Source organism: Ornithorhynchus anatinus, chromosome X1 (genome assembly GCF_004115215.2).
Source record: "Ornithorhynchus anatinus isolate Pmale09 chromosome X1, mOrnAna1.pri.v4, whole genome shotgun sequence".
NCBI lineage: Eukaryota > Metazoa > Chordata > Mammalia > Monotremata > Ornithorhynchidae > Ornithorhynchus > Ornithorhynchus anatinus.
The window spans coordinates 97,135,492-97,201,481 of NC_041749.1; the positions used below are offsets into that span (position 1 = coordinate 97,135,492).

General features: G+C 42.0%; 1 protein-coding gene across 1 annotated transcript; it reads right to left on the reverse strand.

Annotated features, from left to right (window-relative positions):
* Nucleotides 1-10,916: 10,916 nt before the first annotated feature.
* LRRN1 (leucine rich repeat neuronal 1) lies at nucleotides 10,917-53,580 on the reverse strand. Its single transcript, XM_029051300.2, has 2 exons — nucleotides 53,536-53,580; nucleotides 10,917-17,050 (listed from the first exon to the last, which is right to left on the reverse strand). The coding sequence occupies exon 2, from the start codon at nucleotides 16,790-16,792 to the stop codon at nucleotides 14,642-14,644; it is 2,151 nt and encodes a 716-aa protein (XP_028907133.1). The 5' UTR covers nucleotides 16,793-17,050; nucleotides 53,536-53,580; the 3' UTR covers nucleotides 10,917-14,641.
* Nucleotides 53,581-65,990: the final 12,410 nt, after the last annotated feature.

The window sequence follows — 65,990 nt, forward strand, 5'->3', positions numbered from 1 at the left end:
GGGAGTTTACAGACTACAGGGAGACACAGGCATTAAAATAAGTATACATGGATATAAGCATAAGTGCTGTGGAGCTGGGGAAGGGATGAATATCAAAGTGCTTAAGGAGAGCAGTCCCAAAGCATATGGGTCACCCAGAAGGCAGAAGGAGTAGGGGAAATGAGGACTTATTTGGGGGAGGCCTCTTGAAGGAGAGGAGATTGTAGGAGGGCTGAGAAGGTGGGGAGAGTAGTGGTCTGTCCGATATGAAAAGGGAGGGAGTTCCAGGCCAGGGGATGGAGGCTAGAGAGATGAGATCGAGACACAGGGAGCAGGTTGGAGTTGGGAAAATGAAGCGTGTGGATTGGGTTACAGTAGGAGATGAGCGAGGCAAGGTAGGAGGGGAGAGTGATAGAGGATAAAATTGCTTAAACTGGCCAAGGATGGCCTCTACACATTTAATCACTTTTAGCTATCTCTGTTCTCCCCTGGAAGAATAGGTTCATATTTAGTTAAAAGATGAAAAAAGCAGCAGGATTCTAGAGTCAACATGTGCGCTGATGAATAAAAGACAATTTCTGTGAAACACTGGGACAATGATCATTTTGATTTTAATTTCGTGGGTGAGTGACCACTTTCCTGTGTGTGAAATCAATCCGGGGTGACAGTTTACATTGCAGATAAGCTGATGAAAGGTCGTAGCGAGAAAGGGTCGGAGGATATTTGCTATTATTACGGTCTCTTTCGAGTGCTTCCTCTGTGCCAAGCACTGTCCTAAGCACTGCCATAGGTATCAAATGATCAGATTAGATAGAGTCCCTGCCCCACATGGATCTCACAAATTAAGAGGTAGGGAGAGCAGATATCTTTTGTCCATTTGACAAAAGAGGCAACTGAGGCAGGGAACAGCGAGGTGACTTTTCCAAGGCTCACAGCAGGGCTATTGCAGAACCACAAGCTCTTTCCCATAGGTCATGTTGCCATAACACGGGGGAAAGCAGGCCAGTGGATTCCAGTCATTGCTCCACTCGAGCCCCTTCTCTCAAGCACTCAGTTTGCATATTGCTTTGCTTAATAAATATTAATGGTGATGGTGATGATGAACTACACAGTGCTCCCTAAGCCCAGTCTCCTACTTCTTGAAGTGGATGGAAATTAGCCCGAGTACTTCATTTTCTCTGCAGGTATCCTTGCTAAACTTGATTTAATGATTAATGCAACCAAACATGTTAGAGTAGAAATTGCACCTGACATTATTTCCTGTTGAGACTTCTGAGAGCTTACCATGCCAAGAGAAAAACAGTAATTGAGAGAGACTAGGGGGAAGGCTTCATGATCATTTTCAGGCCTCCTAAAAGCAAAATACTGCTACGTTGTTTTCTGTTGCACCCGGCTTTTGTTTCCTTTCTGGCTACCTGATATTGGCAATCTATTTTTTTCCTCTTTCTGGGATGTGTAAAAAATAGAAATTTGTTTCAAAGATAAATGCAGTGCAGCCAGAAGAATCTATATATCCTATAAGTTCTAAGAGATGCTCCTTTTCTTCCCAAACCTTTGAAGAAAATAGTAATGACAGACAGTATGGCAGTTGGCAAAGTTACTTGTGCACAGCCAAACTTCTGAAGGAGCATTGTTCTCCTGGGGGTTTGGATCCTGGCTTTTTATCATCACAGGAATGCCTTAGTAGTTTGGTGGAGAGGAATTAGTGGGCAGAATTAATTACAAACATCCATAAGGAATGATCCAGTAGTGTAAGTTCCTTGAGGGCAGGGATCGAGTCTACCAAGTATTATTGTATTCTCCCAGGTGCTTAGTACAGTGCTCTGCACACAGCACTCAATAGTAATAATAACAGTAATAATAATGGCATTTGTTAAGCGCTTGCTATGTGCAAAGCAATGTTCTAAGTGCTGGGGTTGATACAAGGTAATCAGGTTGTCCCATATGGGGCTCACAGTCTTAATTTTTACAGATGAAGGAACTGAGACCCAAAGAAGTTAAGTAACTTGCCCAAAATCACACAGCTGACAAGTGGCAGAGCAGGATTAGGACCCATGACCTCTGACTCCTAAGCCCGTGCTGTTTCCAATTGACCAAGCTGCTTCTCTATAAATGATTGATTCACTCATAGTAAATACTGGGCACAATATGATTCATTCATTCATTCAATTGTATTTATGGAGTGCTTAGCGTGTGCCCAGACCATGGTACTAATCACTTGGGAGAGTACATTATAACAACAAACAGACACATTCCTGCCCATAATGAGCTCACAGTCTAGATATTATTCATTAATATGAATACATAAATAAATTACAGATATATACATATGTGTTGTGGGGATGGGAGGGAAGGTGAATGAAGGAGCAAATAAGAGTGGCGCAGAAGGGAGTGGGAGAAGAGGAGAGGAGGGCTTAGGGAAGGCTTGTTGGAGGAGATGTGTCTTCAATAAGGCTTTCAAGTGGGGGAGAGCAATTATCTGTCTGATATGAGGAGGGAAGGCATTCCAGGCCAGATGTGGGCGAGAGGCTGGTGGCAAGATAAACGAGATTGAGGTAAAGTGAGAAGGTTAGCATTGAAGGAATGAAATCTGCAGGCTGGGTTGTAGTAGGAGAGTAGAAAGGTGGAGTAGGAGGGGGCAAAGTGATTAAGTGCTTTAAAGCCAAATGATGATAAGGTGAGTTATTTCGGAATGCCTTGACAATCCGTGGCATGTGGAAATCTTAATAGGGAAGAGTAAACAGTTTGATCTAATTCAAGATACCCAGGAAGTGATACTGGAACTGTACATTTTCTAGAAAGGTACCCAACCACACCAGCACCTCAAATGATGCCACTATGATGACATTTGGGTGAGAAATCAAAATGAACATATGTTGCAGTATATGGAAAGCTTACATTTAAGCTGAAGAGACTAGGTGACCTTTCATCAAGTAATTGATTGAATGATTGACTCTAACAGCTCTCCCTATCATCAAAGCCCTTCAGAAGTCCCACATTTGCCCAGAGGCTTTCCCAGTTAATTCTTATTCTTCCCAGTCACATCTAATCAACTATTATCTCAGCACCATGGCACTTTTGCACAGATGTACATTGATATGAGCAAAAATGTTATTATTTGCTCCCCTTTTCCTCCTATTTGTAAATTTTAAGACTGCAAGCTCATTTGGGGCAGGGTACCTGTCTACCAACTCTGTTATATTGTACTCTCTTGAGGGCTCGGTACAATGTTCTGCACATAGTAAGTGACTAAAAAATACAAATGATTAATTGATTGATCTATCTCTCCCATTTGAGTGTAAGCCCTTTCTATGCAGAGACCTTGCCTTTCACTTTTGTACTCTCCTAAGTGCCAAATATAGTGCTCTGCAGGTGTGTGATAAAGGCTCTTAGCTGAACGAGTGGATAATGAGCAATATTTTAGAAGTAGAACTACCAAATATTGTCACCAACCAGAGAATACTTATGCTCTCGCGCTCACCAGTTAAATGAGAAGTTTTTTCTTTATTTTGTTTTACAAAGGTCAGCCGATATAAACAGTTCATTAAGACAAAATTACATTAAAATATCTTAATACAAAGTTGTCTCGTAGCTGATGTAGTTTCTGCATTCCCCAATTGCCTTTTTCATAACCCAATTGCCATCTTCCAATTCTGTGTTCTTACTTTCCCAAAATACATTACTGCCTAGAGCATGTTCCAACTGTAGCTCAAAGTTCTTGGATTGAAAAGCAACATAGCCTCTTTAATGTACTAAAAGCTCCATCTTTTGGGTCACCCAACTCCTTGGGCCATAAGTCCCTAGTCTTTGGTTACCTGGCAGGCTGGAACCAGCTGTTTCTATGTTTTTATAACCCAGTATTTTTTTCTTGGAAATATTCCCCAACCTTCACATTTACTTTTATTCTTAGTTTTTCATACATTGCCAACTGCACCACAACCTTCTGTTCCCTACCCAAGCTTAACTTGATCTTTTTTTTCAAAAATGGTTTAATTGAATTCTTCTACAGAACATTCTGCTCCCCAAACATAAGATTGTTAATTTGTGTAAAATCCTATATCTGAAAAGATCCTTTCTTTTAGCTCCATAGCTCAGTACTTTCCCATTTTACCCACTTTTTGCCAATATGAAAATGGCCTCCATGTTAGCCTTTGGGATAACATTTTCAGTAAATCATCACTATCACCATCAGCCTCATCCTCATCACACTGTATTATTATTTAGTTATTTGTTTACATTTCAGCTACAATAACCCTCCCCAGCCCTTCCACATGGTCTTCAAGGTGATGGAGTCTGCCATTGTAAATGATGGAGGAGCCTCAGTCCAGTCATGAAGACGTTGGGACCGAGAACTTGCACAGAGGAATCGATCATAGTACCAGGAGTGTGCCCATTGCCACGCACGCCCTCTTGCATCTGGAAAATTGTATTCCTGCTGGGGCAGTGGGCACAACAAGTGATTAGGCAAGCAGGGGTACAGCATGTTGTGAAGCACACCGAAGTATTTTCCATATGACTAAAGTGACAGCAGCATAATGCTTATGCTGTGCCGTAATGCTGTTGACCATCAGACGGTTAACAGGGTAGTCACCGATAACCACTGTGGTCTTCACCGCCCACGTTAGCCAGCTATTTTCAGGATTCCTGCTGAGCCTGTCCACCATTAGAGATTCCAAGTGGTTTTTTGGTCTGAAACCTTTACCACTGATGGCCTTACCCCAGCAGTCATGCCCCTACTTCTGGCTGTTTCACCCCCCCACCGCGGTGAGGTGTGGGTCGGACTTTGGGGGGGGTCTTCCAGGGACCATTTACTAAGGAGAAGTCTGTTAATTAAAAAAAAATCAACAGCAGCAATAACAAAAAAAGAGAAATAGACAAGTGTGGACATTCTTAAACCACAAAGATGTATCGAGATGTTAAGGAGGGGGGCATTCACACGGTTCCCGCAGCCATCCTCTTGCCAGAATACTGAGCCAAAAGGGCCATTGTTCTGACCCAGTAATGGCCTTTTGCATGGGCTTATGGCAACTAGATGGGAACCAAAATATGAATTTCATACAGGCAAACTATTAATGGGCAAATCTTCTAAAGTGTTACTATGCTTGTTATTCTATCATCTGGGGTCTTGTAAGTTACTCTGACTTTCCAACAAGGCCATGTAGCACCCAGTGCAGTGTAACTTACCCCAGGAACAATAAATCAGTTATTCTCCTTGCCAGTATCATTTGTGGGGTCTTCATTCTCTTTCCCATCTCCATTATCTGATTCAGTTTCTTTCTTGATTTTTGATTCCTTTGGAAAAGAGATGGAGCGAGAACCCTGGAATCTGCCATTCATCTGGGGAATTTGGTGACATGTAGAGCATCTTTTCTAGCCCGCCAATTGAGGATGGTTTTTAGGTGATCTCTATGAGAAACGAATCTTTAAGGACTTATTTGGCCTTCTCTTTCTCTGACAGCTATCACTTCCACTTGTGGTGGAGGATAAAAATGATGGCCATAGGAGGCACAGAAATACTGTCTTTGGAAAGGATTTTGATGAATTATTTCTTTCAAGCTATTTTCCTCCTCACCAACCGAGGGAAAAGAAGATGAAGAAGTCCTGAGCTTGTGAGAAAATGAGACCTGGAGGCCTTGCTTGTGTCCTTTTCAAGGAGAATGAAAATGATTTCCTGAGGAACTGGGGCTGGAATGGTGATGTGCTCTGAGCAGAATGAATGATGAGGCTTCAGGGCTCCCTAAAACAAGTATGAAATGTGCACACGTATGCACGCATACATACACACACGCGTGCACATTCACACCTTCGGGAGCCACAGATAAGCTTTCTAAATAGAAAATAAAGATTTATATGGCTTGCTTCTAAAAAGGATAATGTTCTGCAAGACGAGGATATTGGGAGGACTCTAATCCGGATTTTAGCAGGCAAAAAAGAAGGATTGAATCAAGGATCATCCCATATAATTCGGGAAAACTCTGCTTTGCGGCAAGCCAAACCCTCTTTCCAGTATTTTTACAGAGTCAATAATGCGTGGTACCTATCTACCACTTAGTAGTGCAGGAAACATTTATGAATTCCACCTAGTTCTCGGGAATGGTGATTTTAACCTGAAATAATCTGGATAATTACCTTTGCTTGATTATACTGTCAACTCCTTCGAGGGCAGAGACCACATCTTTCCCATTGATTAAAAAAGGCATTAAATACAATTTAGCTCCAGTTCATGAACTGACTGAAAGGTTTTTTTTAAAAATCTCTTTTTGATGTTATGCTTTCATGCCAATTAAGAAAGAAAACACTTCCTCACCTCAGCAATAGAACTTGAATTCAGAAAGATAAGCCTTTGATCTACATAGCATGTTTTTTGAGAGATATGTCATGTTAGAGATTGGGGGCTCTACAGACTTATTTTCTTGATTATATGTCTTAGACTCTGGTCACTGTGGATGTGATAATGATATTTCACGCTATGGGAGAATATCTAAATAGAGCAAAGGATGCCACATAGGAAAAAAAAACATGTTTTTCTAGTATTTATCAAATGAAAGGCAGCTTGAACATCAGAATGGTTTGTGCTTTTAGGGCACAGCAAAATGTTTTCAATTTTCTGGAAAAAATGCATTTCCTATTTCCTTGTACCCTGCTCCTATAGGACCAGGTGATGGCTAGCTGTAGGCTGCAGAATGGAGCAAGCTTAAATCACTAGTAGCTTTCCATCTGTTTTTCTGTTTATGCCTTGTAGTATACAAGACCTGAGATTCAAATTTGAGGCAGCCTCTGAGATAAAGAAGGTAAGGTGCCAGGCCTTCTTTATCTCAGCAGGAACTCACTCTTCAGAGTGATTACATATTGTAATAAAGAAATGGAAACTGCTAGAGTGAAGCCAAATTGCTGTACGTTGTGTGTTAATAGCCACCCCCCCTCACCCACACACATTCCCCCCCTGCATATGACCTAGGTCAGATTGAAGATCTGAAAAGCTTGGGGTGGGTCCTCCAAGTTAAAATCTGCCCCCTTTGGTACATTCTGTATACATAGACATTTTCCCATCTCTACAGGCACATTTCTTTCATTGACCCTGCCAGGGTTATGTTTAATTCAGCTGCAGGTTTTGGTAAAATGAAATGTGGGTTTGGAAGAGGGGGCATTCTGAGAGGATGGTTTTGGGGGGTTCCTCAGCATGGTGGGCCTACGACAGCTGCCCTGTTATGTCTGCTGGTTAAAATGATCTGTCTCCATATATGTATGTGAAGGTTTATTTTTGTATTAAGCCACTCTAGCCTGTAACAACAGTCAAGATGGAAAGGGTTTTTTTCCCATATTTAGGTTAGCACAAGTTCACTTAGTTTATGCATTGACCTCACCAATGTGGCAGCCCTATTTTCTGGTTAGAGTGTGGAAGTCATTTTCAGTGGACTATAGAGAAGACCCACTGTGGTGTTAATTATCCCAGCACTAGGCAGATGAGGTGTGTTCACAGGAGTAGCCCTTGATAAGGTGCGGTGGTAAAAAAAAAAAAAGTTCAATATATATTAATGGTGTAGTTTCTGAGGTTCTATTTAACCCAAATCTGGAAATTACATCTGCATCACTGTGGCTATAGATCAATTGTTAGTCTGACTTATCACACTTATTAGCTATAGCTCAGGGCATAGCACAATAATATGCCCCCTATGGGTGATCAATAAATACTTGACTGAAGTGATTTTAGGGAATTGATTTTCAATATCTATGAGCAGTGTAATAGACCAGGTGGCTTAGTGATGGAAAATGGGCTTATTTTGAAAAATAATTTGAATGCTTACTTTTAATTGAACTAGGTGCCGGACATACAGATTTTTCTAGGTCTCGTCTTTCCAGCTGATGGAGACTTAAGGATGTTTGGTCAGTTCATTTCCCTTGCTGGGTTATTTCTGGAGAAGCAGTCCGGCTTATGATGTCTGTGGGAATGTATGTGAAACTGATAATATGAATATGTGTGAAATTGATGGTTTAGTGTATATATTTAGTTATAGTGACTTTAGAAAGCACAGTCTAGGCACTTAGGTTCTTACAGCCTGATAGTTTCTCCCTCTTTTTAAAATGGAAACACGTTTAGTTTTAGGTCTTCTATTGAGACCTAAATAATAATAATTATTATTATTATTCCCCTAAATATACTTATGAAAACTTACAGGGACTGATAATAGGGATAAATCATTCATAACACTCTGCTGATGCTTGTGGATTCTCTGTGCTTTCAGAATACAGGGGGAGGTAGCAGGAAACAGGGTCCTTAAGGAAATTCAAGGGCCTATTTACCCCACCCCCCAGGTATTGCTTAGGTTGAGACAGGACTATGTTATGGAATGCTTATGGCAACTCAGAGATGAAGTTTAACATTTTAATTCCCTACAGTGCATCTGGGAGTATTTTTTCCCACCTCATTCCCTTTTCTTGGGGAAGAGAATCATCTGGAAGTTTTTCCTGGTGTGTTGGCAGGAGCTTTGAGTAGTTGGGTAGAAGTTCCTTCCAACCTCCTGCTCATTACTCAACACATTGAAGTAAAAATTCTCATTGTCCAAGGACTTTAGGGAATAATCTTTACTGTTAGTGACTACTTTCCTTATGTAAAATGCCTACCTTCCTGATAAGCATAAGCCATTTTTTTTGTCTCTGGCATTAGGAACCTAGTGTCTGGAGCAAACCCTCCTTTAGTAATCCTGAAGTAGAAAGCTGAGGGACTAGCACATTTGTACCATACCAGGTGTATGCAAATCTCTGTGGGTCGAGGCTACAAAGGTCAGGAGCATTCCTTTGAAAGCATTTTCCAAGTAAACTGCACATGATTGCTAACAGGGGCATGGAACATGACCTGATATCTACCCTGGTAATCCTGCTGAGCCACCACCTGTCTCTAATGAAGGATGGGCAACTGACACTAGGACAGCTGGCATGGGTTCAAAATTGCCCTCAAGGATTCACTTCTATTCTAATACCCGAGGCCCCTTAAAGTTTGAAGATTCTTTGTTTAGGCATACCCTTGCTGCAAGGTTTTCCCCAACTGTTCATCTTTGCTGTTCCTTCTTTTCTTTAAACTATGATTCTTCAGGCACTGATCTTCAGAAATGTGAGTCAGCCAGTGCCTGCTTTGGGAGAGCAGCATATTTCTTGCTTTACTAAGCAGCAGGGGTGAGGACCACTGAACTGGAATAAGCTGCAAGAGAAAGGAGTTTTCAAGTAAGTTCCTTTAAATAATGCAGGGTGTACTGATGGCAGGAGTTCACTTCAGAACCTTGCTTTTAGCCAAAGAATAAAAACTGGCTAAGAGGTAGGAAATGAAAGGCAGGGAATAAATGCCATAACAATCTAAGTATAAATGGCAGGCGCTCAGGTATTGATGTTAGGATCCATTTTATATAACAACTTCATAAAGGAGCATGAACAGGGCGTGTTCAATGCATTCTTTGTATTTTCAGATGACACTGTTCTTCTCAGGTTGGGGGGTAGGGGTCTGTTACGTAGATGAGAGTAAACTGGAGAAAGAACTCAAACAACTGAGTGAACTGAAAAATGGTATATAAGTATCAGTGTGAGTTAGTGCAGTGTGTGATACATCCGGGAGAAAATAACCCAAATTATATGTTGTTGATAGGCTCAGAGCTCTCAGTCACAAGTCAGATCTCAAAGTCAGGGTTGATTGTGTTTTTGGTCCAGTGCGTGCCAGCAGCCACAAAGGTCACCTGAATTCTGGGCATCACAGCATTATTTGACAGAGGCATAGATTTGCCACTCTATAAAACCACAGTACAGCCATACTGGGAGTATTGTGTGCAGGTTTAGTTGACACGTCTTAGGGAAGCCATTGTAGAAGTATGGAAAGGATAAAGAAGGGTAATCCAAGATGAATATGGAAGTGGAGACCAAAACGGTTCACATTGTTCAGCCCGGAAAGATGCAGCCTTGAGAGAGGACATGATTGAAGTTGAAAAACTTTGTGAAGGGTGTGGACAGGGAAAATATGGGATTGCTGTTCACCAAATCCCACAACACCAGAACCAAGGGGACACTCATCTACTCTTAAAAGCAGTAGATACAAGAGGAAACACTTCTTCACCCACTGGGTGGTAAACCTATGCATTTATTACTGTAGGAAGTTGTGTAGGCAGAAAAGGTTAGTAGGTGTAAGAAATCATTAGATAAATTCATTATCCATAGTGGATTACTTGAGGGGAAAGTTAGGAATGCAAGATGGTACATTCCAAACAGTGAGGGCCCTTGTCAAGGAGGATAACCAATCACGGTTCCTCCAAGTATCCCATTGCTACTGTTGGAGGTAGGATATATTGGGCTGGATGGACCATTGTTCTAACCCAGGAATTTCATTTCATCCACTCTTAACTCAGTTTCACAGAATTAGCAACAGAAATGCTTTTTGGCAGATGCCAAAAGTCTCATTTTTTATTTGCGGAGTAAAAGATTCCTTTCTGGTCATAAAATGCTGAAACCAACAAAAAATAATTTATTTAACATGTGCCTAAGAGGAAAAAAACATTGTGGTTGAAGTTGTTGTATGCATAGTCTTTGATATTTCTTTCCCCAGGCCATGGTCCCATAACATTTCATGGTATATATGATGACAACCCCAAAAATGGGTTACTAGAGGGAAAGCGATGTTAGGTGTACCAATTTTTAGCCATTAGGATGACTGCCAAACAGGGCAACCATCACACTGTTTCTTTAAGCCTCCCGGTGCCACTCTCAGAGACGAAATGATGGGTTGGATGGGCCATTGTTTATGTTCTTAAGACCATTTATTCATCTGAGGGCAGAGTCTGTGTTTTTCAGGCCTAGTAGTTGAAATGTGAGGTCAGAGAGTGTTTGGGCAGACAATGTTCAGCAAAGCTTTTTACTTTTCCAAGGAGTGCTTAAAATGGTAATTATATTAAGATCCTGAAAAAGAGAGCAGGTGTATTGTTTATTATACTTCCACAATAAGGCATCCAAAACCAGATAGAAGTATTTGAAATGAAGAGAACCATTATGTCCACAAATTATGGAATCAGTTTCCGGTGACCAAACGGAATATAGAAATAATCTCAAAGCTTCAGGACCTCCGCAGCTGGTTGAGAAGAATCATCAATTTGCTCTTGGATGCTGGAGATATTTCCTGAAAATTCCTCAAGTCACTACTGCAGCTATGTGACATGAGTGTCACCTGGCCTTGTTCAGTGGTTTTCTATAAGAAAAAATGTTACCTCTGGCTCAGGTTCACTTTTCGTGATTGTCAGTGGTTTGGGATTTTTTGTTTTTGTTTTTTCTAATAAGAATGGTTATTAGAAGTACTGCTATTAGAAGTTATTACTCCCTCAAGTAATTTGGGGGAGTTCAAAATTAATTTTTGGGTCAACACCAAACACGCTCTGGGTCCCACTGAATCAGTTATTGGCACCCATATTAGCTTGAGGGAGAGAGCTGGTACAGAAGGATTGGATGAAGGGGACAGACTCCCAAGAACAAAGCAATAATCTGGTAAATTCACTTAAGTGACTGAACTGTCTGACTTTGCGTAGGTGCAGGAGGAATAGCAAGGGATGGAGCAGAAATAACTTTAAAGGAGGAATCAAAATGAGGAGCCCCACAGAATCACGGTGATTGCTCAAATGAATGCAAAGTAATTGAAAAGCCAAAAATGGTGTTTGTGAGGGAAACAGGGCAAAGACAGGAGTTTGCCAATCTCAACACAAACACACATCAATTATTTGTTCTAAGAAACTTTTGGTCGATCTGCTCTCAGAAGGATGGAAGAGAGTAAAAAAGTGAAGTGAAGGATACAAATACAGTGCATCAGGAATTCTCAATCCCTTCTTAAGAACTTTGAAAAACAGATGCTGTTAGGGATCACAATATTGATAAAGTTTGTAACCACGTGAATATTTTTTCAGGTGAAACTTTTGGCCCCAGCTGCAGACATGGCAGCAAAAGAATGAAATGATGTCAAAAGGCGTTTGCAATTGCATGTCATGTAGCAGACTTGTGGTTTTGACCCTAGAAAAGAACGGATGTTTAAGTCTGTTTTCCCCGCTTCCCCAAAGTGAACTCTGGTAAGGCTTTGATTGGCAAAGAATGGTGATATCTGTTCCTTTTCACCAAGCGCTCAGAACAGTTGTTCGTCTAGCCACACTGGTGGAATGGTTTTTGGGATCAAATGCATTACTGTATGGTGGAAAAATGGTGGGGGAGTTGGATGCACTCCCAGAATATCCTTGCCAAAGCAGGTGGATATTCAGCATGAGGAGGGGGAGAAAGAGAGAATACAAAATCTGAAGTAGACAGGTAATAATCACCACTGTCTAGGGTGCCATTACCTCAATTATCCATTCATACCTCGCCTGATTATGTAATCCTTACAGGTCTAATTTATCAGTTTGTATTATATTGCAGAGAAGAAATATTAGGCTAAAAGCTTCACTTTTACATTTCTGTACCAACTGATGGCACTTGTCAGCACAGATGGCAAAAGACTTGAAGACACATTTGCTTGTAGCAGAAAAAGGTTTGAGGGCATTTCTTCATCAGCATATGTGAGTACATCTGCAAACACACACCAGTTAGCAGTCGTTTCCTCTCAAAGAAACATCAGATTTCAAGTAATCCTTTATCCTTTGGAGAAATAGGATTGATTCTCCAGTCCATTTGCAGATACGCTTTTCTGAGGCTATGCAGGAGTGCCTGAATCTTTAGTTCTCGTCTCACACCTAAGCTTTGAATAGTTCTTGTCATCATTTTGGATTCTGTGCTGACATCATGAAGACCTTGATTTTACCTTAATCACTTTAAATCATGGGATCTCCAGAGCTCGGGCCTTCTCATACTTCCACTTGGTTCCAAATCTTTCTATCTAAAAAATTGCCTTTCATGTTAAGCATGTTTGGGGGAATTTCTCCAGCTAACCTCCTGGACACTGTCTTTCTTTTTCCCCTTTCCTTCTCCCTGCTTATCTGGCTCATTTTGTCTTTCTGCCCCTTTCCACGACCTCATCATTCTCAGTCGAGGAGATAGTCCTCTGTAGCTGCTGCCTTTTGGAACAGACTTCCTTTATTTCCCTGTCCCATCACTTGACATTTTAAAATGCATTTCTTCCCCTTTACCTATGCCTCTTAATTCCTTTCTACCTTTGCTGTTGGCCTTAAAGCTGAGAGCTCTCCTAATTTATTCACATTGGAATTCCTTTCTTTAACTTGAACCACATAATGCCTATAAAATTGCATCATTTAATTTGGCTAGGTGTTTGAGAGACAATTTTGGGGAAAAGATTTCAGCTATACAAAATATTATTTATCTGTAGGATACTCACTTGTTTGATAAATGTCGATCGGAATCACCGGCCTGAAAATGAATGTTTGTGTTCAAAAGGAAGAACATAACAAAATATTTTTGTACATTGTCTCTCTGTTTTATACTTTCAAAGGAAATACTAAGTGGCCTTTCATTAGGTAATTTCCAGGATGATTGATTAAAAAAAGATATGTTAAAAAGTAGCTTGCAAGGAAAATGTATACAGAAAGAGAATGTGACATTCAATATATTTATGTACTAGGTACTATTTTGAAAACATGTCCGAATGTGCATGTGACGGTGACAAAGCTTTTTCTCTCATAACATCTTTCTGATTCCTTTCTTTTTGGTATTTTTAAATATAGAAACAAACTCTGTCATTTCAACCACGTCATTAAAATAGATAACTCTTTTTAGAAAAATGCTCAAATCATTTTAGAGCTACCTTTAGAAAGTAATCTTCGAGAACATCTTGGGGTTTTTTTGCTGTTGAGAAAAACATTTAACAATGTACCTACTAAGGGCTATAAATAATACGTTATTGCCACTGTTCTAAAAAAAAAATCAGAACAAAACTATTTTATTATAGTTCTGTCTTCATTTTACACCACACATTGGTGGATTAAGCACAACAAAATTCTTGTCTTGTTTTAAAAGTTTCTACTAAATATAATAAAAAGGATAAGATAACAATTAACATGTAGTTTGTTACATTAAAAAATTGATATACATATTTCTATTACCTGTTAGCCTGGCCTAAGCTAATACAAAAAGAAAAGGAAAAGGTCATTGTTCAAAGTCAAAACATTCAATTCAGTTGATACAACATTACAGTACAGTCAACTAACCATTCAACAAACGTAACAAGTCTCGTCTTTGCTTCTCAGTTTAAAACTCTAGACCAGATTGTTACAAAAGGTTCAATGCAGTTTCAAAACTGAATGTTAGCTTTGGAAGGGCACTGTACTCTCTACTGATGGCTTCAGAAGAAAGGGGTCATGCTATTGGTGAAGTCACAGGGTAACCCCAACCTGTTATTAATAGTTTTATTGAGCACTGTAGTTAGAATGGCATTATTAAGTTTAGCACAACAACTAAAATCAAATCATAGTAATTAAAAACAAACAAACAACCAAACACAAAGTGGAAGCTGAGAGAGGCTACCATTTGTGTCAAACCATTGCGATTCGCTATACTAAAAAAATTTGAAATATCCACCCATCCTCACCACTCTGCCACAGACTAGCAAAGTCAAAAATACAAAAGTCTTCAACCTGTTACTTTTGCAGAATAAAGCAAAAAAGTCTTTGTGCTCCTTACTACCAGAAGCAAAATATCCACTGAGTTACCACATGTAATAGCTTCTGGATGTGTCGACTTGGGTGGGCTTGCTCTCTGCCGAACCATCTTTATCTTTTTCACTGTCAGCTTCCCAAAGGTTGATCAGTGGGGGATACAGTTCATTCAGTGGAATTGAAGAGGTTTTTTGCATATACTTCTTTAATGAGTGGTGGTAGTTTTTTCTCTTAAATCTTTTTGCGATGTATACGGCAATGGAAGCCAGACTAATAACTGCAAACATGGATCCCATGACTGCTGCCAGGGCAGTACTGGTTTCTTGATCGGAAATGTCGAGTGCAAAAGCTGCACTTTTTGTCGTCACGTTAACACACGACTTTTGGGTTTGCTGGTGGATGTTGGATACGGTAAGACACACTTCGTAGTCGGTGGAAGGCTGCAAGTGAGTTAAATTGTATTCATGAACATCCACGGGAACCCTGGCTGTATAGGTGATGTGAGGATTATCGATTTTCATGGTGGCAGATGACCATTTTAAATTGGAAGTCATGACATTGGAATTAACCTTCCAGGACACTAAAATGGAATGAGACTCGGTCTGTTTCACATAGATTTTCAGCACCTGGGTACCATCCAAAAGAGTTCCATTCACCTTAATTGTAGCAACACGGGTGTCTGCCCCTTCTATGTTTTGAGCTACACAGGTGTACCTTCCCGAATCTTCCACCTGAATATTTGCTATTTCCAGAGTCCCTTCATTGCTTAGCTTGTATTTCTCTGAAAAGGTTTCGACGGTGATCTTGTTTCCAAGTGGGGTTACCCAATAAATCTCTGGTTCGGGCTCTGCCATGGCCCGACAATCTAAGAAAACGGCCATCCCGATGTCCAGGTTCAAGTGATTTGGAAAGGTGTCATGGGAGATCATAGGGAGGCACTGTTCACTGGAATCTTGAATTAAAACTTCTTTCACCTGCTGTCCTCTGTATTCTGGTGGCATAGCACAAAACATTGATAGGGGCTCCATAAATCGGATATTTGTTTTGTTGGAATTTATCCAGTGAATGACACAATCACATCTAAGTGGATTGCTGTGAATACTGATTTCCCGCAGATTTGGAAGAGATTCTACTGTCTTTTGGTAAATGGCATTCAAGGCATTGTTGTTTAGCATGAGACTTTCCAGAGCTGGGACATCGCGAAATGCTAAACGATGGATGTATGATAACTTTGGATTATTGGTGGCTTCTAGTTTCGTAAGTTCGGGTAAGTTGTCTAGGGCATAACGATCCACGGACACCAGCTCCCCCATGTTATTGATCCCCAGTTCTTTCAATCTCAGCATGTTTTTGAAGTCACCTTCTTGGATTTTGTGGATTGGGTTTTTGTTGAGATCTAGAAATTTTAAATTCGGAACTCTACGGAGTGCAAGCTGTGGAACTTTGAGCAATTTGTTGTCATAAAATGAAAGGCTTTCCAGACTGTCCAAGCCCACTAGGGCATTTCCAGGAATATCAGTAAGGTACATTCCTGCCAAAACCAAACTTCTTAAATTTGAAAGAGATCTAAAGTTCATATCTAAAATTCCAATGACTGGATTTTCCCCAATCATAAGGATTTCAAGGTTGGGTGTAGCATCGAACCAGCGACTATCAATAACCTTTAATTTGTTGGAGTTTAGATGGAGCCTTAATAGGTTTTTCAAGCCGGAAAATGCATTGGCAGAAATGCTGCTGATCTGGTTGTGGTTGATGTATAATTCTTGAAGGTTGCTGAGGTCCTGTAAGCAGTAGTCAGTCATCTCCGTTATCTGATTTTCTTCCAAATGTAAAGTAGTGAGCTGAGTTAGATTTGCAAGCCCCACATCTCGGATGCTAGTGAAATTATTCTGTGAAAAATCTAACTCGGTTAAGTTGAAAAGCTGCTGAAGTTCATCCAGAGTTTTGGCAATGTTGTTGCTCTGTAAGAGAAGTACCTGGGTGTCGCTTGAAAGGTTGCTGGGAATCTTAGTTAAGCGGAGGTCATTGCAGTCAACGGTTGTCGCTTCTCTGTAGGTTGATTGTGGTGTAAACCAGGGCCTGATTTCACAGACACAGAGCTGTGGGCATTCGTGACTCTGTATGGAAGATTCGGTTAGTGAACTCATCAGCAACCCTAGCACCAGCCGGCCAGCTATTAAGCCAAAGCTAATCTTGGCCATGCTGGTGTACCCCAAGCTCTCTTCCAGTGAAAATGTGCTATATAGTATAGATGTGAAAGCAAGCTGAAATTGGGAACCTTCAAGCCAAGTTTAGGTTGAGACTAATGGACATCCAGAGATGGAAGGACGGCTTCTGGGGTTTTTTTCAGAGGACAGCGAGTGCTTGGGAGTTGCTTAACTCTGCCTCTCAATTCCAGGCGCTCACCCAAAGCTCTACTGCATAAGTTGGTGCAGCCAAATCAGTGTCTGGAGATGTGCCTAAAAAAACAGATCGGGACAGATGTTATATCCACTCCACACCCTTTGTACGATGTGACCTTCTTTTTCGTGTTTTCCAAGGATTTATAATCAGTCAAATCGAATGATGTTCTTTTTGAAAATCAATGTTTACAAAATAAATGAGTTTTAAAGGGCAAGACACTACATTAATGCCTACCCCAAATTACTGAGCCAAATTGATTTTGAAGAATTCTTTACTTCATCATGCAAATTAGAATTACTTCGACTATTCCCCCATGAATTCATACTTGAAAAAAAAAACCCACAGCCAACAGGGATATTTGGAAAAGCCCAAAGCTGTCATTTCTTTAAAAGCTGCAAAAATCTCAGCACCTACTTAAATCCAGTAGTCATTAATCTCAATAGCTAAAAGGTAGCTTGAACTAATAGGAGTGATAACATGAAAGTTTGGCATCTTCCCCCTAGGAGTACATTTCAAAGGAAGGCATTTCAAGACATAACTTATTAGGTATCTTATCTGACATTTTTATTGTGATTCATCACTGTTGAAAGAGCAACGATATCTCTTCAGCTGAAGTAACTGAATGAATGCAAGAGACATCTCTGCTACTTGAATGTGGCACCTCCCACACATACTATAATAAAGTCATTGGGTTTCACCTTTGACTGGATCCTATTACTATGCCTTTCATTTTATTAATTTCAGAAGCTGGTATGCCTAATTAAGTCATTCATTTTGATCTTTATCAAATGTTGGCTGTGAAGAAGTGCAGCCAAATAGTCAAAGTAGTCTTCCTCTGCCACTTGCCTGCTAAGTGACCTTGGGTAAGTCACTTAATTTTCCTGGGCATCAGTTTTCTCATCTGTAAAATGGGGATTCAATCCCTGTTTTCCCTCCTACTTAGACTGTGAGTCCCATGTGGTGCAGGGACTGTGTCTGACCTGATGAACTTGTATCTACCCCAGTGCTTAGAACAGTGTTTGACACATAGTAAGCACTTAACAAATGCCATCATCACAAATACAACCTCCAACTTTCTCCTGGACCCCCTCCAATCTGGCTTCCGCCCCCTTCACTCCACTGAAACCGCCCTCTCAAAGGTCACCAATGACCTCCTTCTTGCCAAATCCAATGGCTCCTACTCCATCCTAATCCTCCTTGACCTCTCAGCTGCCTTTGACACTGTGGACCATCCCCTTCTCAACACATTATCCAACCTTGGCTTCACTGACTCCATGCTCTCCTGGTTCTCCTTTTATCTCTCTGGCCATTCATTCTCAGTCTCTTTTGCAGACTCCTCCCCCTCCTATCCCCTAACTGTAGGGGTCCCTCGAGGTTCAGTTCTTGGTCCCCTTCTATTCTCCATCTACACTCACACCCTTGGAAAACTCATTCACTCCCATGGCTTCAACTATCATCTCTTTGCATATGACACCCAAATCTGTATCTCCCCCCATTTTCTCTCCCTCTTCCAAGCTCGCATCTCCTCTTACCTTCAAGACATCTCTACTTGGATGTCCTCCCACCACCTCAAACTCAACATGTCCAAGACAGAGCTCCTTATTTTCCCTCCCAAACCCTGGCCTCTCCCGAACGTTCCCGTCACTGTGGACAACACAACCATCCTTCCCTTCTTACAAGCCTGCAACCTTGGTGTCATCCTTGACTCCACTCTCTCATTCACCCCTCATAGCCAGTCCGTCACCAAATCCTGCCGGTCTCACCTTCACAACATCCCCAAGATCCACCCTTTCCTCTCCATCTAAACAGCTACCATGTTAGTACAATTGCTTGTCCTGTCCCGACTGAATTACTGCATGTCTCCTTTTTGATCTCCCAACCTCCTGCCTCTTACCACTTCAGTCCATTCTTCACTCTGCTGCCCAGATTGTCTTTCTAATTGAATGAATGAATGAATCTTTCTACAGAAATGCTCAGAACTTGTCACACCCCATTCCACAGAAATCTCCAGTGGTTGCCTATCAACCTCCCTAATAAACAAAAACTCCTCACTAATTGGCTTTAAAGCTCTCCATCACCTTGCCCCTTCTTACCTCATCTCCCTTCTCTCCTCCTAGATCCCAGTCCTCACACTCTGCTCCTCTGCCGCTAACCTTCTCACTGTGCCTCGATCTTGCCTGTACCGCTGTCGATCCCAGACCACGTTCTGCCTCTGGCCTGGAATGCCCTCCCTCCTCAAATCTGCCAATCAGTCTTCTCCCCGTTAAAGCCCTACTGAAGGCTCACCTCCTCCAGGAGGCCTTCCCAGACTAAGCCCCCATTTTCCTCAGCTCCCCCTCCATTCCGCATCACCTCTATTCCCTTTTGCTCTTCCCTCCCACCCCATAGCAGTTATGTATATATGTATATATCTATAATTCTATGTATTTATATTGATTCCTGTTTTACTTGTTTTGTTGTCTGTCTTCCTCCTTCTATACTGTAAGCCCATTGTGGGCAGGGATTGTCTCTCTTTATTGCTGAATTGTACTTTCCAAGTGCTTAGTCCAGTGCTCTGCACATAATAAGCACTCAGTAAATATGACTGAATGAAGGAATGAATGAAATATCATAATAGGCAGTCTACAGCCAATCTATATTGATTCAAATACACCCCTTTGAGGTGAGAATTGCCTTGCCTTACCTACATTGGTAGTGTGAAATATTATTTTTGTTGCTTTCTAGATCTTATGTTTTAATTGTGTGTAAAATGCATCAGGGAGTGGCAGTGCTTCTTCAGTTTTAGATGGGGCTCTGCCGAGTCCTAAAGTAAAGGATTTCAAATAGAATAAAATGTTTTCTGGGAAATGTCATATTTATTATATTATTATGCCCTTTGTAGCCTTTACATTTATTCTCAGTAGAAGTGCCAGAGTCTTGATGGACATCTTAGTGACTTTTGGTCTGCAGTTTACAATATTAAAATACTCCCCAGTTGTACATGAGCAAACTGTGGCTAGAACCCAAACTGCAAAATGAAAAGAATCCTGGACAAAACTACATCCCAACCACCTACTTCTGGTTTTATTAGATGACCACTTAAATTGTATACTATGTCAAAAGGCAATAACACATTGTTTGGTAGGGTTTGGTTGCCTTCTCCAGGTGAAAGATTTAATTTCCTTTTTAACCAGAAATCTTCCATAGAAATGACTTACACATTATAACTTCCAATCTTCCTTAACCTAAGGGCAGCTCAGATGGAGCAATACAGGAAAATCCAATGTAGTCCAGAAGCAACTTCTGATAGGTTCCACTTGCCCAAGCAATTTGAATGTTACTGTTTATGACAGTAACCCCATCAGAGTAGAAAACAGTGAGGTATAAAGGTCTCTGGCAAAGTAATTCTTTGATCAGGAAGAAAGTGTCGTTCCAGTATGTATCTAACACAGTAAGAGAAAAATCTTGTAGCTCAGGCTCTTTTTAGATTGGAGAACAGGGAATTAGTCTGGCTGGGAAAAAAGGCTCCAATCTGGCCTCCAGGAGACCAGCTTGAGCAACACACAGTGCCCAATCAAGGCTCTGATATGGAAGAAATATATTCTGCAGGTGATTATCACATAACATTAGGGCACTTTACTACCTTTGTTGCTTAACTGTTTATTACCAAAGCTGTTTAATCTTATCCCCCAACCTCATTACTACTACATACAATCACAGAGTTTTATCTGCTCTATCAGTGAATGCCTCACATTAGCCATGTTTACACAGGGCAGAACCTCCCAGGTTGAAACAACTAACAGAATAAACATTTGTCTTACGGGCCCTAATGATATCGGACTCAGTCATCAGACAGTAAACTTAGTTTTGCCTTCTTTTGCTGCAATTCAACTGGCTAGGACCAAAAGCCCCTCTCAGAATCACACCTGGAGAGTTGCCAGGACTCTAGCAGGCTCGGCTATTGGAGGGAGAGTCAAGCAGAAGCATACCCATTCTATTCCTGGCTTGGGCAATGGCTAGCGAGTGGAGGGCAATCTGCTGCAAGTCAAAACTCCCCTGTGCTGGGCAGCAGCGGCATGGGAGAGAGTCGAGGGTGGAGACTCAAGACTGCGCAGAAGGCAATGGTAAACTCCTTCCATATTTTTACCAAGAACACTCTATGGATACACTACCAGAATGATTGCAGATGGAGTTGGGGCGTTCTGGGAGAGATGTGACCATGGAATCGCTATGGATCGGAGACGACTCGACAGCATAAAACAAGACAAGGACCCAAGCACTTTGGGTCATGTCATGCAGATGAGGTTTTTTTTTTCCCTTGTAAACTTGCATTCTTGGATTCCCACTTCTTTGACAGCTGCTGCCCAAGCATGTTGGTCGCTCTGTGCACCCTTGTCTCACCCCACCTGCATTCTACCTGAACTTTGGGGAACACCTTGGGTGGCTTTGAGGGGTAGGGAGAATTTTTATGGTATTTTTTAAGCACTTACTATGTGCCAGGCACTGTACTAAGTGGTGGGGTAGAGACAAGCTAATCATGTTGGACCCAGTCCATGTCCCACACGAGGCTCCCAGTTTATATCCCCTTCTAACAGATGAGGTAATCAAGGCACAGGGAAGTTATGTGATTTGCCCAGGGTCGCCCAGCAGACAAGTGGCAGATAATTAGAATCTAAATCCTTCTGAATTCCAGAAGGAATTCACTCTCCCCACGACAGCTTCGCTATGCAGGGAGGGGTTGAAAATCCTGAAATGCAGCATGTCAGTCATTTGGAGATGGGAAAGTTAGGTTTTGCTGGGTGGACTTGGAGGTGGGCTAGGGGTCTTGGGGCTCCAAAACATTAACCTTGTCTGCACTAGGAAATTCCTACTAATTTTATTTGGACAAAAAAATCAGTATTCCCACTAAGGTTTTATTATACAATAACCCTCTGCATTTCAGAAATATTAAGCTCTTTATCATACCATCATCAATGGAATTTGTGATCAGAGTGCTGTACTGTTTTGGAGAGTATAGGTGGAACTACTTTATGTCATTACTAAATTGTTCCATATTTAAAACTTGCCCAAGACCCTGTGAAGTTTGTTCAACTAAATAACATACACTTTTCTTTGGGATTTTTGGCAAACATGACAGTCTCACCTGTTTGTTGATGTATTGTACTCTCCCAAGCTCTTAGTACAGTGCTCCACATACAGTAAGTGCTCAAAAAATATGATTGAATAAATTAACTTGATTCTTGATTCCCTGGAAATTAATCAATCGATCCATGGTGCTTATTGTGTGACTTACTGTGTGCGGAGCACTGTACTAAGATTACTTTAACATATAATCTTTATCTAATCTGATCTTTAAGAATTGATGTTTAATGATATAGGAGAGTTACTGGCATTTGGTAACATGTCTTGCAGAATTATTTGAGAAAGGTTTAATGGTACCAGCTGAATACTAATTTAGGCTCTCAATTCATCTAGTTTTCTGATAAACTTTCAAGAGACTCTTTTGTATGTTTTAAGCAAGACATTTACTCCAATGTTTGAATCTAATTCTGTGGGATGACATTTTCCAGTAATCTCCAATAGCAGCGCCTAAAACTCAAAATTCTAATTTTGCTGTTTAACTGGTAAGTGCCTTGTAGGCAAGGACTGTGTGACTTGCTGCTTTTGCATATTCTCAATGGCTTAGTACAGTGCATTTCACCCAGTGGGTGTTCAGTAAGTACTATTGATTGATAGTCTTTTTCTCATCCTCTGACCATAGAGCAGCAATAGCAAGAGCAATCATAGTGAAAACAGCCACTTAACGAATCTTTCCTCTTAGATGATCTAGAAAGTTATAACAGGATATGACTAGATTATCCATAATTTATCTGTATCCTTTTCATATCTCATGACAGTTTTGCCAGAATTGATATTTCAATTTCTTCTTAAAATAGCTTAAGAAGATAAAGAATCCTGCAGCTAAATGAAAGAATTCCTCAATAGGGAATACCTAAAACTGCAATGGCCAAAAGAGTAAGATTGCATAATCTTTCCTGAGGTAACTAGAAGAACACTGAAACCTGATTTTTCGGCCAAAGAAGGAAATTTAAGCAAGTGTTTTTTCTGAAGGACTGTTCCCACTCTCTGGGAGGTAAAAAAAAAAAAAAATGAACTTAATTGTAACAGACCTGCTTCAGTTCATATTTTCCTTTTGCAAGTCAGTGATTCTAAGGAAGAACAGGTTGTTTTATTAAAAAAATAGTAAAACTGAAAAGTGTGCTGGAATTTAATTCTTCCCCTGAGTCTCTCTTAAACTTCCCATTTCCTCCTTTAATAATTAAAAATGGTCTATCCACCCACTAGTTTGAATATTACGCATAGCTAAATGGGCCATTTTCTTGAGGACAGGTGTTAGTGATTGCTGTAGGATACATTTGGGAGCTACAGCCTGATAGTCTCTAGAATGCCCTTAGAATAAAATCATTCTTGTGCATTAATAAAGCCATAATGGAATGACATTTCTGTCTGGAACTCCTTTGCAGAACGCTATGTTCCCCAGAGCCCACATGATTGATCGATAAGCAACGGAGCAAGTCTCGGAGAGTTAATGAATTGAATAAAAGTTACAGGTTTATGATATCTAATTGTGGCTCTGCCACAAACTCTGGGCAAAATTGAGCCAATCACTTAGCTCTGTTTCTCCATTTCCTCTGCTAAAGGTGGAGTCAACGGAGGGAATTACAGGACCAGAAGGGATTTTAACTCAGTCTGAAATCAGCTGCTCCATCCCCCGGCTTTGGGATAGTTTGCAATCAAGCCATCGCTGGAAAAATAGTTGCTTGTGGGAGTAATGGAGTTAGAAGGCCTTATGGTGCTTAATTCGAACAAGGGAAAGACCCTCCCCCTTTTGCTGTCTCTGCTACCTAATCTATTGTCTCTCTGTCGGAAAGCAACTCAAGTAGGGGGATGTGGGAGTGGCTGAGGAGGGGCCATTCCTCTATCACTGGTCCCAAATGACAGCATGAGTATTTAGAACCTGGAAAAATGCTCCTCCCAAACTGCTTAGAGTGCTCTTGCTTGCTCTTCCATCACTTTAGTCATCTTGGCAAGGCCCGGCACAAATCGAGCTCTAAAACCTCCTCCTATGAATATTAATACTAATGATAATGATAATAACATACACCAGCCACCTATTTTAGACCTACCATGCAAGAAGCTTACATATTCATTTTTTAAGGTATCAATCATGCAAATTCCATGTGTATATTTCAAACATTTACAGAGAGCAGTGGCCCACAAAATAGTTGCTTTCCTGCATTGGTTTGGATACAATTCTGGCTGACTTTTCCTACAAAACCACTTCCCCATAGGGAGAGTTTCCCTAAGGAAAACCTGGTCTGTGAAGAAAAATCCTTAGCAACCAACTTTGAACATAAAAATAAATCATGGCTACCCACACCCTTCTACACCACTCCCTAGTGCACTGGCATCCAAGAACAATTAGAGTGCAGTCCTTGCTCTGAAGTTACCGTTTCTCACTATCCTTTGAGAGTGGTTGGAGATAGGAATGGGCAACTGAGAGTCATTTCAATCGATCAATCAATCACTGGTATTTATTGAGCACTTATACCTATAATTTATATTAATGTCTGTCTTCCCTTCTAGACTCTAAGCTCGTTGTGGGCAGGGGATGTGTCTGTTTATTGCTGTATTGTACTTTCCCAAGCACTTAGTACAGTGCTGTGCACACAGTAAGCACTCAATAAATAGGATAGACTGACTGCAGAGCACTGTATATTAAGTGCTTGGGAGAGTACCGTGCAATAGAGCTGTTAAATATGATCTCTGCCCACAAGGAACTTACAGGCTACTGGGGAAAGACATTAAGATAAATTACAGATAGGAGAAATGGCAGAGTATAAGAATATATATTAGAGTGCCGTGGGGGTGGGGTGAGGTGAGTATCAAAGTGCTTAAGGGGTAAAGACCTAAGTGCATAGGTGATATGGAGGAACAGCTACCGTGACAGTACAATCACTCATCCTATCCCGCCTACGATACTGCATCAGCCTCCTTTCTGACCTCCCAACCTCCTGCCTCTCCCCACTCCAGTCCATACTTTACTCTGATGCTTGGATCATCTTTCTACGGAAACGTTCTGGATATGTCACCCCCCTCCTCAAAAATCTCCAGTGGTTGCCTATCCAGCTCTGTATCAAATGAAAACTCCTCACTGTTGGATTTAAAGCACTCCATCACCTTGCCCCCTCCTACCTCCTCGCTTCTCTCCTTCTAAAACCCAGCCCTCACACTTCGCTCCTCTGGTGCTAACCTTCTCACTCTGCCTCGATCTCTCCTGTCTCACTGCTGACCTTGGGCCCACATCCTACCTCTGGCCTGGAATGCCCTCCCTCCTCAAGCCCGCCAGACAGTTATTCTCCCCCAACCCTTCAATGCCTTACTGAAGGCACATCTCCTCCAAGAGGCCTTCCCAGACTAAGCCCCACTTTTCCTTATCTCCCACTCCCTTCTGCGTTACCCTGACGTGCTCCCTTTTCTCTTCCCCCCTCTTCCTGCCACACAGCGTTTGTGTATATATCTGTAATTTTATTGTTTATATTGATGTCTGTTTACCTGTGCTGATATCTGTCTCCCTTTAGACTGTGAGCTTGTTGTGGGCAGGGATTGTCTCTCTTCATTGCTATATTGTACTTTCCCAAGCGCTTAGAACAGTGCTCTGCACACAATAAGTGCTCAATAAATACGATTGAATGAATGAATGAATCAGAGTGAATAAGATGGGGAAATGAGGGGTTAGTCGGGGAAGGCCTCTTGGAGAAGATACACTTTTAGTGGGGCTTTGAAGGTGGAAAGAGTGGTGGTCTGTCAGATATGAAGGGGAAGAGAGTTCCAGGCAGGAAGAAGGATATGAAAGACAAAATCGAGGTACAGTGAGTGGGTTGGTGTTGGAAGAGGAAAGTGCCCAGTCTGGGTCATAGAGGCAGATGAGTGAGGATAGATGGGGGGGTCGAACTAAATGAGTGCCTTCAAGTTGATGGTAACTTCTGTTTGATGTGGAGATTTTTGGAGGGTTTTGATGAGTGGGGGGACATGTGCAGAACAGTTTTTTCCTCAAAGTTTGAGTAACCACACTACACTCACATAAAATATAAAAGCCCGCTGTTTTTGATCCCCTGGAAGATTACCTGGAAATGAAGTAGACAATTTTAGGGGGACCTTTGTAACTTTGTAACCTTTGTAATGGGTTGCCTGTATTGGTCCTTGGTACCTAAGATGGCCACGAGTGATGAAGTTCACCCAGGGGTTTCTCTAAATTGCACAGCTCAGATATCCAGGACTCCTACATCTTTACCAAAATAACAGAATTTATTGAGCACCTACTGTGTGTAGCATGTTTAGTTAGATGCTTGGGAACCATACAGATGTGTAGGACACAATCCCTGTTCTCAAAAAGGTCTCATTATAATTGGAAAGATAGCCAGTCATAAATTGATGTAAATGCAATAATTAAAAGAATGTGAGACTTGATAACGAACACAAATGATACACAAATCAACCACAACACGTGTTGAACATAAGAGTGCTGAGGTGACTAAGAGAGTGGTGCAAGTGATACAGTGGTTGGATTAGAGCCTGCCTCTTGGAAAAGGTTGCTCTTTAGAGGAGATTGAAAAATGAAGAAGCCATGATTTGGCAAAATTTAGGATAGAGAACATTCCAGGTGGGAAGAAAGTTGTGAGCAATGCGAAGCATCAGGAAGCAGTGTGGCCTATTAGAAAGATCAGGGGCCTGTGAGTCAGTGGATCTGGATTCTAAACCTGCTCTGCCATTTGTCTGCTGTGTGACCTTGGGCAAGTCACTTAACTTCTCCATGCCTCAATTCCCTCATTTGTAAAAATGGGGATTAAATCCTACTTCTCCCCTTCCCAATTTAGACTATGTGGGACAGGGACTGTGTTCCACCTGATTATTTTGAGTCTGCATCAGGGTTTAGAAGAGTGCTTGACCCACAGTAAGAGCTTTATGAATACCATTAAAACTAAAAAAGCAGTGGGCACGTTAAAAATGAGAAATGCTTAGCAAATTAGGAAGGAACATGAGCTGGTGTGTCGGTAGTGGGAAAAGAAAGCAGATTGGTAAAATAATGGTCAGGAGTTTTGTTTTATGAGAAAATCCTTTGAGGTGGACAGTGGTATGCCCCCAATTGGCATTCTAGAAAGAAAGGAAAGAAAGAAAGAAAGAAAGAAAGAAAGAAAGAAAGAAAGAAAGAAAGAAAGAAAGAAAGAAAGAAAGAAAGAAAGAAAACTTGTAGCTGTATTAAAGAAAGGGGGAAGTATGTGGTAGACAAGTAATAAGACTGTTATAATAGGTCTTATTAGTGAAGAAGAAGGGATAGAAGTGTGAAATAATCTAGAAGGATAACAGGCAGAATAGGGAGATGGAATGTGGGAGGTTTCTGATTACTAGGTCATGTCCTCATTTGTTTTTCTAGCATCAGTGATTCAATCATATTTATTGAGCGCTCACTGTGTGCAGAGGCCACTGTACTAAGCACTTGAGAGACTACAACAGAGTAGGTAGATGTGAGCAGCAAGGACTAGTGGCAAGATCATGGACTTGGGAGTCAGAGGAGGTGGGTTCTAATGCTGGCTCCGCCACTTGTCTGCTTTGTGACCTTGGACAAGTCACTTAGCTTCTCTATGCCTCAGTTACCTCATCTGTAAAATGGGGATTAACACTGTGAGCCCCATGAGGAACATGGACTGTGTCCAACCTGATTATCTTGTATCTACCCCAGCGCTTAGACTAGAGCTTGACACACAGTAAGCATTTACCAAATACTATTATTTTTATTATTATCAGACACGTTCCCTGCCCACATCATGCTCACAGTCTAGGGAACCATCAATTAATTATATATCTTGAGTGTTTACTGTGGGCAGAACACTGCACTAAGTGCTTGGGAGAGTACAGTAGAACCAAATTGGTAGACACATTCCCTGCTGATGAGGAGCTCATCGTCTAGGCAGGGAGACAGACATTAATATCAATTACAGATATTGCATAAGTGCAGAAGGGCTGAGAGTGGGGTGAATAAAGGGTACAAACCCAACTTCAAGGGCAACACAGAAGGATGAAGGAATAGGTGACTTTCTTCAAGCCAAACATACTCCCTAGCCTAGTCCCATGTCTAGCCAACAGCAAATGTGTAAAAGAGCTGTCTGAGATACAGTCTGAAGTCATAGGAAAGAATATTCTATGCACCTTCAGACAGTGCTGGGATCTTCTCTGCTATATAGGCTACTACTGAGGGTTGCCCTTCATGTATGGGGGTCTTAGATACTTTCTAAATTCAGGTGGACATATATCTTAGAAATTAATCAATCAGGAGTATTAATTGAGTACTACTCTGTTGGAGAGGACAAGAGAAGCAGCATGGCCTAGTGGATAGAGCACAAGCCTGGGAGTCATAAGGACCTGGGTTCTAATCTCAGCTCCACTGCTTGCCTGCTGGTGTCCTTGGGCAAGTATTTTAACTTCTCTGTGTCTCAGTTACCTCATCTGTAAAGTGGGGATTAATACCATGAGCTCCATGTGGGACATGCACTGAATCCAACCTGATTAACTTGAACACTGGCACATGGTAAGTGCTTAACAAATACCATAAAAAAAAAGAGAATTAGCAGGCATGATCCCTGCCCTCTGCGGCTTGATCTCAATTAAGCTATTTGACCTATTTGGGACTCCATTTCTTCATTCTCTAAAATGGGGACAAGATTACCTATCCCCCTAATTCTTCCCAAGCAAGCATTCCCACAGTCTTCTCCCAAAGTTGTTAATGTGTTGTGAGCTTAAAAAGAGGTGTGATATATTGTTATTATGTATTTATTCAAGATATTATTTGAGGGCCTTTTTAGTATTCCCTTCTCTAAAAATTGATCCCCTTTATTATATCAACTACATAAATTAAAACTGCCTTGGGATAAATTTAACTTGGGTGGTCATTCCTTCAGAACGTTGCCTCAACATTAAGTTTAATTCACTGCAACAACTCCTTTATCTATTACCTTTTAAGTTTTTTTAATTTAATATCCTGACTACATAACTTGTCAGGGCTTCAATTGAAAGTTGACAAACATATTAATTACTTATACATTTCAAGTAAAAGTAAAAATAAAGGAATACTAGCTTTCTGAAGGTTTAAATTAGAAGAGCCATATATTATCAGGCGTTTCAGGAGCTAATTGGCAAAGATGCTACAAAATGAGAACTGCATCATGGAATGACAAGGGCAGATCAATATCCATTCCTTCAGGCTCTCTCCAGGATCTGCTGCTGAGGAGGGAACATAAAGCTATTCTCTTCCACAGCCTGCACCTTGATCCCAATCAACCATCTTGCAATACATCCTCTTCGCTAAAGGTCAACTGGGCAAGAAAGTGTGGATAACTCAGTGTAACCTATCGTAAGTTCCGATATACAAACTCAAATGCATGACATACAGCGGAACACCCCATACCAGATATAGTCAGACTCTCTGCAGAGAAGGAGTATGGCCTAGTGGAAAGACCTCAGGCTTGGGAGTCAGAGGACCTGGGTTCTAATCCCGGTTCCATCACTTGCCTGCTGCGGGACCTCAGGCAAGTCATTAAACTTTTCTGGGCCTCAGTTACCTCATCTGTTAAACAGGGATTAAGACAATGAGCCCTGAGGGACAGGGACTTTGTGTCCAACCTGATTACCTTGTATCTACCTCAGAGCTTTAGTACAGTGCCTGTCACATAGTAAGTGCTTAACCAATACCATTTAAAAAAAATAGTATCTTTGGGTATGAGGAGCAACTATATATACACTACTTGTTTGGCAAGGACATAATGCAATCCTGGCAATTAGGGATGAAAGATATGGTCAAATGCAAACAGTCATTGTTGAATCTCAAAGGAATGAAAACAGGTTCTAATTAAATTTAACTGATGGAATCATAGATGAGATCTACCGTAGAGAGACAGTAGGGTGGGGGGTGGCCCTGGGAGGAGGGGCCAGCGGGATGAGAGGGGAGTGAAAATGCTTTAAGAGCATGGGAATGCATAAAAACTCATTCTGTTTCCTGGGTTCTGGCAAAATGAAACTATATTTAAAAGGCCAAATAGATTTAATAGCAGAGGGATTAAGAGATTGGTGCCATAGCATATGTTTAATTTTTATTACACCTTGTGGTTTGCAAGAATTCATAGGAAGTTTAAAAATGGTGGTGCATCAAAACATGACTAGGTGTCCAAAAAAAAAAAAAGGTAAGCACCACTGAATATGGAGGGTGCTGTTGCTAGCTCCCCAGTGATCACACAATTACAGGTGGTGTTGTCTTAGAAGCACATTGTCACATGGTGTTTAAAGAGAAGATGCGATTTTTAAAGAAAATAATGCCATGCAATCTTTTTGAATGATAGAGTGATAACTAAGTGTTTGCATGCTGGTTATTCAGTATTCTACTCCTACAGTTTAAGCAACAATCCTATTAATTTATGGGTCATTATTTCAAGCACCACATTAAAACTAGGAGACTCCTCTGAACCTAAACTGAAGTACATAGGGTTAATAACCTCACCAGGTAACAAAAAAGCAGAGTGTGAATTCCGTGTGAGCAGAGGACATATGTCTTCTCTGGTCTGTACTTCCCAAGCATTTAATACAGTGTATTGCACCCATTGGGAGCTCAAAACTAGAAGCAGCATGGCTCAGTGGAAAGAGCATGGGCTGGGGAGTCAGAGGTCATGGGTTCAAATTCTGGTTCCACCCCTTGTCAGCTGTGTGACCTTGGGTAAGTCATTTAACTTCTCTGTGCCTCAGTTGCCTCATCTGTAAAATGGGCATTAAGACTGTGAGCCCTATATGGGACAACCTGATCACCTTGTATCCTCCCAAGTGCTTAGAACAGTGCTTTGCACATAGTAAGTCCTTAACAAATGCCATCATTATTATTATTATTATTACCAGTACTACCTCCACCATGGGACTGATATTTTCAAGAGCCAATTCACTTCAAAACTAAAACTGATATAAAAGGACTCATTCAAATCTTTATGAAGGTACTGAGTTTCAAAAACCTGCAATAAACATTGTTAATGGAAGAAAAACGTAAAGGAGATTATCCAGTGGGGAAATTAATTATGCATATAAGTATGTTATATGTTATGTGCACACATATATGCACATATATGGTATGTGACATGTGCACATATATCTCAGCACGTAGTCTTCTTTCTTGAAATTGCTGATTATTTCTGCCTCCCCCTTCTCCCATGGGAATCAATTCCAGTTTGTCATTAACCACTGCAAGAGTAGCTCGAATTTAGGCATGAGCATTAACGGTAGTCCTGCCCTTCTAGCATCTCTCCAGAGTACCATCTCCAGATCTGCACATCCAATCTGAAAAAGATGGAAATACCTGGGAGTGAGGCACCTGGCTGGATCTGTCCTTTATTCTTGGCTCTGCCCTTCTGTTTCCTCCACTGCCTGTTGGCTTGATCCTACCCCTTTCCTGAGACCTGTAGCCCAGAAGCTTCTAGGAGTGAATGTCCCACACTGGGTCTCTAGTTGCTTCCCCCATGGTCCACTATAGCCAGCTGCCTGGGCCAGAAAACTGGCTAGATCAAGTCATGCTACGTATGCCTGGAGATCATGGAAGAGATTCCAAGTGCAGGGCCAGATTCATTCATTCATTCAATAGTATTTATTGAGCGCTTACTATGTGCAGAGCACTGTACTAAGCGCTTGGGATGAACAAGTCGGCAACAGATAGAGACAGTCCCTGCCGTTTGACGGGCTTACAGTCTAATCGGGGGAGATGGACAGACAAGAACAATGGCAATAATCAAGCCCTGGTCCTATTCCCAAGCTTTACTGGGCTCTCTAGAGCTTGATCAAATTGGACTTGAAAATAGATGGATGTAGGTGCATGGAGATCACCAAGAAAGAGTTCAGGAATCCTTGGCCCTTTTCACACCCTTCCAAATTTCCACGAACTATTTGCGGTCTGAGAGGTTTCTGCAGAGAGACCAGGTATGTCTCAGAAATGAGGCTGTCTCCTAAACCAATACAAATTCTGTTGTATTATACTCTTCCAAGTGCTTATTATAGTATTCTGCACGTAGTAAGTGCTCAATAAATACCATTGGTTGATTGATTAAACCCCACCAAGCCTGAACCATTCCAGAAAGAGGAGCTACGGCTGTATCCAAGAAGTCCTAAGCCAGGGAATTCTCTTACGATTACAACCCCAAACCATAAAATCCTAAAAATTATATAACCAAATTTCAGTGTGGAAGAGTCCATCCCTTCCCTAGCTAAAGAATCGTGCATTTGTTAATAAAGGTTAAGGACCATTAGAAAAATCTGTCTTTTTAACAATCAGTCAATCACTCGTATTTATTGAGTGCTTACTAGGTGCAGAGCTCTTAATAGGTGTGGCATGAAAAGAGGTTAGTATAGCCTGGAGTAATTTTGAAATGTATAGTTTCCAGAAGTGTGTTTTAGCCTCCAAACTAGATATTGCACTTTTAAAAATTCAGAAGGTAGATTGGAAACTCCATTGTCTCATTTACAAGGTCAGTGGGAGTAAAATGGGGCTACTCTGCAGAACATAGCTCCTGACTACCAAGTCAAGCATTGAATTGCAACCTCTTTCTCTCTGTAGTCATCTGCTTTGAAATGAGTAGTCTATTAGCATAAACATTTCATAGAGGAATATCATAAACCCTTAGAAACTGTGTTGTCCCAATTACATGCATTAGTAGCATGCTTAAGTGAAATTCCCCAAAGCCAAAAATCCTGCGTGAAAAAGTATCCTTTCCATACATTTGTTCTTAAATTAGAATAATAATAATAATAATGTTGGTATTTGTTAAGTGCTTACTATGTGCAGAGCACTGTTCTAAGCGCTGGGGTAGACACAGGGGAATCGGGTTGTCCCACGTGGGGCTCACAGTCTTAATCCCCATTTTACAGATGAGGTAACTGAGGCCCAGAGAAGTGAAGTGACTTGCCCACAGTCACACAGCCGACAAGTGGCAGAGCTGGGATTCGAACTCATGACCTCTGACTCCAAAGCCCGTGCTTTTTCCACTGAGCCACGCTGCTTCTCATAGAAACATGACTATGATCTTATCAAGTTGTTTTGAGTTATAAAATGGTAAAGAAAATGCAGTGGTAGCCTAGATAGTTCCTCCAAACACATGTTCTCCTTATGTGTGATAGGAGTACCAGAAAAATGCAAGAGATTTGGGATGTAGATGCCTGTACGTATCAAACAATAGACAACAAACTATTGCAGCACCATTAAACCCTTATTCCTGATAACTCTGGGAATTTTAGCTTTATTTGAATTCTTGGGCTACTCAAACAAATAGATCAAATTATGATGAGAAGATATAAGTAGTTCATAAGGCAAATATTATGCCACTGAATGCAATATAGTCCATGTTTATATCTAAGGGTCCTTTATCGTCAAAGCTGATGCTACTCAGGGAATGATCCTCTCCATGTGTACGTGTATGGTTATGTACTGTGTGTATACACTGTTCCCTAGACTACAGCTTGTATGTCTAGGTTTCCATAGCCCTCCCTTTGATGCACCAGAGTATTTACTGCAGGGGCCATGCCTACAGGCCTCAAGGGAAGCCCTACTCTAGACTTCACCATTTCACCATTTCAGTTTGCATTAAGTATAGCAGCAATGAGAGGAAGCAATGATTGAGTAGTCCCTGAGGTCTGTCATCCTTCTCTACCAATCTCTCCTCACCATTCTCTTTCCATGAGACGGCGAAAGAAGCTGATTTCACACACACTTCCCTTTTTTTCACCTTCCTTGTCTCCCACTAGGGCAGAGGCAAAGCTTTTCATTATTGTCACAAATCCACATTTGACCCCAAAAAGGCTTTTTGATTCCCTCTCCCAGTCTGCCTCTGCAACAAACTAGAAAAACACCTTTTACTGTTAGGCATGCAGGATTTAACCATAATTTGATCCGGTGCCTCTGATTTGCGGCAAAGAAAACCCCCCAGAGCTTTGTTGGAATTTGAAATTTTCTCTGGCCTTCACCGTTTAACCTTGCATGCCCTTTGGAACCATTATCCGTAGTAATACCATCACTACTTTAATCTACAGTGCCTTTTTTACACCTTTATCATAGTACTAGTGCTAGTAGTAGAGAGAGTATTCCCTCCTCCAGAGAAGCAGCATGGCTCAGTGGAAAGAGCCCGGGCTTGGGAGCCAGAGGTCATGTGTTTGAAACCCACTTCTACCACCTGTCAGCTGTGTGACCATGGGCAAGTCACTTAACTTCTCTGTGCCTCAGTTACCTCATCTGTACAATGGGCATTAACTGTGAGCCTCACGTGGGACAATCTGATGACCCTGTATCTACCCCAGTGCTTAGAACAGTGCTCGGCACATAGTAAGCACTTAACAAATACCATCATTATTATTATTATTATCCAAACTGCTACTATGATAATCCAAGCAGTTATCCTATCCTGCCTTGGTTACTACATCAGCCTCCTTGCTGACCTCCCTGCCTCTTGGCTCTCCCTATTCCAGTCCATACTTCACTCTGCTGCCCAGTTATTTTTCTACAAAAATGATCAGTCCATGTTTCTCCAGTCCTCAAGAACCTCCAGTGGTTGCCCATCCACCTCTGCAACAAACAGAAACTCCTTACCATTGGCTTTAAAGCCCTCAATCACTTTGCCCCTTCCTACCATGCTGCTTTCCTACTACAACCCAGCCCTCACACTTCACTGTACCTTGATCTCGTCTGTCTTGCTGCCGACCTCTCGCCCATGTTCTGCCTCTGGCCTGGAACACTCTACCTCTTCGTATCCTACAGATGATCACCTTCCCCACCTTCAAAACCTTATTAAAAGCACTCTCCTCCAAGATCCTCCTTGACTAACTCCTCATGTCCTCTTCCTCCATTCCCTTCTGTGTCACCCTTGGACCAAAACTATAGAATCTAATAGGAGCAGTGACAAATGATGATTCTTTGACCTGGGGGAAAAAAGGGAAAACTGTGGAGGAAATTTTAGCTATCTTCTAATACCTCATGCTTTAAGTTGCTAAGTGCTCTTCCCTCTAGGGTAGAACAGGAGGAATTAGCTTTAAATTGTAACAGAATAATATTTGGTTAATTTCAGGGATCACAAAACACTGGAGCAGTCTATTACCTTCCGTGGTAATCTTAAAAATAGGATACTTTAAAATGGTCAAAGAGTTATCCCAGTTGGAGGGAGGGAATCAGAACAAGCTGAGCTCCATGATTCAAGGTTTGGGCCAGGGTAGCAATGAAAAAATATTTTAACTTTTTGACAGAAAATCTGAGGATCACATCCTGCTGCATTGCAAAAAAAAACCCCCACATATATATAACCACTGAAGAGCACTTAATGATGAATGCTACAACTTGCCGTTTGTATAGCCAGATGAGAGGCCATCCCAGCCCCCATCTCATTCCCCCCTCACCCCTCTTTGCCCCCCCCCAACTCCCACCCTAGGTATTGTATTTTTTAGCAGATAAGGGTACAACATGAAAATATTCTCTCCCTCAGAAACAGACTGACCCCTTAACCTCGATTGGCCATCTCGCAGGAGAACCGATGAGGCAGGTTGGATGTTCTGCCCAGATCATCACCACAAGAAGAAAGTGGGTGTCCTTTTCCTCTATCTCTAAACAGAAGCCTTGCGTAAGTAAGCAGCTCGGGATATTGTCCATTTGGTCACTGTTGAGGCAGCAGAGGTGCTGAGTAGCCCTATTTAGGAACACACTGCTCCCCAAGAATGAGGAGGGACTATGTGGGGTGTGTCAGTCACTCATTGTTCTCAGAAGCACCCGCCCACGTGGATAAAATCATACCATCAGTAGTGACATCTTTGAAAACGAAGGCCAGATATATATTCATGCATATAGGCACACTGGTCCAAGCACTTGCCATAGTCCGCCTCGAATAGTGCATCAGCCTCCTCTCTGACCTCTCTTCCCCCAGCCTCTCTCCTCTCCAGTTCATACTTCACTTTGCTATTTAGAAAAGAATTGTTTGGTACACATCTCCTCACTCCTCAAAATCCTCAAAGGTTGCCCATACATCTCCACAATGGGCAACTCCTCACCACCTGCATTAAGGCACTCAGTCAGCTCTCTCCCTCCAACCTAACCTTGCTCATTCCACTACCACTATCCACTACAACCCAGGCAACCTATTCCGCTCCTTCAATACCAGCCTACGTATTGTGCCTCAGTCTCGTCTTCTCTCTAGACATCCACCCCTTACTCTGCCCTCCCTCCTATCTAGAACTCCCAACCCTTTATATCTGACAGACCAGCACTCTCCCCACCTTCAAAACCCTATGGAAATCACATCTCATCCAGGAAGCCTTCTCTGGCTAACCTCTCATCTCTCCACCTTGTTCTCCCCCCTTCCTACAACACCTATGCACTTCCGTATTCCTCAAGCACTTTGACAGTTCTCCTGCCCTGACCTCACCCAACTTGTGTTCACAGTCTTCTCTTCTGTTGCTCCACTATCTGTAATTTATTTTCAGGTCTTTCTCACGTGTTAAACTGTAAACTCCTTGAGAGTAGGTATTGTGTCTTTCTACTGCACTATATTCTCATGAGCCCTTAATATAGTGTTCTGCCCACAGTAAGTGCTCAATAAATCAATCAATCAGTGGTGTTTATTGAGCACTTACTATGTGTGGAACATGTACTAAGCACTTGGGAGAGTACACATTGATTGACTGATTTGGTTCATAGACTGACTCTAAGCTTATGATTTTGCGACTCAGATCTTTTTTGTCTGTCAGGAGGCCTTACAATGTGAAGAAGAGTCTGAGAGAGAAATGAAAGTATTCTGTGTATGGTCTAATATTTAACTAAGAACAAAAGCCATTTTCCAAAATACATATATGAAATCAAAATATTTACATTGTTTCTCAGATGAAGATATCAACCATTTCTAGGAAGAACAAAATGTCCCTTAATATTGTCCTTCCTATGATCACTTAATTTTTATATCAGCAGAGTAGGTAGTGTAAAAGATATTTTAGTGAAACCAATTCATTTTAATTATGATCGCAATTTGAATTTTCTTCCCTTCATATATCTATATGAAGTAATTACTTTGTAATCACCAGCACGATTAAACATTAAATAAAAGCTAAATCTCTATTCTGACAGCCTAAATCTGCCTGAGAGTCCTTGGGTTATTACTTCATTTTAAGCTACACAATATATTGCTTAGCATTTCCACTTTAGATGTAGATGTTCCAAACTAGGTTAATAAAATTCCATTGGCTGTGAAAGCTGTTGATTGTTCATTCAAGCTATATAAATACTCCAATAAGAAAATGAAACAGATTCATTTCGGTAGAAGCCACAATATTTAATACATAATAATAATAATTGTGGTAGTCAGAAGGTCATGGGTTCTAATCACAACTCCACCACGTGTCTGCTGTGTGACCTTGGGCAAGTCACTTGACTTTTCCGTGCCTCAGTTACCTCAGCTGTAAAATGGGGATTGAGACTGTGAATCCCACGTGGAACAGGGACGGTGTCCAACTTGATTTGCTCATATCCACCCCAGTGCTTAGTACTGTGCCTGACACATAGTAAGCTCTTAACAGATACCATCATCATTATTATTTAAGTGTTTATTTTGTGCCAAGCACAGTTCTAAGCACTGGGATAGATATAAGGTAATCTGGGCTTTTTTTATGGCGCTTAAGTGCTTATTATGTGGCAGGCACTGTACTACATGCGGGGGTAGATAAAAGACGATCAGGTTGGTCAGAGTTCCTGTTCCAAATGGGGCTCACAGTTTTAATCCTCATTTTACAGATGAGGGAACTGAGGCACAGAGAAGTGACTTACCCAAGGTCAAACAGAAGACAAGTGGCAGGGCTGGGATTAGAAATCAGGTCCTTCTGACTCCTAGGCCCTTCCTCTTTCCACTAGGCCATGCTGCTTCCCATATCAAATCACAGATTTGGCACCTGATCATGTCAGGTAATGCCATGAAGAGGTATCAGATTTGTTTTTGCTTCCAAACTGAATTAAAGTTTAGTTTATATTGGTAACAAGAACTCTGCTCATCAAGATAATGGCAGCCATATTTTCCAATTCCCATCCAGTCACATCTTATTGCACTCTTCTTTCCTTTGCATGGATTGCTGCACAAACTAATTCTTTTTCTATTCCACTGACAACTGCCTGACACTTTGAGAAAGCAGTTGTTTGAAACAAATAAGACTCCCCATTTCATTCCCCTGGTTTAGGGAACCTTTCTTTGCAGCTTTGCTTTAGCAGATACATCTGGAGAAAATCAGACTACTTTGAATATGCAAAATGCCAGACTTCAAATTATAGACTGCAAGAGCAAATGCACAGTCCCATTAAAATATTCTCTCAAAATGTGGAAACACGTACAAATTTTTTGTTTAAGGTCAAAGTTTTGGCTAATCAAGCATAAAGCTATAAATAATTGTCAGGAAATTATGACTATCTGTCATTGTGATTTAACTCTGAAATATATATCATAATTCTGCATAATATAGTTTGATTAAATAGAAGAATGAAGATATTTTGGCCTTAAAATAATATGAAATTTTTACTAAACTTGTTTCAGAGGCATTCTTCATGTAGCTCTTGATTGGAATTAATATTTTCATAAAGATTTGAAATTGATATCAGTAAGTGAAATCTGGCAACTTTCCCCACCTCCTGTCATAAAACCTCCTATAATCCATCTATTGTGGAATAGTTTGGGTCATCAGTGACCTGAGTGTTATGTCAGCTACCACACAGTACACAGGGCAGCTTTGGTTACACAGGGCAGCTTTGGTCTTATGCAGTCAAAATGGTGCAAAGAAAGAGCAGAAAATACTCAAAGGACAACAGGAATGTAAAATTATGGCACAATTTTCTTTCGTTGAGTTAAAACTGAAGACAGTAATTCTGGTCATAACCAGAACTATTTGGCAGTCAAATATAAAATAAAGATCTCACCCCCAATACTTTAAAACTAGATTGAAGCATGAATAATGATTTTTGAAATGAGACAAGAAAATTAAAGTCATTGTACCAGAGATACCTTATGGAGCATTTAGACTCATAAATATGGGGGAGTGACAATGTGAATAGGTATTGTGTTTTCCAATAATAAAGGCTGTAAATTTCAAAATGTTCTCTGCCAGCCAGACTAGCACTCAACACAAGAATGCTATGCTTACAGATACCACCAGTGAGAGTTCCATAGTAGGAATTTTGCACAGACTCCAAAAGCTAGAGGGAAATTGTTGAAGTAATGAATTACAAGTAGTCTACCTGGAGCAAAGTACTGACATGAATGATGTCTTTGTAATGTGGTAAGAAATACTATAGACTGTCCTGACAAGCTCCCTTTTATTGTAGTATGCCAGTGCCTTTAGTTTTTCCCATACAAAAAGTGAATGGATTATATATGAAAAGGTATAATCTTAAGTAAGGATTCAAGTGATTTCTGGATTATTAAAGTTCATAATTTGAAGCAGCCAGAAACCTTGGAATATGTTCATGAATATAAATCAAAGGAACCAAACTTTGTCATTTTACTTAAAGGAGTGATTTAATCTCTAACTTCACTGGGGAATCTCATGTGTTTGATATCAGTCTCCATTTTAGCGGGGGCCCATATGCGTGAATACCATCTGCCAGGTGGAAAATCGTGAATAATCCATAATCGAGACTCAACACGTCAATACACTTGGTTAGGGAACCAGTGTCACCTAGTGGAAAGAGCACAGGCCAGGGAGATGGAGGACCTGGGTTCCAACCCCTGCTCTACCACTTGTCTGTTCTGTGACCTCAATAAGTCACTTAACTTCTCTGTGTCCCAATTTCCTCATCTGTTCTCCCTCCTACTTAGACCATGAGCTCCATGTGGGGCAGGGACTGTGTCTGATCTGATTAAACTCTATCTACCCCAACTCCCCAATGTTTGGTATGTAGTATACATAGAGAAGCAGCGTGGCTCAGTGGAAAGAGCTCGGGCTTGGGAGTCAGAGGTCATGGGTTCGAATCCCGGCTCTGCCACTTGTCAGTTGTATGACTGTGGGCAAGTCACTTCACTTCTCTGTCCCTCAGTTACCTCATCTGTCAAATGGGGAAGACTGTGAGCCTCATGTGGGACAACCTGAATACCCTGTGTCTACCCCAGCGCTTAGAACAGTGCTCTGCACATAGTAAGTGCTTAACAAATACCAACATTATTATTATTACTTAACCAACAATAATAATTAATAAGTGTACATGTACACATTTGTATATATATACACATGCTCTCACTGACTGCCCCCCCACCCAAGTTTCAGTGTGACTTTAGACCACAGGGTAGAATAGCAGATGTGATATTTGCAGCATCTAAGATATCAATCAATGGTATATACTGAGCACTTATTGTGTGCAGACCACTGCCCTAAGCACTTGGGAGAGTACAAAGCAAGAGTGGGTATAGATGATCCCTCCCCATGAGGAGTTTACAGACTAGAGGATAGAGGAAGATACGTAAATGCATAAAGCAGTACCGAGACTTCATTCTTAGTCTCTTTGCTGACTCCTTTTCCTCCTCTCACCCTTTAACTGTGCGTGTGTCTCACAAGAATGTGTATGGGATCCTTTACTCTATACTCGTTTTCTCAGTGAGCTCATCTGGTTAAATGGCTTCAACTATTACCTCGATATAGAAGACTCCCAAATGTTTCCCACTGATCCTGATCTGTCACTGGCCATACGCTCTCACATTTTCTCATGTCTCTAAGTATATCTCCACATGGATGACTTGTGGACATTTTAAATTTAATCCAGCAAAAACTGAATCCCACATCTTCTCTCCTGATCCAACTCCTCCTGAACATCACAATCTTCCCTGTCCTTACTATGAACAGTGCACTGTACTAAGCACTTGGGAGAGTACAGTATAACAGAGTTGGTAGACATGCTACCTGCCCTTCACTTCCCATATTCATCCTGCCTTTAAATCCTACCACTTTTTCCTCCACAATATATTAGCAATCTGTCCTTTCTTCTCCCTTATGGGTATCATCATTATCCAACCACTTGTAACCTCCTTGATAGATTACTGCATCACTCTCTGTACTGGCCACCCAACCTACTCCATTCTCTCCCCTCTTCTATCTATCCAACATTCTGCAGCCTAGATCACCTTCCTTTTTTAATGGTATTTGTTAAGCGCTTACTTTATGTGGGGCTCTGTACTAAGTGCTGGGATAGATACAAGTTAATCAGGTTGGACACAGTTCTTGTCCCACATGGGGCTCACTGTCTTAATCACCATTTTACAGATGAGGTAGCTGAGGCACAGAGAATGAAGTGATTGCAACAAAATTCTAGCTGCCTATATCTCTTTCTTGAGTTGATGAATTGGCTAGAACTGCAAAGGTCATTAAATAGCAAATGCTACCTACTGAGAATCTGTAATGTTTTCAAATTGACCTACTTTTCATCTAGTATAGACACAACCTGAAGTGACTTAAAACTGCTTCTGTTCTTACTGTAATGTGACTTTTCTAAGCTACCATTTCAAAGTCTGAAAAATCTATTAATATATGAATATGAATATAATGTATGAATATGTATGAATGCATGGGTATTTATTCATTGGTATTTATTGAATACCTATTGTGTGGAGAGCACTGTATTAGGTGCTTGGGAAAGTAGAGTAAGGCTTATAGATTTCATTCCTGCCTTTGAGGGGCTTACACTCTGGTGTGTTCACACACAATAAGGGCTCAAAAAATACAATTGATTGATTACCATCTAGTTTTGAAACTTTTTGAAACTTTAGGACTTTTTCCAAATTCCCTGCTTCTAGTCTAGAAAGCCCTTCTAAAAAGCAGCAATTACTAATGAATGGACATATTTAGGTGAATGAAGGTTATTTTTGTAATAAGCAAGAAAAGAGTATGTTTTAAAAAAGCAGACTGTTCATTCGCCTATCAGCTTTGAAGAGCTCTTCAACCCAGTTAAGACTATGATTATGCCTATATAGTCTTTCTTGAGATTTCTATTGAATGGTGACACCCATCTGAAATATTGCATTCACACAGATACTTAATCTTGAGGTCCTAAAATTTCTAAATATTTTTTCTGAATTTTGATTACATTTCTCATTCAGAAGCATCTGACTAAAATATATATAACCTATTCTCTAAGGGCCTCATTTAGAGCTTGAATGTACTTTTCAGATCAGTAAAACATATCAAAATAAGGAAATTATGGAGAAATCTCAATGTGTGGAATCATAGTAATAACCATATTTTGAGTTGTATAATTATTCATATTAATATAACCTTTAGGTATTAAACATTTCTTTGGGATAAACATGAAAATGTCTTGGACACCACAAGCAAAATGTAGTAGCAGAAATAGTTCTTATTGAATACTTTCCATGTCTAAGAAACATATTTTACAATTTGTAGAAGCATTTAGATTAATATAAAAGGTATGTGAATAAATTTGAATTTTGATGATAAGGGATAAGAAAATTGAAAACTTTGATCTTAATTATTGTTGAAAAAAGTAATCTTAATTACTGATATCTTTCCAAATGTTACATTTATTAATTTACTATCAGTTACAATATATGCACTAATATGAGCAAATGAGGAAAGCAGATGTATTGGTCCCCTTTTACATTCATTATATTTTAATGGTCATCCTGATAATACAATCTTGAATTTATGTAGTACAGTATAGATAGTATTTTTCTTCCACATAATTAATATATATATATATGTATATATATATGATTTGAAGAATAGGTATAAACAAGTGTATAGAAAACTTATTATTCCTTTTCAGAGGTGACTACAAAAGTGATTACAACTGATTGCAAACTTTCTTAGTGGGTGTGAGGGCACCTGAAAAGATCAAGGGTGGACTGTCAGTTCTGACCAAACTGAGTAAGTAATGAAGCAGGCCCTTAAGAATGTTTGTGTATAACTACATTGAACCAGAATAACCATGTTGCAATTGATTCATTCACCCCTTCAGGTCCCTAGTTACTACTGGATCATGGAAATGGTAATTTACTACGTAGCACCGTAATAGAACAGAAAGTGTTAATGTGGATTCCAAAAGGGTCATACTCACTCCCAGAATGCAGTTTGCCGTCGGGGACAATCTGACTTGATATATAGGGAAGGTGGGGCTTGGTGAGACCTTATAAAGTAATCTAGTCCATCCCTTTACCTCTCTTCAGGACCATCTTTAGACAGTCCTTCTCTGGAAATGAGGATTTTACAGTCTTTCGTGAAAACCCATTCAAATTTCAGAGACTCCTTTATATCTTATTCAGAGTTCTTCTTTTAGAAGTAATAGAGGAGCAACATGGCCTAGTAGAAAGAGCACAGGCCTGGAAGTCAAGGGATATGGGATCTAATTGTGCCTCTGCTACTTGTCTGCTGTGTGATCTTGGGAAACTCATTAACTTCTCTGTGCTTCAGTTTCTCATCTATAAAATTGTGATTAAATACCTGTTTTCACTCCTACTTAGACTGTGAGCTCTATGTAGGACAGAGACAGTGTCCAATCTTATTATCGTGTATCTGCCTCAGTGCTGAGTACATTGCTTGGCACAGAGTATGTGCTTAAGAAATACATTCTTCTTCTTATTATTATTATTATTATCATTATCATTGCATCATTGTTTTAAGAAAATAGGAGATGCACAGAGCAAATAAATGTTTGGTTGTGGGCTAAGCAATTTACCAAAAAAAGTCTCCTATCCCCAACACTATCACCAACAGCATATGTACTAAATGTCTTCTGTATGTATAGTACTGTACCAGGCCTTTAGGAATAGTATAGGTCATGGGTTCCAATCCTGGCTTTGCCATTTGTCTGCTGTGTGGCCTTGGGCAAGTCAGTGTGCCTCAATTACCCCATCTGTAAAATGGGGATTAAGACTGTGAGCCCCATGTGGGACAGGGACTGGGTCCAAACCAATTTGCGTGTATCCATCCCAGTGCTTAGTAAAGTGCCTGGTACATAGTAAGAGCTTAACAAACACCATAATTATTATTATTATTATCATAAAACCAATGACTCCTTTCTGTCCATTTCTTGCCTGAGCCCTCCCAAAACATTTCTTCTCTTTAGTCATTCGTTCATTTATTCAATCCTATTGAATTCATTGAGTGCTCACTGTGTGCAGAGCACGTGGGAGAGTACAATACAACAATAAACAGACACATTCCCTGCCCACAACGAGCTTACCATCTAGAGGTCTAGAGGTGGGGAGACAGACATCAATACAAATAAATGTCACACATATGTACATAAGTGTTGTGGGTCTGGGAGGGGGGAAAATGGAGTTGTTGGAAAGGAAGCAAAGAGCGGACACCATTAATAATGGAATTGCTACAGGCATATTCCTCCTTCTCCACCTCTGGTCTGCCTTCAAACACAGCTTAACTATCAATCAATCAATGATATTTATTGAGCACTTACTTTATGCAGAGCAGTGTACTAAAACACTTAATCCTATGCCCTATTTTTATGCTGGGGGTGCAAGGACAGACTATACTGCCCTCATTAAAGATTGAGCGTCATCCTTGAGGACCTTTCTCTCCTTAACCACATCCCTCCTCATCTTCAAATCCCTCCTGAAAGGCCACCTCCTCCCCAGACGTTCCCTACTTGATTTCCAGCTCTCTGCTTCTGTCAACCCAACAGCCACCCGTGGCACATATGCATGTATTGAATTTCTTCATTATTCATTTTAGTTCCATTACTACCAATCTTATGCACCAACCCCACAGGGGTAGTGAGGTCAGTTGCCCCCATGGATTATCACCAAAGGGATGAAGTCTTTAGCTTTTTGGAGAGGGAGGACAGCCACATCTAGCCCTCTACACTCTGCCCCTTGGAGCCAGAGGGATCACAGATGGTGATATCACCACTGCTCTTTCTTGGGTCCTTGCTGGATGCTGTGGTTCGGTAGCTCCCCAGTCCCCTTCCCCAAATCCCAGTGTGCTTGATACATAGTTGAGTGCTTAACAGATACCATAATAATAATTATTATTATTACTAAGATCTGGGGGAGATACAAGCTAATCAGGTTGGACACAGTCTCTAACCCACATGAGGTTCATAGTCTTAATCCCCATTTTACAGATGAGGTAGGGAACTGAGGCCCAAAGAAGTTAAGTGACTTGCCCAAGGTCACACAGACAAGTGGCAGCTCTGAGATTAGAACCCAGGTCCTTCGACTCCTGGGTCCATGCTTTTTCCACTATTTCAACCTCCCAAGTGTTTAGTACAGTGCTCTAAACACAGCAGTTGTTCAGTGCATGCTAATAAACATTTCCAGGCTTAATTATCCCTGTTTTCTCTTACACAAAACTATAAGAAATGCCATTCCTGGGTTCTACCAACAGTATGTCCATCCCAGTATTCTGTGGCATCAGTGACAACAGGATTCTTAAAGGAACAATCTGATGTATGATTTCCTTGTTGTGGATGTTAATATAAGGTGCCTAACAATTTCCTCTAGTAGCTTATTATGGACTTTTTGGCCATGAATTTATCCACACCCTTCATCTTTACTGTGTGACTTTCCTCTGAATTTTCTTCCATTCTTCATACCCATGCCACACATAATGGAAATAATACTCTAGTAAGGGACTGATAACTGTGGAGTAAAATGTGAGGATTACCCCTTGGTTCAAAGATACCATACTCACATTATTGTATTCCAGTATTGTGGAGTTTTAAAACTACAATTCATACTGCTACTCTTTTTGCAATCTATAACATTCACAAATCAATCAATCAATGATATTTATTGGGTACTTACTGTGTGCAGAGCACTGTACTTAGCACAACACAATGGAGTTGGTAGATATGATCCCTGCCCAGAAAGAGATTACAGTTTAGAAAGGAACATAAAGCCAGTCTTCCCCCATTTTTAATTGTACAGTTTTTCATCTGAAAACTCAGTGTGCTCATTCTTTTTTCTTCTGTCTGACCTTTGAAGAAAATGACCAATCCTCATGGAAAATGGTGCTCCATTTAGCCCTGTATGCTCTTTCTTTCTCTCTCTCTCCATATTATATATATTAAGCCCCATTGTACAGATGGAAAAACTGATTCAGATAGGTTAAGTGGCATATTAGAATCAGTGGAATTTAAATTAAGAATAGAGGTAGGTCTTCTTGCAACTTAGGACATTAGAATATTTTGGCTGAAGTTTGAATCAGTATCATTACAAAATAAAAGTTCATAGTAATGATAGTTTTATTACAGCATCATTTTTTTTCAGGTAGGGGAAATTATACCCCGTAACAAATTCTGCAAACTATCTCCCCAATTAAGACTTTCCCTGAGGACTATGGTATATTCCCATGCCCAAACTGGTTTTTTTTTTTGAAGAGGACTATTCAGAACCACTGGATTAAATTGTGGTAACTTCACTGAATATTTTAGGCCAAATTGATAAACTAGTATTTACTTTACTGGGACCAGCAGACATCCACCTTAGAGTTCTGAAGGAATTTCATGGGAAAGATGCAGATAATTCTTGGCAAGATTGTGTAACCTATTGTTACAAATGGCCTCCTTGGCCAAGAGTATTCTCAGAATTATACACTAGTGAGTCTCTCTTGTATACCTCACAAATTGTATACCTGATAAATTGATTAAGTTTAGTACAAATGAGCAACTACAACCAGTTGAGAGAAAGACAACATGGTTTCTATAAGGGGAAATCATGGCTCACTAATCTATTGGGGTTCTTTAAAAGGTCAGTAATGTTATGGATAGAAGATTTTCAATAGGTCTTTGACAAGGTTCCACAGTCCTTTTTTTGGAGAGAATGTTTTGTTGGATTGGAAACACAGGGCAGGGATAAACAATCACATTTTAAGATAGCGAATTAGAAAGAACAAGGTCTCCCAGGGGTTGGGACTGTGCCTGGTTTCATATAACAGCTTCAAAAAGGATCAGGAAGATGGGGAGGGCAGTGAATTCTTCAAGTTGGCCAAAAGCTCTAAACTCTTTCAAATGTCCTGTAGATGAGGATAAATCGCAGATGGAGCTGAGTGAATGACTTGGAAAAAAAAATGCTATCTGCATTGCTCTGGTGTGGGAAAATGCATAGGAATACATTTGGGGAAAAAAAGAATTCAAATCATAATTACATTGTGATGGGCTCAGAGCTGTCAGTCATGATTCAGGATACAGATTTGGGAATATTACAGATTTTCCCTTAAATTGATCGTTGGTTGCTTGGGTGACAGCCGCTGTTGGACATCATCTAGAAAACTACAAAAAAGGCATAGTTTTGCCAGTTTGTAAAACCTCAGCACATCTGCACTTGGAATTCTTTGAGCAACTTTGGTCATCTTAGTTTTAGAACGACATATTAGAGTTGGAGAAGGAACAGTGATGGACAACCTTGATGGTTGGGGGATGGAGCAGCATCTGTACTAGAATATCCTGGAAGAAAATTATAATTCTCTAATCTAGAAAGGTAAAGGCAAAGGGGCCACATAATTGAAGTTTCCAAATCATGAATGGTGAGGAAGGAGTAGCAAATCCGTGGTTCATCAGACCCCATAAACAACAGAACAAGGGACGTGTTCTGAATCCTGAAGCCCAAAGCTTCAAAATAAAGAAAACACTTCACACATCGAGTAAGCGTAGAGAATCTGTTACCACAGGAAGTTTTACAGCTGAAAGCTATCTGTAGGTTCAAGAGGACTTTGGCTGCATCTGTGACTAAATGGTTCATAATGGGTTATCAAATAGAGGGTTAGAGATGAAAAGGGAAAAGTTGGGGATATTAGACAGTTGTTCTTGACATCCATTCTGATGGCTTAGGGATGGCTATCTTGTGTTTCCTCCAAGTGTTGTGTTACAACTTTTGGAGACAGACTATTGGACTGGATAGCATTGCTTATGTTGCCATAGTTTATTTTTGCTAAATGCATATTTCTTCAGTGGATCTATTGCCTCAGAAGTAATAGTGGAAGCTAGGCTCAGTGTAATATTTCCCACTTGAAAAATTTATAATCTACTTAAGCAGATAACTCTATGAAGGGCCAGCAGGAAAATGGATGCAAAATGTTTGACATATATAACATTTAAGAGGTTAATCATTTTTGGAGATGGAATTCATGGAACTTTTAATTAGCCAATGACTCATTTGCCTTTCCTAGACTTGACTTAAGGATGCCTACTTTCTAATGAAAACCTTTGCTCTGAAATCAGTTGAATGTTTTATATGCTTTTTTTTCAAACTTTAAATGTATTTTCTTTGGTTCTAGGTCTACAAAATGCCTTTAGCTTAGAAAGATGTGGTGTCACATGTGTATTGTTCATGTAACTATGGTAACTTATAAATGCCACCAGTGGGTCCATTTCATATACAAATGAAGGGACAGCTGTGGAGACCACATGTCTTCCAGTAGAATAATGGATGTGAACTGAGATAGCTTAGATCAGAAAATTATAACTCATTTATATCAATCAGAGCTTTCAAACATATTCAGCTTCTTGGCTGTAAACTGTACATTAAATGGAAAGGAGCATTGTTAAGAAGTTGATTTTTTTTTCAGTTAACAGCTTTAAAATAAATATTCAGAGCAGGTACACATTCAGCTGTATTCAATAACCAAAATTGGCAGGTCATTTCATTTTCTAAGAATCACTTCTGTAGTTTCTCCTAAAGTTACAACAGGAAGACTATTAGATTTATCTTTAGCAATATTAGTTCCAGAGGAAACCTAAAGTTTCCAGTCAGTTTTAACTCTTGTTAGACAATTAAAGGCTTAATTCCATAGGTGTTATATTAAATATGTTACCTTGTCTTCCAATAAGACTTTTTATTTCAAAAATGTTTAAAGAATTAAACACACCCTTCAGCAGGCTCCTTTAAAAAAAAACAACAAAAAACCAAAAACCCAAACCGAAAAAAACAAAACTATAATGAATGTACCTAAGGATGAATTTACTTAAAGAAATGACACATGTCATTAATGTTTCAACCCAAGGGAAATTAAAAGAAGCAACATAAATTAAAATGGCTCAAGAAAACCTATGCTTTCACTGGTCTCTAAATTGTACCAGTAATGAATATTGTCAAGGTTTATCCAGTATTATTCCATTGTATGCTGCACTGAGCCAAGAAAAATGAGACACACACACAAACACACACATACGCACACACACAGAATTTTGACAATTTAATTATAATTGTAATTTCATCTTTGTATGCCTATGCCTACCCTAATTAAATATTAATCAAAAGCTCTATTTATAAGATTCTGCTATTGTTCCAATAACTAAAATGCCATTCTCAAGCTGAATGTTTCATTTTCAGGGTAGATTCACCACAAAATGAAAATTTTAAACCAGTAGTTCAAACTTTATATTCCACTTCAAATGAGCTCTACAGAAAGTCTGTTTATTTTATTGCCTTTAAATGTTTTAAACAACCTTGTGGAGTTCTAGAAAAGGAATTCCACCTTCATAAATTGATGTGTTTTCTACAGCTTCCAAATACATATACAAAATACATATAATACTTGCATACTATATCATGGTGATTTGTAACTGCCAAGAGCTATTTTTAGTCAACATCTAGAACTTCCTAGGAATTGTAAGAAATTCTGTTTAGTCATATATATATATATAAATATATTATATATATATTTAAATAGACATATATGTTAGAACCATCACTTCAGAATACCTTCGATAAGAGGTAATTATTTGAGAGTTCACAAAACAAACTCCCACCTTCTTTGCTAACCTCAGCACTAAATTTAGTGAGGTGTGTTACAGGCTTCCCCAGGTCCTCAGTCAGAGGGCCTGGGTTCTAATCCCAGCTCTGCCTCAGTTCCCTCATTTGTAGAATGAGGATTAAATCCTAGAACCTCCTATTTAGACTGTGAGCCCCATGTGGGAGAGGGACTGTGCTCAACCTGATTATCTTGCATCTACCCCAGCATTTAGAACAGTGCCTGGCACATAATGAGCACTCAAAAAGTCCATGAAAAACAAAAACAAAGGAACAGTTGTTTGACATGATAAATTCCCTTAAAATTAATCAATCACATGTATTTAGCACTTTGTGCAGAGCACTGTACTAAGTGCTTGAGCAAGTACAGTACAACAATATAACAGACACATTCTCTGCCCACAAGGAGCTACTAGGCTATCTTCTTTCTGACACTGTATCTACCGTCATTTAAACTTTCTTAATGTAGGAAAAAATGTAAGGCTTTAATTACTTCCATTAAATGCCAGATACCTTTCAAAAACTTATCTAAAGAAAAGGATAATCAGAAGCTGAATCGCATTTAAAATGCAAAAATTGGGGCAGTGTGGAAAGAGCCCAGGCTTGAGAGTCAGAGGTCATGGGTTCGAATCCCGGCTCTGCCGCTTGTCAGCTGTGTGACTGTGGGCAAGTCACTTAACTTCTCTGTGCCTCAGTTACCGCATCTGTAAAACGGGGATTAACTGTGAGTCTCACGTGGGACAACCTGATTACCCTGTATCTACCCCAGCGCTTAGAACAGTGCTCTGCACATAGTAAGCGCTTAACAAATACCAACATTATTATTATTATTCTTATCTCAATTACTTTCCAATAAAAGGTTTATAGTCTGGTTTAGAAATGTCACATTTATTTTATAGGTATCCTTTTAGTTCATAAGGAAGAGACTCTTAGTCTTGGACATGCACTTAAGTTTTATTGCAATGATTTGTTGCTTTCTGACGACCATTCAGTTCCAGGACAAAAATGTAAGCATTCCACTGAACGATATATAGTTTGTGGACTATAACATTCACTTATTTAAGTTCGATCCAGTTCATTTTTCTGTGCAGAGAACAGTGCCTGATGGGTAAAAGGCACTGAGCCAGCACAAAGTAACTTAAAGAAACATGTAAAATAGCAGACTAGCATCTGTTGTTTTTTTCCCCTCATAACACTGAACCCTCTAACACAATACTGTCTTTTTTATGGCCCTTTCAATGAAGCTTTAGAATACAGGAGCTAACCCCCTTTCATTGAATAGGCTCTTTTACTCTTGAGAAGAGTGTTTGATATTCCACAAAGGAAGAGGCAACTGGTGTTGGCATGTTAGTAGGTATATTCGCCCAGACTCACGTGCAGCCCACGCTGCAAGTCTTTTGTTTAGATGGCTTCACAATACTAAGAGGTGAACAGTGCACAGAGAGTGTTGTCTATCAAGCTAGCATTATGCGAGTAAAAAGGTCCTTGGCTTTGGGCTGCTTCTGAAAAGCCCTCCTACTTTCCCCTCCTTGGCATTTCACATTGTTACCCTAAACTACTGATATGGCCAGGAGGTTGGGAATAGGATAATTTTTCATTCCGGGGGTTTCCACAGAAAAATTGAGTGGGTGGCGGGGGGGATTAATCCTAACTTGACATTTTACAGTTCTGGGGAAGAGATGGTCCATGTTAATAAACAGTACAACTGGGCAAATTTTTTTTTTTTTAGTCCTTTCACAAGTGTGTCAGATCTGAAAAGTGAACTGGTAAAGTGTAGGGTGTGTAAAATAACTTGAAAGTATCAAAATTCGAGTAAAATTGTATTCTCCTCTATACACCATTTCTGCTTGTAGCCCAGAAAAGCACACCCATCCAGGTACGGAGCAACCACTACTTTCAGCTTTCAACATAAAACTACTGAAAGAATTTGGCTCTTGAATAAAGGTGACAGCAAGCCATACAATTCCCAAACAGAAAAACTCACACTGAGCCTTTATTCCATTTTCTTAAGGTCTATTGTTAGCTGAAGACTCCTTGTGTTTTCAAATTCCTTCATGTGAATGGATGAGGCAAGACATCTGCCAGGATACACTCACATTTGCATGCAAATCAGAGACTTGGGGACACACATGCTTCTGATAGCCAAACAAGATCACTTTTACTCTATATTTATTGTGTTCAAACTTAGTTACTGCACTTTCTACGTTCTCGGTTTGCCAATGCTATTTTCACAAACCAAATACTGCGTGCCATAGATACCAGAGCACGAAATTGGTGAGGATAAGCTAGAGAGAGGGAAGGGGCTTAAAGGAAAGCATGAAAATGACCTCGTCTTTCACAGACGAAAACCGCAACTCTTTCTCACTCTCTATTCATTCGTGTTCTTAAGACTTGAAATAGGGAAAAAAGTAGATGATAGAAATGAGACTTTTCACGGTGGCGACTGTGATTGTGTAAGGGGCTCTTTCTCTGATGGTCGGAGCGGAGCGATGGCCTTAGCCCCATCGATCGGGATTCGCCTCCGGTCTAATCGATGGGTCAGAAAGAGGCACGTCCCTAAACGGACTTTTGGGGTGATCGTAAAGCCTTTCCTTCTGGAGCTTTTGTATTTTACTGATCTTATTCAGAAATGGAGTTACCTTAGAGGAGGATAAAAATAAAGACGAGATCCCAGAACTGAACACTTGGCAGTCTCTCCCACCTCCCCCTCTCCAGGCAGCGGAACAGACACTTGCTGGCAAACTTTCCTTGCTGCCTCTTCTGATGTGGGGGTTGGCAGCCCTATTCCCTTTCCCTTCATCATCACAGGAGAGTTAACGGGAGTTTCCCTAAAATCACAGACATCCCTGGCTGTGCTCTTCGCCCCTAGTTCAAGGCAAAAACATTCGATTTGCCAAAAATGCAAATAATGCATGGGGGTGCGCGTTCCCTGGTTCCGACTCTAATTTCCCTTATGCTTTTCCTCAATTGCCCCGAAGGTACCAACCGCGCCGTGTCGTCGTTCTTCACCTCCTGGTCACCTTTTCTTCTTCCCACTTCTGCTGCTTCTCCTCTTTAACCTTTTTGTGTCTCCATTTCCTGCCTCACGTTATCTAGAAAATTTCCCTCTGCTTTTGCCCCCCCGCCCCCGTCTTTCCCTATTTCCCCGTTTTCGCTGCCTCCTCGATTTCCCATCCTGTTGGGTTTTTTTTCATCTCCTGAAATCTATTCTTTCCACCCGTGACTGGCGTTTTGCCTGTTTTTCCTCCTAATCTCTCTCCGCCGCCCCCCCCCCCCCGCCCGCCCACTCTCCCCTCCCGCCCCCCGCTGCTTTTTCTTCCTTCCTTCCCTCCGTCCTTGTCTCCTCAGCTCTCATATCCTGTCTTTTCTGCCTTCTTCGTCCCGTCCCCCCCCCCCCCCCCCTTCCCTCTCCTGGTACCGTTTCCCCCGTCTCCCTTCTATTTTAGATGCTGCGTGTTTCCTCTCTGGACCAGCGGTCCCTCCTCTTCAACCTTCTTCCCGTGTCCCCACCTCCACCTCCTCCTCCGCCTTCTCCTTTAAACCTTTATCTACGGTGGCTCCTCCTTCCCTCTATCCACTTCCCAAATCCCAGCAAACGTCTCCTGCCGCCTCCTGGACTCCTGGAGTCCATCCAGCCAAGTTTGCCCCGACTTACCCTCCCTCCCCCTGGTCTGGCCAGCCCGAAGAGGAGAGCGAGCACTTACCCAGAGGATGGTGCGGGGGGCAAGGGGGCCGGGAGGCGGGGAGGAGGGAAGGAGGGGGGGAGAAGATGGGCCGAAGGGAACCTCCCAACCCGCAGGGCGCACCGGCTCGGGCGCTATAGGCGGGGACCCGGGGGACGGGAGAGAAGAGAGGGAGGCGGCAGCACATTCAACAGCTGCCGCTGCCCCGGGACGCCAGGTGCCGACGGTGCCCCGGAGGTGGGGGGACGACTGGGGTGGAAAGAGGGCAAGGGGGTGGCGGGGGAGAGGAGGGAGACGTGGGCTGGCGAGGGTGGGGCTGGTCTCTGCCGTGACAGCCTCCACCACTTCTGCACCGGCCAAGTCTGGAGGAAGGCTTCCCGGTGGGATCGGCGGCGGTGCCGCTGCCGTTATCGCTGCGGCGGCGGCTCCTCCTTCTCCTCCGCCCCGGCCCCGCTTGTCCTTAAACCCGGCCGGCGCCGCTGCCGAGCAGGACGCCTCTGTCGGTGCCGTGCGCTCCGCTTTGTGCTGCCCGCAGCCAGCGTGCACCTGCTGTAAGCAAAGGAGGTCAGCTGATGGGCTGGCGGCTGATTGGCTGCTCGTCCGTCGTCCGCCCCCCTTGCCCCCCGATTTCCCCCCCCTTTCTGCCCCCCGGACGCACCACCCCCTTTCCTACCGGCACCGCTAACAAAGAGCGAGCAGCGCTCGACTGGTCGTTCGGACCGCCGGGCCGGGCACGGGAGGGGGGGAGATCTGGGGAAAACTCCCCGCTGAATCTCCGAGGGCGAGAGCGGCATCCAAGCAGAGTGCCGAAGAGCTGCACAACGGGGCCGAGGCCGTCGGTCGTTCGCAGTGCAGGCTAGGGTGCGCGGCCGAGAGAAAGTCTTCGCAAAAGCAGACCAAAACATGCCGAGGGTCGACAGAGTGTCAGTCCAAGATGTGGTACTTGATCATCTGGAAACCCTCCCTGCCCCCAGCATTTTCCCCCTCTCCCTGTGCACGGGGGTTATTCATGGCTTGGGGCTTCGCTTGGGCTATGTAGGGGAGGGTGAGCCCCACGGTCATATTTGACCTAATTGGCATTCCGATACCAAGCCCTCCCGGTTTTAGTTTTTGGAAATCTATGACTCTTTAAAGACTAGAGAAACTTTCTCATCATTTTCCCCACAGCTGACTTGTTCACTGGGGAAACCACAATTCGTATGTGAATCATAATGGTATGGCTCGACTCATTTGGAAATCGGGGTAGAACTTTGGAAGAGAATGGAGCCTTCTGCTGCCAACAACACTATCTATCCCCAAATTGAACCTGAATCTTTTCGTGGTTCAGAATGGCTACTGATGATCTTTCCTCTTTCCTCAGAAGCCCTAAATGAACATCCGCTCCTTTTAGCCTTCCAGACGTAGCCTTGGGTCTTGCATTTCCAAATCCTGGCTTCCTGGCATTCCTCTCTTCTGGCTTCTGCTTTCCTGCATATCTGAATCTCTTTTTCTTTACCTTTTCCCTATTCCTATCTCTATTTGGTGATGTCATTCATTCATTCATTCAATCGTATTTACTGAGTGATTACTGTGTGCAGAGCACTGTACTAAGCGCTTGGGAGAGGACAAAAAACCAATAAACAGACACATTCCTTGCCCCTGTGAGTCCCCAGAGCATATGTTTAGCTTTTTTCCCGAAAGTCTCCTTCATGTTCTACAATCTGTTTATTAGCTATTCTCCACAAAGAGGATTCTTCTGAGTTCCAACCAAGGTTTGGCAGAGCGCTTAAACTCTGCATGGGACATAAAAAGTAGAGATGCCGGATTATCTGTGAAAGGAGCAGTAGCCTCATAAAAGAATGCTTTGAGGAAAGCATTCAAATAATGAAGTTTCTGTCATGAAGGTTGGTAGGAGGAGCAATGATTTGATTCCAAGACAATTCTTGAGCATTAGTGAGACAGATTTGGGGCTCTTTGTACCAGTTGAGAGCGATTTGGAAGGTTGCAAAAATTCAGTGCCCTGTCTTAAACCCACAGTGAAATGTTGCTTTGATTATTATTGCGGTAGTGTGTTCAGACAACAATACCACTTTCTACTGTACTAATTTCAGTGTTTCACATTATGATTCTGGGGAATTCCTTGTAGAGTCTCTACTTTTAGCTAGAGACAGAAGATTATACCCGAGAGCCAGAGATTAGATTCTAGGGTAAAGGCGAGCTATAGGATTGGAGGTAGGGAGGAACTCTTCTGAACTGGAAAGGAACATGGAGTGAATGATGTCGGTTGGTGCCATAAGAAGTAAATAGCAAGGAGCAGTAATGAGTTCCTGAGAAATAATGATGGTGATGATGATAATAATGATGATATTTAAATGCTTACTTGTATCAAGCACTGTACTAAAGTGCTGGGGAAGGTATAAAGATAACCAGATCAGATACAGTCCTCTATCCCAAATGGGACTCACAGTCTAAGGGAGAAGAGAGAACAGGTATTTCATCCCATTTTACAGATGAGGAAACGGAGGCCCAGGAAAATGGTGATTTGTCCCAGATCACACAGAGGCCTCTATTAGATCCCAGAGAAACAATCCATCCAATGTTTTAAAGGTATTTAAACGCAGACTTTAGAAGCCTCAGATTTCTAATTCTTGAAGACATTTTGGGTCTTCAAACCAGCTGAGTAAGCAGGATGAAATAGAACAGTGGAAAGTATACACTGCTGCTGGTAATATTGACCTTGGGCAAGTCACTCCACTTCTCTGTGCCTCAGTTTTTCATCTGTAAAATGGGAAATTAAATCCTACTCCTCCTATTTTGATGGGGAGCCCCATGTGGGGCAAGGATTGTGTGGGACAGGGATTGTTTTATTATCTACCCCTGTGCTTACTGCTATACTTGGTAAGCACATAACAAATACCGTGCTTCTCCTCATTATTATTATCATATTATTAGTCTCATCATTATCATTATTGTCAACATTTCTTTGAACAGCATCATAGTTTTAAAAATAACCACCAGTATCCCTTTTGAAGATCAGGACTGCGCAATGTAATATAACTATTATGATCTTCATTCACTTTCATTCTAAATGAACCTGGGAGATTTGTGCTCTAGGCTTAAGTAACCTTGAGCAAGCCACTTAACCTGTCTAGGTCTCAGTTTCTTCAGCTCACTGTGGACAGGCAACATGTCTACCAACTCCATTATACTGTACTCCTCCCAAGCACTCAGTACAATGCTATGCACAAAGTAGATGCTCAGTAAATACAATTGATTGATTGGAAATGGGGAAAAATAGATTGTGAGTCTCACGTGAGACAGGGATGTGTCAGTTCCATAACTACATAGCTACCCAGAGCCTAGCACATATAAGCTCTTAATAAATGGCATTTTTTTAATTGTTTTAGTAGCTACAAATTAGGTACCCATGTTTTCAGTAGGGGTAGGGTTGTGGTGAATCCATGTTCCTTTACATTTTGATTTTACATATGCAATACACTCATCCTAAAAGACATTTATTAATATGTTTACGGCCCATGGAACAGAAATGCTGTATTGAATTTACGTACGCAAATCTAGTCCTCTTCCATCATTAATATTTATTAAGTGCCTTCTGTGTGTACAGCACTCAAATAGATGTATGCGGAAAGTACGGAAGCAGAGTGGCTTAGTGGATAGAGCCCGGCTTGTGAGTCAGAAGTCATGGGTTCTAATCCCAGCTCCGCCAGTCGTCATCTGTGTGACTTTGGGCAAGTCACTTTACTTCTCTGTGCCTCAGTTACCTCATTGTAAAAAGGGATGAAGATTGTGAGCCCCCACATGGGACAGACCTGATTACCTGTATCTACCCCAGCGCTTAGAACAGTGCTTGGCACATAGTAAGCACTTAACTAATATCATCATCGTCCGTCATCATCATCACTGGTACTCACGGGCAAATATGTGTCTGTGGGCAGAGGTGTCCACTATTGTCAGCTTCCCTCTTCCCCTGCAGATTGTCATGTGTTTGGCTTGGAAAGTGGCTCCAGGGATAGGAGGAGTTGCATGAAAGGGATGGACACACAAACTATCATTTCCATCAGCATCCCTCTGGTTCTTTTGATTCACTGCTGCTATCTAAAAAAGCACAGTGGGAGGAAGGAGGAAAGAAAAAGGGAGAAGGAGTGTCTGGAAAAGGGGTCAAAGACCCAAAATGTCTTTTAGGGGTTGCTGAAGAATACACTGAAAGCTGGCCGTTGTGATTTGGGTTAGTCAAGTTATCACATTTTCCTTCCCCAATAGGGAAAGTTGGGACAGAAGCGTGTGAGTTCTGGAGTTTTGGGAGGTCGCCCGATGCCCAGAGCCAGCCTGCCCCCTCCCAAACACCACTGTGGGATGGCAGATCCCACCACATACCCTTAAGAAATGAGAAATGCCACAGTTCTGGTGACCAATTTTTACAACAGTGGGACACGCCACCCTAGCCATTCACCAGACCTGGGGTGTGGGAGCAGTGAAGAAACTGAGTCAGGACTGCCCCCTCCAATACTATTTAACTACCTATTCCGGCATTCACCAGACCTGGGTGTGGAGCAGTGAAGAAACTGAGTCAACACTGCCCCCTCCAAGTACTCTTTAATACCTATTTCAGTTTATAATTTTATTGCTGAATTGCCTATTTTTGGTTTTCCTTAATGTATTCCTATTCCTTATCAATTATCTCCCCAGTCTAGATTACAAGACCTTTTGGGAAAGGGACTGCTCGAGACCTGACTGTCTGGCTCAGGAAATCCACCAGTTTCAGTCAATCAGTCATATTTATTGAGCGCCTACTGTGGGCAGAGTACTATACTAAGAGCTTGGGAAGAGTAAATAAGAGTACAGCAGACACAGTCCCCTGCCCTCAAGGAACTTAAGGTGTTTTGCGATATGCAAATGACACTTAAAACATGTCTAAACATATCAAAACCCTATGCACTATTCCAACGTCTTTTTCGACTTTACAAACACTAGCTTCCTTATGACATTAGCTCTGAGGCCTAGGTGGAAGAGAAGCACCCACGAGCCAAGGGGGCAATGGTTGCAAACAATTTCAAAAGCAGCAATGGAGAAAATGAGAAGGTGGGAAAGTGTAAAGATGTAAAGATGGTGTGGGGAGAAGAGAATGGGGAAGCAGGGAGAGGGTGTTACCTCATAGTAAAATGGAATCAAATCTCCAGGAAAGTAGTACCCACCTAGGGGTACAAGTACCTGGAAAAGTGCATGCAAAGATTGTTTTACGTACAGGACTCATTTGCTTGTTTGTTTTTTGGTATTTGTTAAGCACTGTTCTAAGTTCTGGGCGTAGGGGCAAGTCATTTAGGTCAGACATAGGCCCTGTCCCACATGGGGCTCACAATCTAAGTAGGAGGGAGACCCGATAATCCCCATTCTGCAGTTGAGGACACTGAGGCACAGAGAAGTTAAATGACTTGCCCAAGGTCACACAGCAGACCCAGGTCCTCTGCGTCCCAGTTCCGTGTTCTTTCCACTAGGCCAAGGTGCATCTCTATGGCAGAAGTGACCGCGGTATAGTGCCGGTGCTATGTTGTATCACCCTAGTCCAGCAGGTTGTTGATAATAATGGCAATAATAACAACGATAGTGTTTGTTAAGCATTTACTACATACCAAGCACTGGTCTAAACTAATAGATACAAGGTTTCAGGTTGGACCCAGTCCTGTCCCACGTAGGGCACACAATCTTAATCCCCATTTTACAGATGAGGTAACTGAGGCACAGAGAAGTTAAGTGACTTGCCCAAGTTCACACAGCAGGCAAGTGCAGAGGTGGGATTAGAACCCAGGGCCTTCTGACTTCCAAACCTGTGCTCTATCCAGTAGACCACACTGCTTCCTCAAGTGGTTGCCATGAATAGGTGCTGTGCTCTTTGCCACCCGTCAGCCAGATATTTTTTGGGAGTCCAGCTGGGCCTGTCCACCTTGTGGAAAGTTTAAGCTGTTCATCACTGATGGGCAGAGCCCTAGCATTAGAAGTGGTATTAGAACCCAGGTCTCCCAATTCCCAGAGCAATGCTCTCTCCACTGGACCATTAGCCACTGATCTAAATGCCTCTCTGTATATGAAGTATTAAGTGGTCCAGCAGACAGAAAGAGAGCCGGTTCCCGGAAGTTAACAGATATATCGATGTTTAGGGAAATGTTTTACATTTTTTTCCCCTTTTATCCAGGCATCTCTTTCTTTGTCAAAATTTCTTTCTATTTTGCCTGTACTTCACTTGATTTTGTAACAAAACCCATTCTTTTCAGCTCAGCTGTATGTGAATGGTTCCCTTATGAGTAAACTATTGCCCGTGTTTAATTTTCATGGACAACTAAGTACTCATCTACCAGTCTATACCACACTTTGCATCTGTTGAAGCCCTTTTACATAATTACACACACAATGTGCACTTGAATCTATGTTCCAACTAAATGATGTACTATCCAAGAGCCATATTTGGGCTAAAATAATTTCTGATGCTTCTGTGTGTTATGTGCCTCATTTTGCAATAGCATATAGACTATTGCTATTACTTCATGCATTATATATACTATATTATACTATAGTATGCACAACACCTGTATACCCACTGAGTATTGTAACTACTGCTAACTGCAGTTTTAGGCAACTGGTGTGGTTGCCTAAAAATGTGGCCATAAAGTGAGTATAGTCAATCAATCAAAGTACATACTGGGCACGTCCTGTGTGCAGAACATTGTACTAAGGCCTTGGGAGAATTCAACATAATAGAATTGATAGACATGTTTCCTGCCCTCAAGGAGTTTACAGTATTGCTATATTGTGCCTTCACAAGCACTTAGTACAATAGTCTGCACACAGTAAGCGCTTGATAAATACAATTGAATGAATAAAGGGTTCAAATCCGAAGAGAAGGGTGCATGGATTATCTGTGTGGAATTTTCAGTAGTTTGTACATTCCTTGAGGCCAGTTTTCATTGTGTACTTACTCTATTTTACTTTCCCAATGCTCAGTACAGTGCTTGGCACACAATAAATGTCACATAATTGACTGATTGAGAATACAGTAATTAGATATTTCGATTATAGTTACTTGTCCTTTTTCCTGCTGTTTTCCCATCCCCGAATCCCATTGTTCGTTTGCCCCTACACTCAGGAATAAGAAAGAGGTGGAACTCAGAAAATGAAATGGGTCTCCCTATTGGCCCAGGAGCAACCAAAGAGGGCTTGGGATGCCTCTACATATCTTGAGGATGCCACGAGGCACCCCAGGGCAGCAGCAGAGTTAGGATGTAGGGCTGGGAGGTTGGAAAAGTCAGTGATGTTCTCTGTCCATAAAATCCATGTGTGTAATATTGTTGTCTTGTACTCTTCCAAGGGCTTACTACAATGACCTGCACACAGTAAGTGCTCAATAAATGCAATGCGTACTGATTCTGTGGTTCCTCCCGTGGCACCAGAGGTATGTTGTTCACTCACATATGGATAGTACTCTCCCATGGTAAGTTGTCACTACTAGATGATAGGGAGGCAGTGTGGCCTAATAGAGCTTGGCTTGGGGAATCAGAAGATTCAGGTTCAAGTCCCAGCTCTGCCACTGGCCTACTGCCTGATCTTGGGGAAATTATTAGCTTCTCTGGGGCTCAGTTTCCTCATCTGTAAAATGGGGTTGAAATAGATCACAAAACCCGTGTGGGATGGGGACTGTGTCTGATCTGATAACCACCTGTCTCACAGGCTCATAACCTTGGCGTTATCCTGTGATCATCTCTCTCATTCAACCCACATAGTCAATCTGCCACCAAATGAGGTCAGTTCAACCTTTACGATATCTCTAAAATCTTCCCTTTCCTCCCCATACAAACTGCTACCAAGTTAATCCACACACTTAACCTACCCTGCCTTGATTACTGCATCAGCCTCCTCGCTGACCTCCCTGCCTCTGCCTCGCTGTTCTCCCTGCCTCCGGTCTCTCTCCACTCCATTCCCTACTTCACTCTGCTGTCCGGATCATGCTTCTACAAAATCATTCAATCCCTTTTTCCCCACTCCTCAAGAAACCCCAGTGGTTGCCCATCCACCTCCACATCAAACGGAAACTCCTTACCACAGGCTTTTAAGCTTTTAAATCACCTTGCCCCCACCTACCTTACTTCCTTGATTTCCTACTACAACCCAGCCCACACACTTTGCTCTTCTAACGCCAACTTACTCACTGTACCTCAATCTTGTCTATCTTGCCACCGACTGCTCGCCCACATCCTGCCTCTAGCCTAGAATGCCCTCCCTCTTCATATCTTGCAGACAATCATTCTCCCCGTCTTCAAAGCCTTGCTAAAAGCACATCTCATTGAAGAGGCCTTCCCAACGACCCCCTCATTTCCACTTCTCCCACTCCCCTCTGTATTATCCTTGTACTTGGATTTGCACTCTTTATTCACCTCTCAGTTGCACAGCACTTATGTACATATCAGTAATTTATTTATTTATATTAATGTCTGCCTCCCCCTCTAAACTGTAAGCTCTCTTTAGGGAGGGAATGTGTCTACCAACTCTTCTGTGTTGTTCTCTCCCATGTGCTTAGCACAGTCCTCTGCATACAGTAAGTGCTCAAAAAAATATGACTGACAGAATCCTATCTACCCCAGTGCTTACACATAATGAGTGCTGAATAAATTATTATTATTATTAAAATGATAAGATTAGTTAATATTTTAAAGGACAAATTCCTCTCAAAAAATGTACTTGCCCTGGACAGGACCCACCAAATGTTAGTAGTTATTGCAAAGTTTTGAGTAGGATTGTGATGAGAGTTTTTTTGGATTCTCTACAGATATTATTTATCCATTTATTAGTTATTAGTTATTTATTATTTATACCACCATTATCTTGGGTAATTGAAATTTGGCTTACAGTGCCTATTTGTAAAATCTTCTGGCCCATTGATTTTCAAAAATCAGGTACTTTATAATAATAATTACCGAGGCATTTGTTAAGCGCTTGCTATATTCCAGGCACTGTACTAAGCACTGGGGTGGGTACAAGCAAATTGAGCTGAACACAGTCCCTGTCCCACAGTGATCTTACAGTCTCAATCCCCATTTTACAGATGAGGTAACTGAGGTAAAAGGAAGTGAAGTGACTTGCCCAAGGTCACACAGCAGACAAGTGATGGAGTTGGGATTAGAATTCCCTTTCGTCCATGACCTTTTCCTTTCCCGCTCTCTCCTCCTCCTCGCCCTTTCAGAAACGTGGCTCACTTCCGAAGACACGGTCTCCACCACTGCTCTCTCCAGCAGAGGCCTCTCCTTCTCCCACTCCCCCAGACTCATCGGTAAGGGAGAAGGCGTTGGCTTCCTCCTCTCACCCCGTTGCCGCTTCTGCACTATCCCTCCTCCCCCCCCCCTTCCCCTTCTTCAAAGCCTCTACCACCCCCTCCAGATACTTGTTGCTGTCATCTACCGCCCTCCTGGTCCCACCTCCGACTTCTTCAACCACCTAGACCCCTTTCTCACCTTCCTTCTCTCCCTCTCTCTGCCCACTCTGATCCTCGGAGACTTCAACATCCATATGGATGTTCGCAATGACTCCTCTGCCGCCCGCCTGCTATCCCTCCTCGACTCTCCCGACCTCCTGCTCCACCATACCGCGCCAGTCACCGACTCGGTCACACCCTCGATCTCGTCATCTCCTACCTCTGCACTATCTCCTCCCTCACCAACTCTGAAATCCCTCTCTCTGACCATAACCTTCTCACCTGCCTCATCTCTCACACTCCCTCCCCCTGCAAATCTTTGCTACTGCCCCACAGAGACCTCCGCTCTCTTGATCCCATCCGTCTTTCCAAAAGCATCTCTCCTCACCTTGCCGTCCTGTCCTTACTTCCCACTCTTGATGATCAGGTCTCCACTCTCAACTCCACCCTCTCTACTCATCTCAACTCTCTCGCCCCCTTTCCCTCCGCCGCTCTCGCTCCGCTAACCCACAGCCCTGGATCACCTCCTCTGTCCGCCTGCTACACTCCTATGCTCGAGCTGCTGAGCGCTGCTGGTGAAAGTCCAAGCACCAAGCCGACCTCACACACTTCAAATTTATCCTTTCCTGCCTTAACTCTGCCCTCTCCTCCGCCAGGCAAAACTTCTTCTCCTCCCTCATCGACACCCATGCCCATCACCCCCGCCAATTGTTCCAGACCTTTAACTCTCTCCTTAGGCCCCTGTTCCTCCCCCTCCCCATCTCTCACCCCCAATGATCTGGCCACCTACTTCATCACAAAAATCAACACAATCAGGTCTGAGCTCCCCAAAGTCACCCCTCTGGCTTTCCCCTCCCACCCACCAACCCTCTCCCCTACTTGTCCATCCTTCCCTGCAGTATCCTCAGAGGAGATCTCCTCCCTCCTCGCAAGTGCCCCCCCGCCACCTGCGCCTCAGACCCCATTCCCTCTCACCTTATTAAAAACATCGCCCCTGCCCTCCTCCCTTCCTTAACTTCTATTTTTAACCACTCAATCTCCAATGGCTCCTTCCCTTCTGCCTTCAAACATGCCCACGTCTCCCCCATCCTAAAAAAACCCACTCTTGACCCCACTTCCCCTTCCAGTTATCGCCCTATCTCTCTACTACCCTTCCTTTCCAAAATCCTAGAACGAGTCGTCTACAATCGCTGCTTAGAATTCCTTAACTCCCATTCTCTCCTGGACCCCCTCCAATCTGGCTTCCGTCCCCTTCACTCTACTGAGACTGCTCTCTCTAAGGTCACCCATGACCTCCTTCTTGCCAAATCCAATGGCTCCTACTCCATTCTAATCCTCCTTGACCTCTCTGCTGCCTTTGACACTGTCGACCATCCCTCCTCCATACCTTATCTCACCTTGGCTTCAAGGACTCCGTCCTCTCCTGGTTCTCCTCTTATCTCTCTGGCCGGTCATTCTCAGTCTCCTTCACAGGCGCCTCCTCCCCCTCCCATCCTTTAACTGTTGGAGTTCCTCAAGGGTCAGTTCTTGGCCCTCTTCTGTTCTCCATTTACACTCACTCCCTTGGTGAACTCATTCGCTCTCACGGCTTTGACTGCCATCTCTAAGCAGATGACACACAGATCTACATCTCTGCCCCTGTCCTCTCCCCCTCCCTTCAGGCTCACATCTCCTCCTGCCTCCGGGATGTCTCCACCTGGATGTCGGCCCCCCACCTAAAACTCAACATGAGCAAGACTGAGCTCCTCATCTTCCCTCCCAAGCCCGGTCCTCTCCCAGACTTCCCTATCACCGTGGATGGCACGACCATCCTTCCCGTCTCTCAGGCCTGCAATCTCGGTGTCATCCTTGACTTGTCTCTCTCGTTCACCCCACACATCCGATCCGTTACCGAGACCTGCCGGTTTCACCTTTACAATATCGCCAAGATCTGCCCTTTCCTCTCCACCCAAATGGCTACCTTACTGCTACAGGCTCTTGTTGTATACTGGCTAGACTACTGTGTCAGCCTTGTCTCTGATCTCCCTTCCTCCTCTCTTGCCCCGCTCCAGTCTAATCTTGACTCCGCTGCCCGGCTCATCTTCCTGCAGAAACAATCTGGGCATGTCACTCCCCTTCTTAAACACCTCCAGTGGTTGCCTATCAACCTCCGCTCCAAACAAAAACTCCTCACTCTAGGCTTCAAGGCTCTACATCACCTTGCCCCTTCCTACCTCTCTCCCTTCTCTCTGTCTAATGCCCACCCCACACGCTCCGCTCCTCTGCCGCCCACCTCCTCACCGTCCCTCGGTCTCGCCTATCCCACCATTGACCCCTGGGCCACGTCCTCCCGCGGTTCCGGAATGCCCTCCCTCCTCACCTCCGCCAAACTAATTCTCTTCCCCTCTTCAAAACCCTACTTAAAACTCACCTCCTCCAAGAGGCCTTCCCAGACTCAGCTCCCCTTCTCCCTCTACTCCCTCTACTGCCCACCCTTCACCTCTCCACAGCTCCCCATTTCCCTCTGCTCCTCCCCCTCTCCCTTCCCATCCCCTCAGCACTGTACTCGTCTGCTCAACTGTATATTTTCATTACCCTATTTATTTTGTTAATGAAATGTACATCTCCTTGATTCTATTTAGTTGCCATTGTTTTTACGAGATGTTCTTCCCCTTGACTCTATTTATTGCCATTGTTCTTGTCTGTCTCCCCTGATTAGACTGTAAGCCCGTCAAACGGCAGGGACTGTCTCTATCTCTTGCCGACTTGTTCATTCCAAGCGCTTAGTACAGTGCTCTGCACATAGTAAGCGCTCAATAAATACTATTGAATGAATGAATGAATTCATGACCTCTTGACTCCCAGGCCCATGCTCTATCCATTATGTTCTGAAAAGACTAGAAAAGATAAGAATGCAGAAAGCTCCACTTGCATTCTGAAGCCATTATTAAAGTTTAGATTTTGCTGTTCAGTATGAGACACAGCATCATCTAGTGGATAGAGCACGGGCCTAGTTGTCAGAAGGACCTGGTTCTAATCCCAG

What these genes read in the sequence shown, in the direction of transcription:
- LRRN1 (XM_029051300.2), bottom strand. Translation starts at nt 16,792, where the DNA reads ATGGCCAAGATTAGCTTTGGCTTAATAGCTGGCCGGCTGGTGCTAGGG.